At 44.0% G+C, this 72089-nt stretch overlaps 1 protein-coding gene across 3 annotated transcripts; it reads left to right on the forward strand.

Moving 5' to 3' along the window:
• Positions 1-26417: 26417 nt before the first annotated feature.
• Positions 26418-59108, forward strand: pik3r1 (phosphoinositide-3-kinase, regulatory subunit 1 (alpha)). 3 transcript variants are annotated; one of them, XM_066711572.1, is made up of 16 exons: positions 26418-26595; positions 28830-29521; positions 46339-46434; positions 46677-46751; positions 47686-47817; positions 48971-49172; positions 49314-49396; positions 54216-54318; positions 54982-55080; positions 55182-55362; positions 55470-55595; positions 55755-55837; positions 56121-56297; positions 56411-56485; positions 56623-56793; positions 57384-59108. In XM_066711572.1, the coding sequence occupies exons 2-16, from the start codon at positions 29191-29193 to the stop codon at positions 57571-57573; spliced, it is 2124 nt and encodes a 707-aa protein (XP_066567669.1). In that variant the 5' UTR covers positions 26418-26595; positions 28830-29190; the 3' UTR covers positions 57574-59108. The 3 variants fall into 3 exon arrangements, with proteins under 3 accessions (XP_066567669.1, XP_066567668.1, XP_066567671.1); XM_066711571.1 differs by having other exon boundaries at positions 26419-26595; positions 55755-55897; XM_066711574.1 differs by lacking the exons at positions 26418-26595; positions 28830-29521 and adding an exon at positions 42531-42735 and having other exon boundaries at positions 55755-55897.
• Positions 59109-72089: the final 12981 nt, after the last annotated feature.

A 72089-nucleotide genomic window follows, 5' to 3' on the forward strand; every position in this document is an offset into this window, starting at 1 on the left:
CAGTCTTCAACTGTCCAATTTTGGTGAGCCTGTGCAAATTGTAGCCTCTTTTTCCTATTTGTAGTGGAGATGAGTGGTACCCGGTGGGCTCTTCTGCTGTTGTAGCCCATCCGCCTCAAGGTTGTACGTGTTGTGGCTTCACAAATGCTTTGCTGCATACCTCGGTTGTAACGAGTGGTTATTTCAGTCAAAGTTGCTCTTCTATCAGCTTGAATCAGTCGACCCATTCTCCTCTGACCTCTAGCATCAACAAGGCATTTTCGCCCACAGGACTGCCGCATACTGGATGTTTTTCCCTTTTCACACCACTCTTTGTAAACCCTAGAAATGGTTGTGCGTGAAAATCCCAGTAACTGAGCAGATTGTGAAATACTCCGACCGGCCCGTCTGGCACCAACAACCATGCCACGCTCAAAATTGCTTAAATCACCTTTCTTTCCCAATCAGACATTCAGTTTGGAGTTCAGGAGATTGTCTTGACCAGGACCACACCCCTAAATGCATTGAAGCAACTGCCATGTGATTGGTTGGTTAGATAATTGCATTAATGAGAAATTGAACAGGTGTTCCTAATAATCCTTTGGGTGAGTGTACACAACCATAACAGTTGAAATGCATGCATATAAAGTGCATAAGACATCGTTTAAAGTGCCATTCTCGTATATCTCTGCTATATAAGTGATTTTCCGCCAAGAAGTCTTATGATTTCATCTCACTCGGCTCCTGACTAATTACACAGCCTCACCGCACAATGGGCCCGCTTTACACTCGGCTTGTTGAGAGACAGCCTAACTGCCACAGACTGACAGCAGCCTCGTTTACAATGCTCTGGATTGTATGGTAACAATGGGGGGAAATATTTCAATAATTTGTACGGCTTGTTCATGCATCCGCGTCCAGCACTGTGCAGCTGGAGCTGGGTCTTATTCAAGCGTGTGACTGTGCTGCTCACTGGATGCAGTCAGTGATGCTCTTTTCCCGTTTTTGTGTGTAATGATCACAAATATACAGTAAGAGATGCCTAACATTTCACACCATAGCCCAGCCCTGTGTGCACATATCGCATTTAACCCACCCCCTTGCGCTATTAAATGAACAACACGCCACATGGAGCATAAATTAATTAAAGCACGGAGCCAGTCCAATTAAACTCCTCCCAGGTGAGAGGAATCTCAGCCACGAAAGTGCTGCTGTCAGCAATTTAAAAATGCATAAACGCAGGAGGGACGGTTACCGGACACACCTACTTGACTTTTCATCGATTTTACAAACAGTTTTACGAGAAAACTTGAAGAATATACCTTACAGTCTGTACATATGTATCAGATTCATCCAGAACTAAACTACGGTGAAACAGCTGATATAATATCGATCGTCTTTCAGAGAAAGGCAGCCTTACGACTTTTTCTCTTTCTCTGTCTGTCTGTTATATTTACTTCAATTCAAGTTACCCAAGTACTACCAGATACAAGTTATATAAAGGGATAAATCAATGAATGTGCAGTTTGGTAGTTTACAGGCCGCAGGAAGCGATTTGATCTCTTGACGGGTGAGTGCAGTTCTTTTTCAGGCCGCCAGTTTGGCCCAACGCTTTCCCGGCAAGCGCCTTGGCAATTCATTAGTGTAATCCATAAATCATGACCAGGGTCTTTGTTCATGTGAGCCGTAAATCTGGGGCAGAAGTTCAAAGACTCTTCTAGAAAGGATCACATCTGGTACAGTGAAACCGCAAGTGCACCCTCCCCCCCCCTTATAAAGTTCTTTTCATCATTTGCTTTTAATAAAACAGATTTTTTTCTTCTTCTTCTTCTTCTTCTTCTTCTTCCAGAATTTCGCATTTTCTTTCTTTCTTCTTCTGCTTTTACTTTTATAGTGTGGCACTTTGAGAAATAGGGCACGGCCTTCATTCGAGACATCTGGCCTTCACATCAATATCATTCTACATCTGCAAACAAAGGCCTGTGTCCTACAATATTGACTGTAGATGCACATAGCATGTTTATATTACCATGCCATGAATACAGATGCCAAGATCGCCTACTTCCTTCTCTCAGATTGGCAGGCTTTCTCAAGCAAGTGAGCTTCTTAGTGCCGGCTGAACACACGATAGCTCAGACCTCTTACGGCCCTCGCTTTCAGACCGGAGAGCTGTTCAGGCTGATATTTGTATTTTGTTATTAAACAGAATAAAAAACAAAAAGTCTAGACTCTGAAGACAAAGTCAAGGGCACAAAAAGAATGGCCTCAACCCCATAAAAATGAGAAAATCAAACTTGCTTCCTTCCACCGTATTCAGGCACAAACCATAGGATACCGAGAGCTTTCTGGCTTTACTTAGAAAGGTTCAGATCTATTTACCAAGACACTCAGAAGATAGGCACAACAATTGTAGTAATAACTCCCCTCTTTCAATTGCCTTTCATGCATTGCGTGCTGTACAGCTCAGAAAGCACATTCGGCAAAGGCTAAGTTATGTAAGTTGTTCCAATTTTAGGTTCAGGTTTCAAAAACACAAATGTCTCAATTAAAACTGCCACGCACACACAAAAAAGTGGAAGTGGAAGAGCTGAAGCAACACAGTGCAAAAAAGACCCCCCGGGTTAATTTGCATATCCCTTCACGTCCCCATTCAAGCTGTGATTTCCTCTTCAGAACAGACATTCATTTTCAGCGACCGTAAATATGCACTGATAAAACAAATGAAATAATACGAAAATACAAAATTCTCGTCGCTGTGTAAAAGCATTCACCCTCATTCGGTTTACTGATCTCCAACAGAGAATGTAATATGTGATTAAAGTGGTTTGGAGGCCATTTCTAATTATGAATAAACAGTAATTGCAGCATGCTTCTTCAAGCTTGAGCAACATGTGAACATTTCAGCCTTTGTGTACATCTTCCCCTTGTACACTTGTGCAGTTATACATTTCAGTTGAAGCCCAGATGAACTGACGTTAACCACAGTAGCTGACGAGGATTAAAAAAAAAGTCTGCTCACAGATGAAAACAGGAACCACATCTTTCTACAGAACATGACATCTGCGCGGTTAAAGAAGAACAGATTTTTACTCTCCGCTGTAACGCACACAGCGCAGAGATCGCCTTATACATTTATTTAACTGCCTCTGGGTCCATAATAAACGATGTGCCATTTTCACTTCAGGGACCTGAGAGTGAGAGAGCGCAGGGCTGCCCCCGTCCTGAGGAGATCTGATTGGATGAGAGGCTTAATCCGTCAGTGAACGGCATGGCCAGCTGCGCAGAGCAGAGGGCTATTGTTTAGGCCGAAGTATTCAGAATGGATGTCTTTCAAAGTCGATGTGTGCCGTCACTTCCACGTGTGAAATGGCCCGGACTGTGGCCACAGAAAAGAGTGAAAGCTGTGAAATCTTTATTGAGAGCTCACAGGACGCTCAGGGGACACTTTCCCCACCAGAGCAAAGGTGAGTGGAGAGAAGACTGATGTGGCGCCAAATGCAAAACAACACACTCATCCACGCATCTTTTTTCACCAATTTAACTTCAATCTTGTTTTTTATCCAGATTGAAATTAAATAGTTAATAATAACCCAGTTTTAAGATTCAACGTTTATATTTAGATTCAACATTTACATTCAGATTCAACATTTACATTTAGCATTTAGATTTACACGACAAACATTTATTTTGTGAGTCAGGGGTTTAAGACTCCATATTTAGTTTGAAAAACCTAGATTAAGGATTTAGTCAAGCACGTAGGCTTGTCAAACAGCAAATATCAGTTTTTCGGAAATTTTGCATTTATTTAAAAAATCTAAATATTTACCAATGTTGGGAAAAAATACTTAAATAAATTAAAGTGAAATCTGTGAAGAAAAGACAAGAAAAGTGTGTGGTTTTACATCTGGTGCCCAATAGATCCTGTTTAGAATGACATATTTCTGCCATGGAAAGACAGTTGAAATCAATAAATAATAATATATAAAACACCCATGGGTTAGTAGCATTGACTAAGATGATACGGCAATAGTGTTCACTCTTGTTTTCTTTCTGTGGCAGCGACATTAAAACCAAACCTTGACCAAACTGCCCACCGGCCTTGGCTTTCTCTCTGACCCTCACTTCTACCTTAGCTCCTCACTTCTACATTAGTTACCCACTTATATCTCAGTTACCCAGCTCTCCCTGCCATCGCGTGGGCCGGTAAGCGCTGCTGTCGGGCGGTTGGCGATCCCACTGAGTCCAGAGTCTGGAGTCTCTCACAGCGCCGGACAAAGACGCTGGATAGTAACGACGCTGTGGAAGTCAGAGGGCTGGGTTATGTCAACTGTATTGAACTCACTTTAAGTTTAATTTATTCCTCTTTCTATATCCTGTTGTTTATGTGAATGTGATGTTTAGTAGCTGGATTTGTTTCTGACTGGGCTGGCCAACTTTCCCTGCAGGGAATTCTGGGTGAAGATATGACAGCACAATAAAAACCCATCCAGAAAACCAACCCTTCATTTCTTTAATTCGTCCTTCATAAGAACTTATTTTTTTGGTTATGGAATAATGAATTAATGTAGATCCACATACAAAGAGGGAAAACTAAAAAGTCCATTGTTTAACGCACTATATAGTAACAAAATAACGTATATATTGATATATAACGACCGGAAAAAGGCAAAACAGAGACACGATTTATTGAATCCCATCATGTAAAAACAAATGATTTCTTAGAGCAAAACAACAAAAAAAGCGTTGACACTGTTGATTTGGGAAAGATAAATGTAAAATAAATATGTCAACTAGGCCTAATGGTGTTTTGTGTACTTAAATGGTCAAACTGCTCGCTCTATTTATAGAACCTGTTTGCTTTAAGTGTCGTTTAGTGACGTATCTGGCGTCTGGAAAGAAATAATTAATTTGTTCGAAAGGATATACATAAAAAAAGTGATGACCATGAATCATGCCTTTCTGGACGAGGATGTGGGACAGATGAAGTTTGTACATCGGCGTGTTTACGTTTCTTATTAATATTATTATTCTGTCTTTCCCTCGGGGACTGGAAGTCTGCATTGCCACGTATTTGGAAGCGAGGATCTCATCTGGGCCCCAGTTAACAAATTGTTTGTCAGATTGTGACGGGATATTTTTCTCCAAAAACCCTCCACAAAACATGCACTTAATTATTTGGAGAAAGCGACAGCAGATTGCCAGTTTTGCAAGCCAGTGTTGCATGCATAACGTGACTGGATTAGTGCGTCTGTGTGTTTAAAACCCTTTCCCCCGACTATCGTCAGTCCACCGGTGGATTAATTCATTAAGGGATTACTCGGTCTTCTCAAATAAAAGATACAGCCGAGTTTTGATGTAGTGCTTTAGCAATCCTTCCCTTTCTTTGTCGCTCTCTCGCGTTTTCTGCTTTCATATCTCCGGCCTCTGCTAACCGGTGGTGACAGACTCGGAGGTCCCCACGTGGCCCGGCTCTGTCCTCAGGCTCCTCCGTCGGTCCTGTTCCAGTGCCCGTCCACCTGTCCATCCCTCCACCCCTCCACCCCCCACCAGGACTGGCGCTGACGGCCCGATTTCTACACACCGAGTTTCGGATCTGGTTTTAAACTTCCCAAAAGGCTCCGTCTGCTTCCTCCTCCCTCCTCAGCAGATGGCGTCACCTGGCAGGTTATCGGCTGAAGTAGCTGGACCCCGGAAATCCTCAAAGCTGTGTCACAGCGCTATGACTGTATTAAAAATGGAGCTTCATTACCGAGTGCTTGAGGGAGGCAGACACTGATTCATGGACAACTATCTCAGGCCATAAAATGATTGGTTTATATTCTCATGTGTTACTGGTAGTGAATAAGTCAAGTATCCATGATTTTTGGTTTGGCATTCTATCATTTTAGTACTTTTAAAACTTAAAATCCCGTGATCTTGTAGTTGTAGTCTTTTCTGCTATCGGTAAGTGTTGAAACGTCACATCCTGAGACACAGAGGCTCTCTCTTGTATTTACAGCAGCTGTGATGAACGTGAAACTTTTAAGTTCTAAAAGTTACTAAAATTATCAAATGGAACAGACAAATTAGATACTTTACTTATATGCTAATGCCAACCCATGAGTACGATCAATTGAACATGTGTCCAATCGAGAGGAGCCCATTCGCCCCATCGTGTTCGTTTGGTGTCCATTAATAACTAAGTGATCAAGGATCCTATCCAGTCTGTTTTTGAATGTTCCCAAATTGTCTCTTCAGCCACATCGCTGGGGAGTTTGTTCAGATTGTGACGCCTCTCTGTGTGAAGAAGTGTCTCCTGTTTTCTGTCTTGAATGCCTTGAAGCCCAGTTTCCATTTGTGTCCCCGGGTGCGTGTGTCCCTGCTGATCTGGAAAAGCTCCTCTGGTTTGAAGTCCCTTAACCAATCAGTTTAAGGACTGAAGTAGTTCCCCAAGTAAATCCACAATCAGGATGTGTTTCTCATTTAAATTTTAGTTAATTTTTTTCAGTTTGAATCAAACATTTGTCAATCAAATAAAAAAGCATTCTACTGAGAGATTGGATTTGATTAAAACAACAACGCAGTGTGCCGATATTGTTCTTCAAACGTCTTTATTTTAAGTTCATTTTCAGTTTGTGTCGTGCAATGTCAGCCTTATTCCAGCTGCATGGCAGAAGGTGGAGTATTTATAAACAGGGGAATCTTGTGAACTCGGGAAGCCGGTCCCAGTCCTGGCGAGTCTAATTCACGCGGGCTGCTGAGCCGAAAGGAACAGAGCTGGGATTAAGGGGTCGTCACCTGGACTCCACACTCCCGGAGAGGAGTGATTGTGTTGGCAAGCGTAGATGCTTCGGGTGATTCGGCCGCGCAGAGCAAAAGAAAGGACGAAATGAAGAATAAAGGCCCTTTCAATGATCACTGAAAGCATGGTGGGAAGCTGAAAATCCTCACCTGTATCACGTCGGACACGGTTAATACGTTCACATTTGACGCTTAACATTTACCCTGTCAAAGCTTTAGAAAAATATCACTAAATTCCCTTGCCTGGTGTCCTTCCACAGCACTGGACGTTATTATTTTAATATTTCATTAGGAGCAAGGTGTTCATTAGGAGGAGAAGAGATCACTGCATCCTTTACACCAAACCACTCGTGTTGGTCTTTGTTGGCGGACTCGGACGCAGGGATATCTCCTCGTCCTATGATATCACACACAAGCACACCCTCAATTAAGGCACATCTGAGTCATCTCTCATACTCTTCAGATGCAGCCATGGGATGATTCAATTGTATTGACTGGGTGTAATACACTGCCTGAACAAGAGAGCTTCATTAATAAAAACCTTAAGGGATGGATACAGTTACAAGGCTAGAAATACAGCCTGCTCACTGCCTTTGTTTGCTCTGATGCACAGTTCTATATTTACATTTAAGGAAGGACACATCTTTTGAAGCACCTTGAGACGTAACAAAGACACAAACCCAAATCGTGGTTTCTGAAATACTGACTCCTTTGCAAACCTCTTGACTGCACCTCTCTGAACAAAAGCATCAGAGCAGGTTGCTTAAAAACAAAAAATATGAACATTTAACTGTTTTAAGCAGGGTTTTCCTTGTATTTGCTTCATATTTATATCACTTCACATTAGTATCTTCCCAACAGAAAAGCCACTGGGGGTCGGCTCTGTTGTCCAGGGCAGAATAATGACTAATTTAATGTAATCTGACCTGGCGATCAGGATGCACACAGACATCTTCTCTTACACGTCGTCGTTTTCCTCAACAATGGCCTCATTGTTGCACTGGCTTCTGCCATTATTGCAAATTATTTTTTCATTATCTAGGTAAAGACAGGCAGCTCAGCACCAGAGACACGCTGTAAAGGACATAGGAGGCTCTCCCTGGTCCTCCCAGATGTTACTGTAAATCTGCAAGAAGAAAGGGAAGGCACTGCATGTTTTTGTATTTACAATGACCGTTCATGCGTGCAGCATTTTATTCCCCTACAGTTTTGCTCTGATGCCTAATCATCTCCTGTTCACCCCCGAACTGTAGAGGGTGATATTCATGTTTAAATTGTCTGAGAATTGCGTCAGATGTGCATCCAAAACAAACACATTATCGGGGCTTCTAAGGGCCATATTGAATTGCGTCTGCATACCCTGTAGCTCTTTGAGAGAGTCTCCACAACATCAGAGGCCCGCTGAAAGGATGCAAAACGATCAACCCAGTTCAATTTGATAAACATACACTGAAGCTTTTTTTGTATATATATATATATATATATATATATATATATATATATATATATATATATATATAACCTGGATGACATAAACTGGCTTTTCTTCCGATGGTCTGGCAGTCAAACATGTAAACTGACGGCCTCTTTCCAGCAGTTGGAAGTGGTGAGGGGCCTGGCTTCCACATCACCACCTGTTCACCAAACCCTAGAGGGCTTTTTGTCCAATTCTAGAGGAGACAACATTTTTATCCTGCCTTATCATCATACGGGGCAAATTTCCTAAAGGCCGTCCAGATCAATTAAACTGCTAAGGCGCTGTATATATGATGCTGCATTTTCATCAACAAGCATATCCTTAAACTAATAAAAAAAAAAAGAATTAGTTAATTAGTTAACTAGTTAATTAGAAGTCTTTATCGGTGCAGCAGAATCTCTTCCCGACTGTATTTCCTTCCACATGACATCATGCACACAGTTGACAAAACACCACAAGCCTTTATTGAGTGCAGAACAGCGTTACTCAGTTATGTTAATCAATAAAGAGAAACCAATCCCCTCGTTCTGAGTCAGAAATCTCAATCAGGCCCAGCAGCCAGGATGAAATAAATCACAGCCGGCCAGCGCAGCTCCAGCCAGTCTGTCTCCAGACGGCGACTCTTTGCAAGTGAGGAGTGAAGCTCAATTTATGGGCAAGAGCTGCATTGTGTGTCTCTTTACAGCCGCGAGGAACTCTATACTTTCCTTTGGACACCATTAATAAGACTCTCCCTATAGCATATATTAATCCCCCCTGTGGTGGTCCCGGCATCGGACACGCAAGAACAGGGGCGGCAAGTCTCTAAAACAAGGACCTTTATTGTCTTTTGTACAAAGTATACAGGAACAAAACAAGTGTAGTAACTGCCAACACTCAGGATAAATGATTACTAACCTAACCAATAGAAAATACAAGCATCCTCAACCCAGGACCACCAATATGCAGGTGTTAACCTCCACCCAGCTCTCCCTTCCTCAACCCCTTGTCCAGCTTTTGTACTTTGGGCAGCTTAGCCCCGCCCCCTAGATCTAACCATTTGAAAAATAGGGGTGATACAAAAATACCTAACATATAACCCCCAAACATACACTACAAAAATAGGTTTCAAATGAAAATAACATACTTGTAATAAAAGGTAATATACAATTATAACCTAAATCTAAACTATAAACAAAGGAAATAACATGCCAAACAATATTAACCCCCTCCCCATGTCAACAGTAAGGCGACTCAGGTTTATAAAAGCCCCTGTCAAGATGGCTTCTGTAACCCCCCCCCACTTTCCTAAGATGGCTGCTCCACAACCCCACGCAAGCCTTTGTTTGTTGAAAAAGGTTTTTCAACCATCTTAACAAAGGCATGGGCCTTGCTCATTCACACCTCCTTTGTGACTGCCAGCCACAAAGATGAGCGATGAACATCTCGCAAAGAAAATTAAAAACTCTGGAAAGATGTGTGTGACTTAAAGTATTTGAGGATTGTTGAACATTGTATTATTTATTTCTTAGCAGATGCCCTTAACCTGGGGGTCTTACAGTTGTCACAAAATATACAATTTTCATTTTTTAGGCAGACGGGTATGAGAGTAGATGCATAGATGCTATAGATTTAATGTCCACATCTTTGATAATACTGTAAAATAATACTGAAGCCAAATTTGCTCTTTACTCTTTCATTTGTGCCATTTTTATAAATAGGAAAGTGTTTTTTTCAACTAATGCACAGAATAAGTGTTACCCGCCCAGGCAAGCCACAGATTATGAATTAGGCCTAATTAGAGTAATTATCATAGCTGCTAGATGGGATCTATTGTCCTGCTTTTCCAAAATTATGAAACCATAGACTATAAACAGCGCTTCAAGGTTTTGTGTTAGTCGTTAGTGCTGCGTTCTCATTCTGTACAGTAATAACAGCTTTTCATTTGCAAGTATGTGTTGTTTGGTGTTCGGTTCTGCTGGTTTGTTGGGAATGCTTTGTTCCAATAATGTAACTGTCAGCAAGAGACCAATGGATGCATTCCCTGCGGATAATGTTTATTATGATGGGCAGGAAATGCTAAACATGAGCCATAAACATGTAAATATTGACAATCAAAGAATTATCTATTTGAGTGTAGCATAAATAAGATCTATTAGTGCATGTGGTGGGGAGGTGGGGGCGAGGTGCACACACTGTTAGTCTCAGAGTGTTACTCAGCTTTTGTCAGATCAAAACTTTCAACAGCAAAGATTTGCATACTCTGACATTTTCCACATGGCCAATTGCGTTAACAGGCTAAATGCTTAGACCTGCATACAGTTACACAAGACCAAAGGCATAAGCACAGGGCAATTCATTAGACTAAGGCAGGGAGTCCCAATCCAGTCCGGCCCCTGCTGATTTTTGTTCCAACCGAGCTCTTAATTACATAATTGAGCTTTCTATTGCATTTAAGGATTCAATGAAGCAATTAAGAACCTAGATGGAACCAGCAGGACAGAGGTTCACCAGGACCGGTTTGGGATCCCCTGCTCTAAGGGGAACAGAAAGTGCCGCAAAGTGCTGCTAGTACGCTCAGTCCAAACGACTGCCCTGTAAGACACGCCTGGTCTTTAGCTACTCAAGACCCACAGCATCGTGCAGAGACTGTGATTTGTGGGATTCCTATTCAATGTATCACTGTGTTTAGGTACACGGAGGCGGTCACCATATAGATATTTTATATAACGCTGTCCACATTCTATATTTCTATGGACCAGTATGGAAATCATGCTTCTTACTAATCTTAATGCCTAGCCAAAGCTGAGTGGAAAATTTCCCCCTTTGTATTGACAATAAACAAAACCCAAGAGTGTCTCAGACTGGAATACCTTCATTAGTGCTTTCCAGGCTGAACCGAGAGCACAGGGAAGAGCGCAGCAAACAGCAACAAGCAAAAACACGAACGAGTGAAAGAATAAGGGCCGTCACATGATTATACACAGTTATACACCTCGGAAGCATGGGAATGCCACACACAAGGGGGCCGGACCAATTACGATCTGACCTGAGGGGGGACGACTGCTGTGGGTTTTGGAGAATCCTTGATAAACATTTTTGTGTGGGCTGTGCTCTGATTTACATCTTGTTTTATCAAGCTGAATGTTTTGAGGAAGTTGTGCAGTCAACTAAAACAAAACCCTAGAAACGCTAAAAAAAGCCCCCGAATCGGCTGCCTCTCAAAATATTTCGCTTTGGAGAGGAAAGGGAATCTGAGTTTAGAGTCTCTTCAATCGTCTCACAGCTAGACTCACTGTGCCAACAAATTCTGCAAATTGCATGTTCGGGGGAAAAGGGGATATTTCAAATGCAAAGCACCCTTAGCTGATCAGGTGAGAGACACACACGTGATCCCCAGATGCACAGCTTTCCCAGTGAAAGGAGGCCAGGGTGGACTGTCTTTACATGTCTGAGACAAACCAGTCAGCCATGTCTGTAGTATGTTTGCAAAGCAGAGCCCATTCTCCACGGGGGAAAAGGTGGCTGTTCATTGTCCAGGGAGCAGACAGGAGAAGCAGCGACAGTGCCTTGGCCCAGTCCATCTTTATCATGATTATGTTCTCTCTAAAGTTTGTCCGGTATTATAGCTCTTACAGCTGAGGTGAAAACATCAGTCAGTGAGTAACACACTGTGCTGTGCATTGCTGCTCGGCATCCTGTTCGAACTTGCAAGTGGAGGCAAATGGAGCTCAGCTGTGAAGATTGTATCAGAAAGATTGTGCATTTCTCAGCTACAGCAGCACAACATGAGTGCTATCTCTGCAGCATATGCGCTCTGTGTCCAGAAAGTAATAAGAGAGACCTATTTGTCTTGTGGGGTTTGCAGCTCAAAGTATTGTTGAAATGAAGCTCAAGCAAATACTACTAATCCATGTCTACTGCAAGAACAAACCATCTGGAAGAGATGAAAGATGCAAGGGGCGGGAGAGTATTTCGGGGCCGTTCTGTAACTTTTCAGCCTCGGCCGATACAATCCACCATGAATTCGGACGCAGTGTGTCATGGTTCGTCAGGAAATCTGGGAAGTTAAGGCACTATAGCCTCATTTTAGCTCAATCTTAATGTTAAGAAAAGAGGATAGGTGAGGTATTTCGTAAGCTCATGCACGGTGTAAACTGTGTTCACAGTCTGCGTTTCTGATACAGCTCTGTCGTCATCCTTGAGCGATAAACCTGCAGCCACTGCCTGCTGAGGAGAAACAGACTTACGTGTTTCTGTCTGTCGTCAGCAGCTCAGACCCGCACGCAGTCTAGTTTCCTTTCTTCATACTAGTCTAATTCACCCGTGTCTTTCCCTGGGGCTGATTACTGGAAGTCAGACCCGTGTGTAAGATGAGGCCGAAGCAGGACCTGACACCGATACCAAACACCTTCACCACTACGGGGCTTTGACTCGTCTCAGGTGCGCTGTGTACTGTTGGCCTGCCTCAGTGTGTTATCCACACTGCCTACAAGTTGACACGGTCCAGAACAACACCTACATTGTGTTCCCACTGGGAACAATCCAGTTCTGTGGTACAGTAACTCACATTCCTGTTCCCAATGTGTTACATTTAGAGACTTTCAATTTAACTTGACCTGTATCCATCAACTCATTCACAGGTCTTGTGTAGATCTTCATGCATTTTCATTGCATCTTATAAACCTGTGTCATGTTTGTAGGTCAGAGAGGGAGAGGTTTTTGCTTGTGTCAACAATACCATAAAACACAAACACATACTACAGACGGGTGACAAATTAAAGGAAAATCCAACATAAAGTGTCTCAGTGAGGTGTTGGGCACCACGAGCCCCATAACAGCTCCAATGCTCTTGGCACAGATTCTCCGAGTCTCTGGACTCTACTGGAGGGATGGACACCATTCTTCCAAAAGATATTCCCTCATTTGGGGTTTTGATGATGGTGGTGGAGAGCGCTGTCTAACACGTATAGGTGTTCAATTGGGTTGAGATCTGGTGACTGTGAAGGCCATGGGATAAGAGCGTCTGCTAAATGACAATAATAATAATAATAATAATAATAATAATAATAATAATAATAATAATAATAATAATATTATTATTATTATTATTAATGATTCACATCATGTTCATGCTCATCAGACCATTCAGTGACCCTCATGCCCTGTGGATGGGGGCATTGTCATCCTAGAAGAGACCACTCCCATCAGGAGAGAAATGTGTCACCACAGAATAAAGGTGATCACGCAGAATAACTGTGTAATGATTTGCAGTGACCCTTCCCTCTAAGGGGAGAAGTAGACACAAACCATGCCAGGAAAATGCCCCCCACAGCATAACAGAGCCTCCGGACCCCCTCACTGTAGGGGTCCAGCAGTCAGGCCTGTACCGTCGTCTTGGTGTCCCACACATACAGTGAGGGAAAAAAGTATTTGATCCCCTGCTGATTTTGTACGTTTGCCCACTGACAAAGAAATGATCAGTCTATAATTTTAATGGTAGGTGTATTTTAACAGTGAGAGACAGAATAACAACAAAAAAATCCAGAAAAACGCATTTCAAAAAAGTTATAAATTGATTTGCATGTTAATGAGGGAAATAAGTATTTGACCCCTTCGACTTAGTACTTGGTGGCAAAACCCTTGTTGGCGATCACAGAGGTCAGACGTTTCTTGTAGTTGGCCACCAGGTTTGCACACATCTCAGGAGGGATTTTGTCCCACTCCTCTTTGCAGATCCTCTCCAAGTCATTAAGGTTTCGAGGCTGACGTTTGGCAACTCAAACCTTCAGCTCCCTCCACAGATTTTCTATGGGATTAAGGTCTGGAGGCTGGCTAGGCCACTCCAGGACCTTAATGTGCTTCTTCTTGAGCCACTCCTTTGTTGCCTTGGCTGTGTGTTTTGGGTCATTGTCATGCTGGAATACCCATCCACGACCCATTTTCAACGCCCTGGCTGAGGGAAGGAGGTTCTCACCCAAGATTTGACGGTACATGGCCCCGTCCATCGTCCCTTTGATGCGGTGCAGTTGTCCTGTCCCCTTAGCAGAAAAACACCCCCAAAGCATAATGTTTCCACCTCCATGTTTGATGGTGGGGATGGTGTTCTTGGGGTCATTCCTCCGTCTCCAAACACAGCGAGTTGAGTTGATGCCAAAGAGCTCGATTTTGGTCTCATCTGAACACAACACTTTCTCCTCTGAATCATTCAGATGTTCATTGGCAAACTTCAGACGGGCCTGTACATGTGCTTTCTTGAGCAGGGGGACCTTGCGGGCGCTGCAGGATTTCAGTCCTTCACGGCGTACTGTTACCAATTGTTTTCTTGGTGACTATGGTCCCAGCTGCCTTGAGATCATTAACAAGATCCTCCCGTGTAGTTCTGGGCTGATTCCTCACCGTTCTCATGATCATTGAAACTCCACGAGGTGAGATCTTGCATGGAGCCCCAGACCGAGGGAGACTGACAGTTATTTTGTGTTTCTTCCATTTGAGAATAATCGCACCAACTGTTGTCACCTTCTCACCAAGCTGCTTGGCGATGGTCTTGTAGCCCATTCCAGCCTTGTGTAGGTCTACAATCTTGTCCCTGACATCCTTGGACAGCTCTTTGGTCTTGGCCATGGTGGAGAGTTTGGAATCTGATTGATTGATTGCTTCTGTGGACAGGTGTCTTTTATACAGGTAACGAACTGAGATTAGGAGAGTCCCTTTAAGAGAGTGCTCCTAATCTCAGCTCGTTACCTGTATAAAAGACACCTGGGAGCCAGAAATCTTGCTGATTGATAGGGGATCAAATACTCTCACTGTTAAAATACACCTACCATTAAAATTATAGGCTGATAATTTCTTAGTCAGCGGGCAAACGTACAAAATCAGCAGGGGATCAAATACTTTTTTCCCTCACTGTACACTCACCCACTTGTCCAGAACACGAGCCAGTTGAGCGTCTGTGTGACTGAAGCTCCTGCCATTGGTGCCCCAATAATGATCCCTCTTTCACAGTCACTTAGATCCTTTCCTCTTGCCATCTTGATCCAAAATCGAGGTCAGCTGGGCTGCTCAGCAGTTGTATACATGCACAAAGCATGAGAGGATGTTAATTTCTTAATTGTATCATGCAGTGCACCTGTTTGGAGGCATCTGCATTCGTTATGTTCCTCCACTCAGTTACTCAGGTTTTTCCTATAATTTGTCACGTCTGTATATATGGTATTTTCTAATATGGGGGGTGCTGTGTATCTTAGATTCTGTTGCATTCGGAAATGGTGGAGGTTTGTAGTCTCATATGATTAAATCTACCCTGTCGATGAAAAACATTTTGCCTGAACTTCAGTACTGTATTATGAAGCTACTATATAAAAACCAAAAGTATCAATCTTTGCCGAGGGAGGTTTAATAGCTGAAAACTGGTGAAGATTGTTTTCTATTTCTCTTCTGTTTGGATTAAGCATTAATATTGAGGGCGATGCATTTCACAGGCCTCTCTCATGCTGCTGGGCATTATGAGATAGATAGTGTGAGAATTCTCAGCTTGTTCCCAAAAGTACAAGGATGAATGGGCTAACAAGGAAAGCCAAAAGCTGAATGTCGCACTAAGAATGGTCATAATGAAGACTCTGAAAACATTAATCAGATTAATGGTTTAGGGGGCCCAAATCAGGACAAAAAGACTGCTGAAAAGGTAGATTAAACATTTACTGTGCATGAAAGAAGGGGCCCTCTGTCGCACAACTGAAAACCCTGATCTGTCGTGCGGGTGTGGAAGAATGCACAGAATGTACAGTAATTATTTTACGGAGAGAAGTTGGAGACTATGATAGCCCTGAATTTGGTTATTCATCAGATTAAATACTCAGGACAACAGGGCTGGGCTGAACTACAATCATTCACACACACAACTCATTTCAGGATTTGTAATTAAGCCAGGAATGGAATCGTTTCCTTTAATCAGTTTTCATTACACATCCATGTGCATGCACTGTAAGTCTGTGGTGCTTTGTGCTTTAGTCTGTGAATGGTTTGTGTTTCTGTGAGAGCAGTATGTGTCTGCAATGTGGAGAAGGCTTTCCCTGTCAGAAAATATACATCAGCCTTGAGGTTCAGCGTCACACAAGCATGGCTATGTGGCAGTTATAAATACTGCATGGCTCTTCATTGTTTTTGTAAAGACACACCAGGGTTAATATAGTTCTGCAGCCATAACTGCACTGAATGCAAGTGTATATGACAATCCAGTATTTCAAAACTGCCTTTGCCTTCAACTGTATCTTTTAATAACCGCAAACTTCTAATATCTAGGATGGTGCACATATCTGAAATTACCGCTGTGTGGTCAAACCTTTTTCACCATCCCATTGGTTTCCACTCCCACAAAGGCAAGAAGCACATTTGGTTTAAACACTAAAGATACCAATGGCTGTTTTCTCTACTGCTTGTGTTCTGTATCTGTCTCTGTTGCTCCTTTGATGGCACACATTTTCTCTCCACAAATGTATGAATGCACAAATAATGTTTTGTACCAAGTTTCACACCCTTGCTATACACCCTCAAGGTTGGTGCGAACGACAACAGCAAGATACATCCGACACATTTCCAGAACGAAGTTACGTTGACCTGTTTTCACTGTGGCTTAGCATTTAAAACACCTCAATAATACCAGAATTGACAGGGTATGATATGCGTACTCAGCAGTACTTTGCAATGTAATTACCCCACTGAATAAAAAAAGACGACACAGCATAGACGTGGCATTCAGACGAGCAAACACTAAATACCACGGAAGGGGAAAACTCAGTGTAATCTTAACCATCATGAGTCACGTGTCAAAGTCCACTTTAAAGACACAATGTTCGCTTTGTCTCTGCGATTTAATACGTCAATACCTGCTAATCTATAATATTATCAATATCATCTGTGCTATGAGCATTGCTTCCTTGGAAAAAACTGAAGGGATGAGAGTAGCAGTTAAAGACACACATTACCTTCACTTTCAACTTCAGAGAATTAGCTCAAGGCCATTTTTTAGGAAAATTAACCCAGATTAACTGACTTCACTTATCACCCGTGCCTGTTGAACTAGTAGTGTTAAAATCTGCTCTCTGTGTGCCTTGTTGACAACGTGTGATTGTTTTTGACAAGTAATTAAAATTGTATTCTAAAACAGTTTGAGATGATCGCACCTCGAGCAACACACAATTACAGTCACACTTGAATCACACTAGAAAATAATTCGCTTTTTGTTTTTCTTAAAGAAAATTAAAATGTTCAATTAAGTATTTATCTTCGAGGTCTCTCTTGAGCCCTTCTTAAGCTGGTTTTGGTGACTGCTAAACTAAGCAACAGTTAACTTATCTGCAGAAAAGCATCTAACAGCAAGTGAGATGCTTGTCTAGACAAAAACAAAATCAAGGAAATGAGGAGGAGGCCCATGTCGTTAAATCTTAAAATAGAAGGATTAAAAAAAGGGTAATCTACTTTTAAAGTCTGTGGTTACAACTCAAAGCCTAAGTACTGTACTACTACGAGTGCAGACAAGTTTACTTTCAGAAATACATTTTTAGAAGGAAAATAATGAAAGGTTGTGCTTTCATTTGAACGTTGAAATGCTGCAGCTTCTCAGATGTAGTACTGATGGTTACAGTGTCCATACTGGCACACATTTCATAATCAAGGGGAAAATGTAGGCTATGTTACAAATTCCAAGCGTTCGGCACTGGACTGCAGATTTGGTCAAGCTTCCTGGTGCCGACCAGCTTCACAGGCAGTCATCTCACTGCAAAACCAGCCTTTCACTTCACCCATTTTTTACGTCTTTAATTCAATCATCCGCATTACTTAGCTAATGAAGAATGTATGCCCTGCGGTTATGTGAGCTGATTGGTTTAATTGCAGGAAGTGATGCACGTGGCCAGGGAGGTGAGAGTTCACGGGCTCTGTGAGCAGGGTGGGGGGGCGAGGGGTTAAGGTTAACTCTTCACGGTCACTTTTCACCTTCCTAAGGGGATCAGGGCTGGGTGGGGGATCTTCACGTCTACAGCTAACTCCACCGAGCAGGTGCTCCCCGAGACTCGGTAGCTCAGAAAAATCCACTGACTAGACTCCTCAGCTGGAAAGAGGATTGGCTGGGCGGAATGGAGCGGGAATGTGATTTTTATCTCCTCGGCCGTCGCCGGTGCCACGTGAGAGCCGCCGAGGTGGGGGGCAGGGTTTGAGAAAGCATCAGGTGACAGGAATGGTTTGGTCGCGCTCTCCGTGTCTTAGAGAGACGAGGGAGGAGGAACGCGCTGGCCTCTGTGATCCCGGTGACCCTGCGAGCGTCTCTGATCCGGTGCAGATCAGCAAGGTGTGAAAACAGGTAACGCTCCTTCCGGCCACAACACGGAAACAGCCCAGGAATGCTTGAGTGTGGAGGCAGAGGCAGGATGAACTGAGTACAGACTGGAGCAAAATGGATTGAAGGGGTGGGACAGTTTCCATCATTAGATAAGAAGAGGTGGAAGGTCAAACTACAAAGGCAACAGAGAAAGATGTCCGAAAGGGAGGGGCTGGACAGCTTTAGATCGTTGTCCTCCCCTCTGGTCCCCTGTATCCTCTATTTCTGTCCACTGATCACTCAGGCTCTTTGTGTCAAATACTTTCTCCATCATATTTAAACAGATTGAATATCTTAATAAGATAATTTGGCCACAGAAATTGAAATCAACTCCGTATCAAGCGCTGGGTTTCAGATCTCCTCTTTCTTAGATGGTCCATCGACAATCTCCCTGAGAGAAAGCCATCACGATTGGTATTATTTCTGACTGAAACAATCTATGTTACGTAATAAAAAAAAAAAAAGGCAAAAGAGACAATTCCCAGACACTCCTGCTTCACTCCCTAGTCTGCCGTTTCCAGACAGACTCCACTGCTTCGCACGGCACAGTCTGTCCCCGACACACGTCTGTCTGTCCGTGTGTCTGCCAGTGATCTCTCTGGGCCGCCCCTTATGTAACAACCTGCTCTTCTAAGCGTCCCTGAGGGCAAACCTTGGAAATAAGCCAACGGCAGACTAATAACAACGTTGAGTGGCAGGAGCAACCACAATGTTGTTGTTTCTCATTAATCCAACCATTTTAGAGGCTCAGAGAGACACACAGAGCAGTTGCCGGTTGAAGGACAGGAGCGTTCTCAGTTCAGGAGTTGGGAAGCAGTTGTGTATTTGTGTTGCTGCTGTACACCACAAGAAACCCCTCCTTTAAGAGTGTATTGGCTGTACTGGGGGTGCCATTAGCAGAAACACATTGAAGACATTATGTGAAATGCGTTTCTATATATAGATTGTATTCAAACATTCGGTTTCTTGAGGTAAGATTCTTCATTTCCTCTTTTCTTGCGATCTCTCTTCTTTCTCCACCACAAACACAGTGATTTTCTCTCAAATGGGGGGGTAGCTCCATGCACACAACAGTGAATATTACATTTAATTTCCCTCAAGTCAAGCCCGGGCACTTTTCGATCCGTACTGCAGTTTAGTGTCGTGAGCGAGTTTGATTTATAGCAGGCATGGTTTCAATAACCACGATTTTATAGCTTTTTATTGGCCACCATTTTGAAACCACAATTTTCATTACATATAATTAGGAGCTCTGGTGATACATTAAGGCCATTCGGATTTCTTAATAATTACAGCTATGAGTCAGATTAATTGTGTAAATGTGATTAATGCCCATTTTTTAATTATTCCTGATGAAATATGTATTTCTTGCCTACAAAGAACTGATGCATCCCATTCACACATGATATCATAAAATGTGACTAAACTATATTTAATTTGTTTTAATCTAAAGTCATTGCAGTAGCTGCTGGTGGCAGAGGGCATTTGGTTTTAGTTTCTGTTCCTGGAGGAACATAGAGAAAAGACAACGACCTCTGCTTGTCTCCTCTGTGACATGTTATCTCAGACATGTCTGTCAGCTTGTGTGTCCTATAACAATAATACATGCCTCCTTGACATGACTTCATTGTGTGTTGTACAGACCTGTTTACAATTAGATTTGTACAGAATCCCAGTTTACACTCAATACAGAGACGAGACTTTTTCTGGTCATTGTGATGTGATCAGTTTTTTCTCTCTCTCTCAGTTCAATATTACATTTGTTTTTCCTCCCACTGAAATTCAGTGATTAGATTATATTATTCCTTTATTACTATCTGTTGAGTCATCAGAGAGTGCAGGGTGATATCTGTTATGTTTGTTTCCATAGTTTTTCTATCTCTATAGAAAAATAAACAAATATATATGCAACATTTTAGCAGGGTTGCTTTGTCGCGGCAGCAAAGGTTTTGAGGATCTTCACCTTATTTATTAAAGGCTCCGGGAAGTGGGAATCACATGATTAAGCTAGAGATGATAAACTCAGCTGACACAGGCTCAGTGACAGTAAGGATTTGAAACTGTTCATGTCAGATACACTCATGATTGACCTTGTATGCTTAAGAATATAAGAACATAAGACAGTGTCCAATCGAGAGGAGCCCATTTGCCCCATCGTGCTCGTTTGGTGTCCATTAATAACTAAGTGATCAAGGATCCTATCCAGTCTGTTTTTGAATGTTCCCAAATTGTCTCTTCAGCCACATCGCTGGGGAGTTTGTTCAGATTGTGACGCCTCTCTGTGTGAAGAAGTGTCTCCTGTTTTCTGTCTTGAATGCCTTGAAACCCAATTTCCATTTTCCTCCATCCTGTCGCCCTGGCTCTAGTCCAGGTGGCTCACAGGGACTCCCAGCCACAGCTGGAGCGTTCTTCAACATTATAACATACAAAGGCATCAGGACAGGTCTGCAACACAACGGGATTCCTGTCTAGACTGGATGTCACAAATCAAAGCCCCCAACGTGGCTCCCTATCATGAAAACGGCTGAATTCCCTGCAGTACTTATTAAATAATATTGTGCAGCCTTCATTTGCAAACGCAACGAACACCACTTTAAAGTCCATTTCCATTTCTCTGTGAAGTCTGCACAAGCTGCTGACGACGATCAATTATTCAAACCTTGTTCAGAAATATTAGAAGTAGAAAGCACCAAACTGTAGGATTTTTTATTTTCAGCGTGAATCTCACAGAATATATATCCCTGATTCATTAGCTTTCCATAATAAATAAGTCAAAGTTTTGTACTTTGTGTCAAAGATGCATTGTTATCAGAGAATAAAAGAGTCCGTGCCCGGCCTCCTCCACATGAACGTGACTCACGTGCGTGTGTGTGTGTGTGCGTCTCTGTGCGTTTGTCCTTTATTTAACATGGAACAAACTCAGAGTCTGTGCAACTGTTTTGTGTTCACTCTGATGTTTTGGTACTTCCTGTCCTGCTTGCATCTCATTGTTACTGGTCACCTGCTGCAAAATGTTGAATTTCTTCCCGTTCTACAAACATTGCGGTTGTGAAAATACCTGATTGTTTAGTAAATAAATCAGGTATGGCCCTTCCCACAGTCTGGTTATGCCTTTTTGTTTCTAATTGAAAAGGCTGAATCCACATGTTCGTATGGCCTTTGGAATACATGATGCTGGGCTGCTTGAACCTCACAGATAATTGGTATAAAGCAAATCTGCGCGTTGACTAAAAATATCCCTCCTCCGCATCCTGGGCTTTACGTACGCCAGCAGAATGGTTGGAGCCTGTGGCGTGTGCCATTAGCCTTTGGAATTTTTAAATTCACTCTTATAGCATCAAATATTTAAATCTTTGCCGGGCTCACACAGATTGTGCAAGATCAAATCATCAGAATTTATCCCCGACTCTGTGCAAAGCAAATAATGGTATCAGCACCAGATCATAAATACATGTCAAGATCTCTGTTTACACTGGAATCACGTGGAGGATATTTCTCTTTCGGGAACAATGGCACTTTTGATCACATCAGATTACCAGCTTTCTATATAACACTGTTTGTGTGTAGCTACTACTGCACGCATCTATAGAGTAACCCTTGCTTAATATAATAGGAATACTGAAGAACATACAACAAAGAACGATCGACAAGATAAAAACTTCTCCAGGAACCCGACACTGGTTTCTGATCACCCTTTTGTCAAAATGTTCAAAAGGCCAACGAAATTAAGATAATAAGATCAAATGCCTCAGATATGAGGAAAGATACATTCATAATTATGGAATATGGTGTATTATAAAGAACTATATGGCATTTTAACAATGCACGATCAATACAATCATATGCATATCTATTTTTAATTCATGCCTGAACTCACATTGACAAAGATCAAGGGATAAGAAGCAAAGCTAGACAAATCAGTTTTACTTTGCTCCTCGTTTTCCCCGGACAAATATTTGTAATCTCTCACAACTAGTTATTTGAGGACTCTAAAGCTATGCAGTGAAAAGAGGATTTGCACACAGATGAAGGCCTAGGCTGCTTTATACTGCATGTCTCCCAGATTATCGCCAGTCTTGAACTGACAGAAACAATCCGATAAACACAGAGCAGTTTTTACACGGACACTTTTAAATACAGTCTAGCCAATTTGTCGCCCTTCTGTTAAGACAAAAAAAAAAAAAAAAACGACAAATTGTCTAACAAGAAGCTTCTTTAAGGAACCCCCTTCGTATTATTTCCCCAAATCTAGCAGATGGGTTTCAGCAATAGCTCCTTCATTTAATGAGGGTCTGATTGTAGAGATTAAATGTCTAATGTCTAAATGTCTAATGTTTCAGACACTATTTCTCCTCACTGTGATACAGGTCCAAACCCTGGCTCCATAGTCCCGTTCACATTTCAAACACAGTTATGATTTGTTCTGCGCTGTTTTGTTTTGGTTTTGTTTCAATTTCCTGACCCCTAACATTTGCACAAGAGCCTTGATAAAGGATGGTAAATAGCAGCTGGAAAGAAAGGAGGAGAACAGATAAAGGCCTACATCCAATTACAGATCAAATAAACTTATATTATCATCTTTAATTTTATGGTAGAAAGTGGTCTCTGATAATAAGGTTAACCATGTCTGAGTACAAGTGTGCCACTTGCAATTTGTGTGTAGGTCAATGTTTTTATTTGGTCTAGGCCATATAAAATAAATAATATTGACAAAATGTGGCTTTCAATTGATTAGGCCCAATAACTAACTGAATGAAATAGGAGGAAACACAAGGCTTGCTCCATATCAAGGCACAGGTTTGGACTTTGCTATTGACGGGCAGCATGGGAGAAGCTTTCATTTCATTAGAGCCATTTGCAAGAAATTGAACAGAATTGCTTCAATGTTTTTAGTGCGAACATCCTGGAAACCTTTGCTTCGGACTTCTTTTCAAGGTTCACTCAGGAACAGAGATATTGTTGCACGAGATGTGAAGACAAAGCAAGAGTGGAGCAATCAAAGGCGCTTTTATCGAGTTGCAAATCTAATTTAGGAGAGGCAAGCCAAAGCAGGTACTCTGTCAACATTCGACCTGGACACGCAGCACAGTCAAAATAATGCCAACATTGATATTTATTACAATAGGCTATTCGTATTTTTCCAAATATAACTCAATCCAGTTCAAACCTGCCCACTAGAACCCAACACACCCAAACAGACAGAACACAATGAATGTAAAAGAACAAAACAGCTTACTGTGGCAAGCAAGACCTCTTAATTTCCAAATCTCAGTTTCCAGTTGTCAATTCCGGTGTTAATGAAGTTACATGTTGCCCACGTTATAAATATTCAAAGTGATTACATGTCTTTTTTTGTCTCCACAATAAATGATATAATACAGAGTGGGTTTGTTTCTAAACATAGCTGGATTCTGCAGTGATGTGCAATGAATGAAATCTGCCATCTGATCAAATTTGAATCCTTTATTTCTGTATCTTATGAGGGGTGAGGCAGAAAATATGAGATACCTTATGGAGAATGAACTGAATATGAAATCAATCAATATAAATACTAATTCGTCATCTTCTTCTGGGGAAATCCTTTCGAAATATTCATTTTCTATGCAAAACACAGATCATTTAATTTGCTAACAGAGCAGTTGAAGCTACCAGAGAAACACTGAGAGCACGATGTTATGTTCAGAACGCACTTGGAATGGTAATAGTGTAGTAATGTCATTTAGTAAGTAATTTAGTCATCTTCAGGGTATCGTTTTGTTATTTCTCCCTTTTTGTAGCAGTGCCTAAAAACAAAACGGTGCCACAACACACAGCAGGCACTGAGACAAATCCATTCAAAAGTATCTTAAAGTATCACAGGCTTTATTTGTGCTGAATTAAACTCTTTGTGTTTCCCCCGAATCCCTGTAATTTCTCAGTTCCATTTCGATGTTGTAATAATGCTGGAGGCTATCCAGATAAATTGTTGAATTATTTAAAACACCCTATTGAAGCAATTTGTTAATTACTATATTATTTGCTTTATTACTTACTCACATTGTGTCCCAAATTGACAACCTGAGTTAGTTGTCCAATTTGCATTTGGAGTTGCAATGGTGCACTAGAACTTTTTCAACAAGGCAATTGACTTTGTCCTGCGTCTGTTTAACTCTTTTATCACAATGTGCTTCATAACAAGACATCAATATATTTGATGAATGGTTACAGACGTTCAATTGCATGAGGGAGTCTCTCTGCTGTTTTGTGATAGGAAATATGTCTGGGATGTCAGCCGTGAAAAATATAAACACTGCAATTAAAAAAGATAATCATAAACAGCTGGGTTGCCATTCCCCTTAGGAGACAACTTCCTAATTAATTGATGTGGTAAACTTTTTAAAAGAGGCTAATTACCCTTCTGTGCGACGTTCTGAGAGGAAACTCACCTTCTGCAGCTGGACATTCGTCACCCACACAGAAAATTGGTAGCTATGCAAACAAAAATTACTCAAGACATTCAGACCAGGTTTCTCCAATCTCAGGAAAACAAAGGAGTGGACAAATAAAATCACCAGTATCATCATACGTCATGTCTGCCACTGAAAGTGGTTATATTTTTACACACATTAATGTATCAAATTGCAAATGCACTTGCACATGCGCACACATGTGAATCTCTAAAATATGTCAAAAACCATCCTGCCTGCTGGGATAAGAAATGTAATTGCAGCATTTATGTGATTTCCCCCAGTTAAACTTCTTAGCGCAGAGCTCGAAAGCAGATTAATGTCCCTGGCAGTGCGGCTGCATTAGGACAGCAGGGCTTTCAGAGGAGTTGTGTAATTGTGCGGCTGCAGGACTGAGTTGACGTACGTGCCACACGCGGCGTGCGGGACACGTTAGGGCATCAGTGCGTCATCACGCTGCGTCACACCTGCCTTGAGCTGCGCACTGTGAGGCCAGGTCCTCAATATCCCCCCCAAACCGGTCCTAAAAATCCCCCAAATCACATATCCCCCCCCATTAAAACTATTGTTTGTCCTGAAACCTGGTTTGATATGGTTACTGTTTGTGTTCAGTGTGATCATTTTTATTATAATTAGTATTAGCACGAGGTATTATAGTCATCATTATAATCATAATAATGACTGCTATTATGGCCTGTTTATTATTTCAAATATTGTCAATAAAGCAAATACATGGGGGGTGCTAATTTGTTAAGGGGTAGTGAATTGCCTATAATCTCTATAACAGTGGTTTTCAAACCAGTCCTGGAATAGCCCCCGCCCTGCTGGTTTTTGTTCCAACTGGGGTCTTAATTGCTTAATTGAATCCTTAATTGACCTAACAAAGCAATATACCATTCAATTAAGTAATTAAGACGTCGGTTGGAACAAAAACCAGCAGAGCAGGGGGTCCTCCTCCGGTTTGAAAACTCTACCAGCTCTACAACAGGGGTTTTCAAACCAGTCCTGTAGGACCCCCTGCTCTGCTGGTTTTTGTTCCAACCTAGGTGACTTAATTGAAAGGTATATTGCTTTGTTAGGTCAATTAAGGGTTCAATTAATCAAGTAAACAAAAACCAGCAGGGCGGGGGGTCCTCCAGGACAGGTTTGAAAACTCTACAAGAACCTAATTACAGAGCATACAGAACCCCCATTTCAATCTCAATCCCCCCGGGTTAAAACAGCAAGCAAGCAAACACACAAAACGAAATCCCGCAATGCAAACGTTGCCCAGATTTGCCTGCCGTCCCGGTGCCAGAGGAGCGAGGCGGCGCCTGTGCGCCCGGAGTGGGCGGGGCGAGGCCGGTGACGCAGGCGGTGACGTGGCGGCGCCCGGGGCTCGCGCAGAGTGTGAGAGCGGCGCGCGCGGTCGGACCCTTCTTCTCTCGCTCTCGCGCTCCGGCTGCCCCTCCAGACCCCGGACCCGCGGCACGTCGGCGTCGTGCTCTTCCGGCTCGGACGGACCTGGTGTGCGCAGGCGGGCGCTCCTGCTCCGCGGACGGAAGGCGCTCTGCTCGCCCGTGAGTGTCGCCGCGGCGGAGTGCGTGTGGTGCGGCCGGCTCTGGGCGCCCGGGCCGGTGTGGAGCTGCTCCGCACGCCTCCCTTTGTTCTCGGTAGACGCCGCGCTTTGAAACACTTGCGGGAACCGGGACCCGTCCCTTCTGTGCCCGAGTGGGGCTCGGCTGGAGCGCGGCTGCCGGGGCGAGCTGTGCGCCGGGGGGGGAGGGAGGGAGGGAGTGAGGGTGCACTGTCCGTCCTGTCCGTCCTGTCTGTCCTGTCTGTACGGTCTGAGGGTCTGTGCCCGCCGCACGTGGTTTGCCTTATTTTCGGGTGATATCGTTGTAATTGCGTCAGATGTGCGTTTTGCGCCGTGCACTGCTCTCGTGTAGCTCAGACCCAGGAGCGCCGCACGCTTTTGTTTCACGGGCTGGTCCGCAATAAATGTGCTGCAGAGAAATTAGGCTGGTGCATGTTTGTAGTTCTTGGTTTATTTGTTGAAAGAGGTCTTACTATTTCTATCGATGCGTTTCATACCATCAGTTGAACTTAAAACAAGTTTAGTTTAGTGGTTGTACTGTTAAAGGTTTTGGATCTTGTGTTGGTTTCCATTAACTTGTTCTTGGTTTCACCTAAATATTAAAACGGAATAACATTTTACATCTCGCTGTAAACCAAAGGAAAATGGGGCACTTTTACACTAACCAATTGCTGCATTGGAAATGTGCTTTAACTGCATGCATGAATGACCGTTTACTCGATATGTGCTGCTACTGTTGCATGTTTTTGGGGTTTGCTTGAAATAATTAGGAAACACTTTGCTCAGTTTGCTCGGCACTATTCCAGTTGATGGGCCTAAACGGGCTAACGTCATGTATGCTTTATCTGGCCGCTTGTCCAGTGCAATTATTGAATTTTAAATGCCAGTGCACAATATAATGGGCTTTACTTACTAATGCTCTGACAATGCCTATAACTCGCTATACTCACTGTATTGGCAAGTGGGGAAAAACCAACTGCAGCTAGAGCAAACGCGTTTGAGGCTTGCAGGATAAATGGCAGTATTGTAAGTATAAAACGATCCACAGACATTTACATAGCTGGCATGCTCAGCCCATAGCGTCATTTACAGGTACTGGCTTTGATTATGTTTTAAAGGCCGGGAATGGTTTTTGGTGTGTCAGTATTTCTCATCATTGCTTGGGGCAGTTGCGTCTTGTATTGTGCAGGAGTTGGTTACAGATTCATAGGAAAAAATTAACTGATATTGAATAGTGTAACTTAATTTACTTGTTTTGCTGGTTTAAGAATAATGTGTAGACTTAAAAAACAGACGATGTTTTGTAATACTTCCTACACATACATGACCTTGTTTCAAATTTGAACACAATGGATTATAGGCAACCTTTCACTGGAGTCCAAATGTTTATGATCTTTAATGCTGACCCGTTTCTACTGCAGTGCAGGAGACTGCTTTAATTTCAGTGCGCTGATTGATTTTGTATGGGCAGAAAATATTAAAAGTGGATGGTGGGTTTCACACAATCATGCAGTGGGTAATTCCTGTTGAATTGCATTCATCTCATAATCCCAGCAGGAAGTACTGGTGCCCAGGCACACGGGCTGGAGGAGTCCGGTCTGCTCTGCTTGGTCACTACTCCGCCCACCCACTCAGATTATGATTTCTGCTCCCGTGGCCGTGATTCACAGGCGCCCATGTTCGAGTCCTATTCCTTAGGCTAGTGATGTGCTTAAAGTTCTGACTTTTACCCCTTAAAAACATTTTGGCAAAGTATTAAGTTGAGCAGTAGATATTGCACATTATGCACTTTAGTTTCATATTTCTTAGCAGACACCCTTATCCAGGGTTACTTTCAATTGTTACAATATCACATTCTTTTTACACACCCATTTATACAACTGGGTTTGTACTGGTGCATTCTGGGTACAGTGCCTTGCTCCCGGTATACAGCAGTGCCCCCCACCTGGGATTGAATCCATGAACTGGCAATACATTCACCACAGTTTTAGGAATAGTAGGAAGTCCCAATTGTGTGACCAAACACCCTGTACTCATTGCTTTAAATGTGACTTGGCACAGCGGCCAGAGACGAAGTGTGTGGTCTGTAGATGGTTCTAACTGAGAAACGCCTTTACAATGTTCTCAAGGCAGCTTTATATTTGAATAATTTGACCGCACTGAAGAACACGGGCTAATATGATGCATAGTTAAGACGTTTTTGTTTTTGTTTCCTAGGTCAGGGATGTGTTGGGCATGCAGCAGCAGAAGGATTTAGACAGATGGGCACATTGTACCTGAAGCACCATGAAGGTGCGACAGATTTCAGAACTTTAAAATAGTTTTGTCCCGACGCACCGTAGTGGACCGGAATGAGGAACAGGCATCCGGAACCTGCAATGAGAGTGGATTGAGAGACTCTCGAAGCATCTGGTGACATCGACAGACTTTTGGCTGTATGATAAACACATGAACCATATGCGTGTACTGCTTTTTTTTCTGTCATTTTTAAAATATATTTTAAAGGGGAATTTGCTCAACAAAGCCACATTTCCTTTCAAAAGCTGGAGTAATCGCCCCATAACGATTAGTCTCCAAAATGAGTGCCGAGGGATTTCAGTACCGTGCGCTGTACGACTACAAGAAGGAGCGGGAGGAAGACATTGACCTGCGCGTTGGGGACATACTGCTCGTCAACAAGGCCGTCCTGTTGGCCCAGGGATACGGGGATGGGTACGAGGAGAGGCCCGACGAGATCGGCTGGCTCCAGGGCCTGAACGAAACCACGCAGGAGAAGGGCGACTTCCCTGGGACCTACGTCGAGTTTATCGGGAAGAAGAGGATCTCACCCCCCACCCCTAAGCCCCGGCCCCCCAGACCGCTGCCTGTGGCACCGGGGACGTCCAGAGGGGACTCTGACTCTGAACAGGGTAAGACCTTTCGCCCTGGCTCTTGTCTTGCCACTAAATGTTTATGTAAAATTAAAAAAAGCGATACAAACTAATGGAAGCTATGTGGTGTTTTGTTGGCTGTACATTTGCCAGAACGTGTCTCTTCCCAGATGTCTCCCTCTGGATTGGGGCAGGAGTGTTACAAACTTGTCACCGACTGTCCCTTTGAAATCACTTTGTCTTGTGGGAGCCAGCAGCCTTTGTGTTTAATTGTTTATGTGGACGCAGGCTGCTAATTGGACCACCGTTATTTGGTTAGGATAGACCCCTGAAGTGTGTAATAGTTGAGCCCCCTGTTGCTCATTTACAGGACTGTATGTGGCATCTTTCAGGCGCTTATTTCATCAAGTGGTTTTCACCTGTGGCGCACTTCTCTAAAAACCCGTCTCGTGTCTCTCCGCTCCTTGGATCATTGGTGCCTGTAGCAGATCTGCATGTGGTTTCCAGCAACCCCCTGCTGGTGTGTATTTCTAGTCCAAAATAGATTGGTATATTAACCCAATTTCCTTCCTTTCGCACAGTGGGAGCGTGTTTGTGATTTATGATAATCCACGGAGCCGCAGGCTTCCTCCGCTCAGTGCTCGCTCCTCGTAGGAGCCTCTGTGTGTGACATGGAGGCAGTGACTCTGAGCATTATGTGAGGATGTTGACTTGTTCATCTCTGTTCAGGCAGCGTTTTTGTGAGGTTATGAGCCTTGGATCGGCCTGTGGTGTATTGTCCCCTGTGTGTTCGCCAACACCGTAAAGTCTGATTTTAGGTCCAGTTTTGTTTTAAGTACTGGAAGATATGAATTGGTGATCATGTGCCTTTTTAGCGGAGTAAAAAAAACAAACTTCCTCTCCCTTTGGGTCATGCGTAGAGTGATGCACATTGAACATATTCAATAGTTTTTTCCTGAATGTAGGCGGTAAGCAGCCTGTTAACGTCCCGCCCCCTCGCCCGTGCCAAAGGAAGAGTCCGTTCCAGTTTCCGTGCCTTGACCTGTCTTATCGATGACGCTGTGTCTCTGCCCATGGGATTGGCTGTCTCAACTGGCAGTGATTGCCTTCTTTCTCATGGGTCTATTATTACCCTGCTGTTATCTTGGGCTGGACTTGCAGGGAACTAGCAACAGTGTAATGTTTGCATTTATCCTGATTTGTCAAAAGAGACGAGAATGTCTCATAGAGCAGTACTGTTTGAGAGAGAAGAGAGGTAGGGGGTTGTGTGTGTGGATAGGATGTCTTTTGGGGCCCCTGGTACAACGCTTCTCCCAGGCAAATTTCACCCCTGAGTACGAAGACCCTGCTGCTTGCAGATCCATAGATGGCTCAAACGGCCGAGTAATGAAATGTGCGTTATGAAGAGTCCCTCGGGGGTGGTCTCTGTAAGGGCCACATGTGACCTCAATCTCAGTGATGAGATCTTTTAACAAGCAGATCCCCTCCCTGGAGTAGCACAATATCCACTGACTGTACACCTAGCTGGCGTAGTCGGGGTCTGTGTACCTTTGTGTACCAGTTTTCAAGGAGTGTTGACTCGGCCTCGGCAACCAGTCGTGTTCAGAGCTATTCTTATTTAAAAGGAAGACTGTTTTGGAGCCAGAATAATTTAAAAGATGCTGTGGTCTCCTACCAGTAACCACAGGTCTTTATTTTTAACCAGTGGGAGTAAATCTATCACAGGCTGTAAGAGGGCTAGCAGTTTTTAATCTCGCTTTACTTTCCCTAACGATGGAAGATCTTTTCCATTGATCTAATTTGCAATAATCTTGTATCTGCAGCCTTCATCGCTAATGTTTCGCACTCACCAGTCGTGTCGGCTCAGAGGTTTTAGTGCGTTCACATGGGTAAATCAGTAACTGTTTCCTCTTCTGAAGCATGGGTGGATATGTTCCTGTCAATGATTATCCCTAGCGATCACCTATTTGAGATCTTCTACACGTCTTGTGGTTTTCAGTTGATTTTCACACTCTGGTTTTTGGATGATTTACAAATAAGCAAATGTTTGTGTCCACCTCTAGTTCTGGCGATTCAGTGCTTTGGATCCTCACTGTCTGGGTGTTTGATCACAGAGGGACAATCATCCAAGATGTGTGGCGATTCAGGTTAAAGATTGTTAGTCTGTGTCTTTTTAAAACAAAACTGAATAACAAAAATCTTAACAAATAAGAGTAGTTTTGTAAAAGCATGTACTTTTATTTACCTAAATGTTTTGGTTTTAGTAATGGTTATACTGCATCATGTGCCTGTGAAAACTGTCGCCAATACCTTCCCATCAAACTGGCAGTGTGTTAAATGTGCACTGAATAAGTGTGGGCTGCAGCAAATGATAAGCGAGGAAAATTTATTAAAATGCTTATAACTTGCCAGTCATCTTTTACAGAGCTATTCACTTGTCCATCAGAGTCTGGAAGCGTCTGCCTTGACAGGGACGGAAATCCTGTTTTTTTAAAATCAACACGACGGTCTTGTGGGGATAAAACCTCTTCTGAGCCGAGCTGACGGCTAATGGCTCCTTTCTCAGGATTTTCTGCCTTTTGTGCCTTTTTCCTTCTCTTGTGCTCCTTAAGGGAGCTGAGGACCGTTTTCCTGAAGTTCTCCTCAATAAACCCACAGCCCCAGTACTCTTAACACAGTGCTGCTCATTAAGAGGTCTCGAGAAGGCACCTATCCCTGGAAGTAATTGTCTGGCTGTTCAAAAGGCTTCTCTGCGACGGGGAGCTCGTGCTAATTCACGCGTGAACAAGTGTTGTGAGCTGCAGCTCTCCTAGGATTGGTAATTATTTTACTGTTGTCGAACCTCATTTTTTTTTCTTTAGTTGGATTTAGTCCAAAGAACACCTCTAGGCTGGTGGAACAAAATGCTGACAAAGACTAAAGTGTGAATTGTGCTTCCCTCCCACATTTCAAATGGAACAACATTATAGAAATGCAGTATGATTTGAATACTGATCACAGGTTCTTAGTAGGTGAACATTAACCTTTTGGCGCAAGCTTTACTGTAAATGGGGAAGCAAAAAAACATACAAAAGCCGTTTCATAAACAAATTTGGGACGGTAAATGATTAACGTTATCTTCCGGACCAAACTGTGTAATCTCCCTGGCTCAATTAGTAAATTGTGTAATCCTGAGGAAATGCCTCATGTCTGTGCCATAGCTTATTTGACTGTACATGCTCTATTGAATTATTTCCTTGGGGGCCATTCGGTCCACCTTCTACACAAAGACCACAACTCCAGTGGTTTAATGTATGAGTCTCTGAACTTCGAGCTGAATTGTTCCTTTATGTTGCTGTGGGCGGTTTGGTTTATTTTCCAGGCATTTGAAACGCTCTGAGAACCAGACCGTTAACAAATTGGTGTAAGGAATTCGCATGTCTTGGCTGGGGTTGGGTGGAAGGGATTTTATTTTATTCAGTAAATTGAAACCCTGGTAATTTACCAAAGTGAAAAATAAATTGTATTTCACAGTCGGATTACGCTGGCGTTTTTTTTTTTTTTTTTTTTTTTTTTAAGTCCCTGTCTCCAATGAGTTTGTAAGAGATTGCAATGCACTAGACACTTATTTGAAATGGCCACAGCTTGATCGTTGGGTGATAATGCCTCTGATGCAAGTGAGTGATCCCACACTGCTGATGCCCTCTGGTCGCATTCACACCTCCCTTTCACTGGCGTTTTGAAAGGAAACGCATGTTTAGCTGTGCAACTGGCCAGCGAGGCTCTCAAATGCATGTAGCTGGCTGCAACTCAAATGACAACCGTGACATCGGCCTGCAGGTATGGGCTGGGTGGGTTACAGTGTAATACCCGGGGCGTGGGCTGCGGCGGAGCGCTGACGCAAGTACAAAATCTGTTACACAATCTTGGCACAAGTTTTTTTTCCTCCCCCTTTTACCTAGTGAATTGCACTGACGAAATTGAAATCATTCGATTGCTGATGCCTGCGTTGCTGGACAGTTTACGTGTTTTATAATTATAGATGTGCATGTCCCCTATTCTAAAACCGCTTGTTTAAGAATGTATTTACAGCTTATGGGAAACGATAGCTTATTAAAGCAGAGAATGGGAAGGATTCCTCATTTTGGTTTCATTTCTGTTTTTGTAGTAGTGTTTAAGGAACAAAATGTACACAGTTTAGTTGGCATCCATTTCTCTTACAACCTAAAATAATACATTTTAAAGTTGGTAATTAAAAGGAAAAACTCATGGAATTACAATTATGTACTTCTAACCACTGGCCCGTAATGCACATACTGATTAGACTAATGTGTCCCTGACTTGTTCGGTCTTGGTTGAATCCTCTATTGTGGCCGTTAAAATGCTTACGGTTCCCAGAAGACCGAGTTGGCCTGGCTCCAACTGCCACGCATTGTGCGGTGTTTCCCCCCCAGTCCCAGCAAGCCCTGCTGTCCTCTCGTGTGTGGTTTTGTTCCTCTTTGTTGCAATGGCATACAAAAAGAGATGTAAAAAAACCTCCACTCCTTTGCTAAAAAGTTTGCCTCGTGATATTTTATGCCTGATCTACATGTGATGCAAATGTCTGAAATCTAAAAAGCCCATTTGATTCGGCTTAACTGATTCATAGGGTGGTTAGACAGGAAGCTGTTTTAAAAAAAAATAAAAAATAAAAAAATCCCAGAAACTACTTCTGTCTCTGTCGTGGGATTTAACTTCGATTTAAGATGGTTGGGAGTACAGTACATGTCATTGAAAACCGTTTCTCTAGGCCCATTCTGTTCATTTGATCGTTATTAATAGTGTGATGAGGTTAACGAGACCTGGCTGTGCTCAGTGCGTGTCATGTGAGAGGACAGTAAGTGTCTTGTCGGTGCACTTTTGAGTCATAGTTTCAAAAACGCAGGATTCGAGTTCGCAGGATTAGTGGAGACTTTGAGGGAGTCATCTGAGTACTAAAAAGTCTGTACAGAAAGGTATTGATTCAGAATTTTTCTACATTTATCTGCCAGTTAATCTCGTTAGTGCACCTGTAGAAATACATTTCTCGTTGGTTTTGTTGAGCATTAAACCCACGTTTGTGTTGGTCTTCTACCTTTACAGCCGTTGAATCCTTTTTACAAGGTTGATGGTTGAACCGTGTTGGCTTAACCATTCTGTACAGGACAAGATTAGCGAGAGAGACTGCGAATATGGTGTCAGTTATTCTTTGCCAAATCCCATTTCCACCTAAATTCACATGGAGCCAGTTCTGTATCTGATATCTCAATTCCTGAGTTGTTGGATTTCTCCCCATCTGTCTGTTGTCGTTGGCCAAGACGTGCTCTCATTGTGTCAGTGTTTTTCTTTCCATCTGTTTTTTATTTTCTCCTGTGTGGATGTGTGCCCTGTATGCAGTCAATATGAATACAAAGGTAAAGGCTATTGCGTATTTGCTAAGCTTGGTTTGCTGCAACCCATATTTCCTGTATAGTATATCTGCACTCCGATTTTAGCTTTTTGTTTTCCTGTGTAGTTGTGCCACACTTTCCTTGGTGGCCGTGCGCGTATAACACTCCGCTGCTCTTCAGTAAATGTTTGTCTACACCTCCGCAATAATTAAAATTAGATTTCTTCTCCAAAGAGCTTTCAGGAGAGAATTAGTTGGGCGCTGCAAACAAAAGTATTTACGCACGATGGAGAGATCAAGAACAGAGAAAAACAGTCGGAAAAAAGCTCTCCGTCTCTGTGTGGCAGCTCTGGTTTATTCATTTCAGAATTATTTCCTTGTTGTCACCATCGCACATTTTTTGTCTAAGAGGTTAGATCCGAGGAGGGGCCTGGGGTGGGGGTTCAATAAAGACTTTCAGTGTTTCACAAATGGTGAATGGCAGAGCCGGGCTTGGAGCTAGTGTAAATGTAGCATCGGGAGAAGAAAGGGGCCTCTGTTCGCTCACTCGGGGGCTGGGGCTGGGGGGCAGGGTATTGAATTCTTTTCACCTCGGAGTATCTGTGATTTATTGCTCGTCACTGAAGGATCTGGCAGATCCCTCTCTCCCTTCCTCCCACCGTTCCTAGTGTTTTCACAATGTTCCTGAGGTTTCGTCTGCTTTTGCATAATTTTGGATGTTTAAAAATAAATGCAAATCAACCTTTTGCTTGCTTTGCCTCTAGTCTGCTTTTGACCAGCCCTCGCTCCTGTTGATGCCCAGCCAGGGGACACGGTTTCCTCTGTGTTGTTATCCTATGAGATCTGAGCTTTAATTAATCCCTCATTTCAATTTAATTAAATTCAGATTGAAAATAGGAGCCGGTTATTTGTTCTGAGTGTCTGTATCGAACTGCCCAGGCGTGCAGCTGTTTGGTAGGCACTCCAGTTCAAGAAACAACGGCCAAGATGTCATCCTTAGATCTTTAAGTATAAACCCTTTGTCCACCAAAAGGGCATTGTGGGTCAGTAGATGTTAATGTTCTTGGAAGGAGGATTTCCCCCCCCCCCTTTTTAATTCAGCTGTACTAAGTTCATAATTGTGACAATGATGAATTGACTTCCAATATATGGTACATAGGAGCTAATATGCAATTTATCTTGTCAGTGGGGTGTCATGCAAGGTACAGTTGGCACAAAAACATGGAATTGAGTAAATGTAACTGTCACTGTGCCATTTGAAGACGCTTCAGGACAGGCGAGGCGGAAAAGTTATGCCAACAGTGATTGGCCATTAATGATTATCCAGAGTCTGGTCGAGGTTCTCTCAGATGTCGATTTACTGGGTCTAGTGGGTCGTTAATCCCCCAGCGCCCAGCCGTGTGGCTCTTTGTGGAGGCTGATTGCATTGTTCTCTGCTGCTGAATGTAAACGCAGTGTGTGAGCCATTAGCTTTTACAGGTTCACAGTGTGTGCATGTTCTTACTGCAGTGCACTTGTAGCTCACTTGTCTTCGTGCACGTTCACACGCACAAGCCTCGCTGGACGTCCTGAGGATTAAAAACGGTCGACTCGAGGATCGGCTGCACACGAGTTTCGTCTGTAGTGCGTTTAGTGTAGCGCAAGTATTATGACATCCATTGCAGAGTTGTGGTTCTGGTCACAATGCACAAATTACCACCTTCGGTTTTTGTTGTGGTTTGTTTTTTGACCGAGAAAGCAACCCCCCCCCACCCCACAGACATTAAAAACCAAACAAAAACATTACGTTTTATTTATGCAGGATTTAGGCATGTTTAAGCAGAATAAGTTGTATTAGGCTTGTAGATTTGTTTTTAAATTGATATACTTTATATATTCATATTTATACCCCCACCCCCTGCCTCTCATGATTTTATGGAAAGAATAATTTACAAGCAAGTACAAGCTGAATTCCTGTGTCCTCTCTCGTGCGCTCCACTGTGACTGTGGGTATTTTATACTCTCTCCGCATGCTCCGACTTGTCTCAAAGTCTTTCAGTGCTGTGTGGCTCGGCACTCCTCCACCTGCACAGTCTAATGAATTCCTCTCCGGCTCCACCGGGCTGGTGGCTCATTATTTGATGAGTGGAGGCTTTCATATAATGGCAATGCTTTGCAGATGAAAAGACACTCTTCCTCTTTCACAAAGGATTGTCTTGCTGTGCAGTCATGTGGAGAGGGACATTGCATCACTTTATTTTTTTAAACAAAAGGTTCCTCATTAAGTGCACATCTGAGGTGTCTTACTTTTGTGTTTGTGTACTTGATGAGAACAAGTGTCATTAAACCTACAGTGTAATGTGCTTAAACTTCTCAAATTCTTGATCATGTTGTGCATTTGTATTTCATTTGAAGAGATGTGCAAGAATCCCACAGTTGTGCCGGGTGAGATCAGAGTTTCTTCTGCGGCTGCTTCTTAAAGCCGTCTTCAGAAGATGTACATCTTCCCTCTCGGCACAGTGTTCTTGGCTTTGCTTGGTTCAGTGTGACTATTGTATGGTGGGGGCCCCTGTGAGGAGGTCGGCGCCTCCCCAGCGCTCCAGTGTGCGTCGCATAACTGGGCTTTGAGATAATATCCCGCGCTCCTCTCCCTGGGCCCCCGGCGCACCCAGGCTCACATCTGCTGGGCAGCACAGTCTTCGCAAGCCTTGCCTCGCCCCGGCCGCGGGAAGAAAGGCCGTCTGTGCTGAAGTGGAAACTAAAGCACACCGGGCAGCTGCTGCGAATGTCGGACAGTGTTGTCATTGAAAAACGCTGGATCGTTGGCTTGGCTATTGGGTTTGTTTACTTTCAAGTGTACAAGATGTACAATGTCCCCCTGCTGGGTCAGTTATGACTGCTCAGTCCCAGGGTGGTGCACGTTGAGGCCAGTTTTGGACCAGGACTGGGATGCGAGGTTATTCCCTTTCATTATTGATGACAAACTGTTTTGTGCGGTTTATGCTGGTTTAGATTCGTCCCTGCATTGTGTAGAATCCGAGTGGGTGTTGTACGCATTGCTGATCTCCGGCAGATTAGCACACAATGAATTCACACAATCAATCGCCTTTCTAGCAGGTTGAACAGCCGGGCCATCGGTGGTCGTCCTTCCTGTCGCGCCCTGACTGGTGTGTTTTTTTTTTTTTTTTTTTTTTTTTTTTAAGAGTTTATAGGGGTTTTTGGAATTGGGGGTAATGTAACTTTGTATATAATAATGTATGTTTGAAATGTACATAATATTAGTAGCCAAGAATAATTGTGGTTTAGTCGACCCTTGAGTAGGTTAATTGTGCGCGTGTGTGTATATATAGGAGCTCGGGCAGTGACATAACTAATGGTTGACATTTCAGAGTGTGTTGCTGTTAACTGTGGTGTTAAATTACTTTCACCTCCGCAACTTCCTAATTTCCCACACTTCCCACCAGCTAATAGGTAGCATTCAGCTTCTGCACCCTGGAGGTTAAACAGTGCGTATTCGTACGATTTGGGCTCATCCTCCATCCTAGTTTGTTGGCAGTTTATTGAATTAAGCTGAAATGTAAGTAGACGGTAAAATTAAGCTAAAATAATGATATAAAATGGCTCAATTTGCTGAAGTGCGTCTTGGTCCGTCTTCTGGCTCAGCTGATGCTCTGATCAGTGTCTGTGCTGTAAACCGAACGCTGCACTACTGTACAATTAATTCCTTTGCTCGTTTTGTGATGTGTTCATTTGGAAGTGTCTAGGTGGGGGGGCGGAGTTTCAAGTGCTGTGCGTATTCCTTCAGTCTTTTCGGCACAGATGCTATCTAGGCAGTTACTTGCATAACAGGTCCACGTGCTGACAGCAGTTGGTGGCATTTTTCGCGGCCAGGGCTCGTCTTGTTTTGAATTTGAGCTTGCGTTCGTTCTTTTCCACCTGCAGAGTTCAGAGCTTCTCAACATTTGTTCCTGAGTGGACCCTGACTGGCCACAGGAGGCACCACTGAGCACAGACTGGGTTCCCTCCACCTCTTTCTCAAGCATGCATTTTTATTGGAGCGCTGTGTTGTAAGATGACTACCTGCCTGGAAAAAACCTAGAAAAGTGTTACCCTGTGCATTTAGGTTAAGCTGCAAAAAGCACAGAGCAACTTGCATCCTCTGGCTGTGTGCCCCGTTTATGAATGCCAGTTGCATGCTGGGAACTTCCCCATGCCTGTGGTTTTAGCAATAAGTGTTTAATGGAAGACCCCTTCAGTCAATCAGTTCAACACCTAAGGGATTATTAGCCTTTCTAGTATCAACGCATTCCCAGAAACCGTCTTTAGCGCAGCTCTGTGAAGCCGGAAAGCTGCTGCCGTCATCCTGTTAACCGGTAAGAGCAATTACTCTAGTTTTACACCCATTGCGCCACATGCCATTTCTTTCCTGTGTAACGGCCAGCTTTCACTGCCGATCTGTCACTGAAATAATGTCACTTACAGTAGATTTGGGAAGTGCCAGGTTCCTCGTTCACTAAATCAGTCGCATTTTGTTAGGTATCGCCTGTTTCAACAGAAGGATCAGATTTTCAGATGCTAGATGTGCCTCCGTCAGAGCTTATGTGTAACTCCCTTCATTAAAGTTTTTCCTTTTACCCCTCAAAGGTTGCAGTTCACGTGTTTAAGTGCTACCCAGATTTCATTCTTGCTGTGACGTATTAATATCCCCGGGGTCACCTCTTCTCAGAACCTCCTGTCTGGAGTCGTGGTGCACTAAAGTGTGCGGTAAAGGAGTGGAGCCAACCGCCTCGTGATCTCAAGAGAAACAGACGTCTCTTCGTGGAGGAGGGGGATGAGAACAGAAAATCCAAAATGTAGCCAGAAGAAAATTAAAAAAAAAAAAAAAAAAAAAAAAGCGAGAGAGAGAAATGTTGGCAGTGCTGGTCTTTCCTGGAATCTGCTGTTTTATGGGGCTGGGTGTGCGTGAGAGCTGCACATGTGTTTCATTACTTGAGCCCCTCCAGAGACTGCAGCCCAAATCTTCCTATTCGAGGCTAAGCATGTCTGCTGACTGGATTGGGAGCGCGTTCGAGGAAAGCGGTCCCAGTGCGTCGGGACGAAAAATCCCTGCGACTCATGCACTTTCAAATAAGTGGTTTTAATTTTCTGATTCGCTTGAGATTCATGGTCTGATGTGACTTCACACGTGTGTATATGAGCAGATTCAATTCCTCTTTCAGTTTTTGGCTTTGATCCGAGGCTTTCATAACCTTTTCTGTGCTCGATGGTTGTATTCAGATGCTGTAATTCTGCCACCCGTAATGGTTCCCACTTCTCTGCTTTGGTCTTTGTCTCCCAGGGACAGGAGAGGAGGCGGTACATCTTGGTTAGTTCACTGTCCTGCAAAAGGAGTCCGAACTCGGAGCCTTAATACAGTACCTTGTCTTAAATGAGCGCAAATTAAGTGTTGATTATGTTGAGAACCTGTAAAACCCGTCCTCCAGTCGAGTAACTTTCCGGCTTTATTTTACTCCTGAATTTCTGAACCTCGCGATTATACCAACCAAGGAATAGATTTAATTTCTGGAGCACCTGCCGTGGGCTTTTCCTTGGGATCTGCTGATGTCGGCAATGGCGCCGGATAGAGCCGGAATACGGGCTTTGCCATAATCGCTCCGGAGTTTGTTTTAGAAAGATTTTAACGAGTTGGTTAAGCTGCGCTAGATTATCATTCTTTTGTTCGAGGCTTTCTCAGAATATCTTTAAGAACAGTCCCTTTCATTCCGCGGTGTGACTCGATCATGTGGTCAGCTGGCTTAATTTCCAAAGGCTTAGCTATAATCTTTAATTGTATAGCGTGCCGTGCTTTCCTGCACTCGGAGCTCTTGTGTACAGTATTGCTTACGCTATGTGCGCCGCTTCATCGAAACACGGGCTTTCACCGTCCGCTCAAAGCCAGTGTTGTTTGCGTGCTTCGTTTCTGAGTTACCCGAATTAGTGAAATGAGTCGATCTTGACCTGGCCTGGAGTCTTGCATCTTTTCCTTCAGTGCTGGTTGTGGAAGTAATTTGGCCAGTATTACGCGTTTATATACTGGAAATTGGAAGCCTCGGTCCGAAATGAATCTTCACAACTTTAAACTGGGGATCCCGGCCTTAAACAGGATGAAAAACTAAACAGTGTGATCCTTTTGTTTTAGGTCCGTTTCTTCTTGCAAGTTACTGTGCCAGTAATTTATTCTGCCTTGCTTATCTGTACGTATGACTAATTTTACACCGAACACTTGCAAGATAAAAATAGAAGTGGTTGGTTTAGGGGAAAAATAACTGTCCTTGTTTGGACAGTTTAGTTCTCTGTTGCAGCTGCGACAGCCTTTCCTTACTGTAAAACAGTCCATCGCTGACGTGTAGCACTATTTGACATTAAACATGTTTTTGTTGTATTGATTCTGAACAAAATTCTATTTGTTTAGATGTTTTTTACCTCAATGCTTTTCATTGTGTGAAGTTACAGAAATAAAATTCCTGCCTCTCTCCTCTCTGGGGTCTTGGGGGCTATTGACTAATTGTTGCTGCAGTGCATCATTGCTCCTGTAGAGGGAGGCATTGTTTTATTGGCCTGAAAAGGATTTCCCCACCCACTTTCTGCTCTTAGTTTTGCTGTTGCAAAGATGTCCAAAGCAGTAGATGACAAACGCTTGTGCAGGTATGCACCAGCTTGTTGTTAATGGTAGGATAAACGGGCCATTATTTGCAACGACACATTCTCTGCCTCTGCACAGTTTCACCCTGGATTGTTTAATTCATCCCCCCTTTTTATTTTAATTGACTTATTGCAGGTCAGAGGTTCCAAGCAGTGCAGATGGCTTTCTCTGCAGCATTTTCTCACTGAATGCATTGGTAAGAAGTGATGCATAACAACTTGCAAAAGGGTTTTTAGTTTTGCTTATTACAGCCAACAGGAATTTGCAGTCGTGCTGAAAATTATATATTTATTTCCCAGACTGTGGTTCAATCTTCTGGAACACATTCTGAATTCATTACAATGCATTGACCCTTTAAAAAACACATTCTGCCTGAAGGCATTTTGATAGGTTGGATAAGTCTCAAAAGTTTTAAGCATTTCGCAATGTACAGGGTTTTTTTGGTTTGTTTTGTTTTTTTTGTAGGCCAGTTTGTACATTTCCTATTGTGAGATGTCAGTTATATAGCACCCTTGCAAAGTTGTTCACTTTTTCTGAAATGGGCATTGATTCTGCAGTGGTACGGGGGGGATTTTCAACTTTGTCCTCAGCCCAGCAGGAGAGTATGTGTGTGTGTATATATGCGTGTGTGTGAGCAGCTGGACACTCAAATGTACCGTCTGTACTTCAGACTTTTCCACGGCAGCTGTCTCCCATCCTCACCTTGCCACTTGTTGCTATATTGGCCTGGTGTGCAGAAAGCTGGCGAATGTGGAGGTGCATGCCTTCTCTCTCTCGCCTCCGTTGCCCAATTCCTCTGAGTTGCCAAGGAAACTGAGCCCAGCGATTGGCAGGCAGGTCGGGGGTGGAGCGCTTCGATTGGGCGATACTGCTGCTTTGGTAAAAATAGACCCACGGGAGAGCCGTCTAAATTTGTAATGTGAACTCAAAAGCTCAGGCTTGAACTGAGCCCTAGATACGCGAGCCTATGCGTGACACGTATAATCTTTAATTGAAGGATTCGTGATGAATGCCGATGCCTGTGTGGTCTCCTAGTTTAAGAAAAGGAGCAAGACGGTTCCACAGAGATGCTGTCCATCGAAGGCCACTCTGAGGTTTTCACAGACCGTTTCTACAGGCGTTATCCCACCGGCGAGGAAGCTTTTGAAACTCAGAATTTGTATTCAGCGTTTCGTCAATCTGCAGAAAAGACCTCTTTAAAACAAGGTAATGTTGATTTAGAAAGCTTCAATCTTTTGTCAAGTTTTTTTTTTAGTGTTGCAGTTGTTCAGGTACGGCAGATGCAGCTTTTTTTGTCAGTACAACACGCGTCTCGGAGACATTTGCTATAAAACCATCTGTGTGTTTAGCTGAGAAGATGTGGTTCTGTTCAGGTCTAAAGCAGTCCTATCTAGTGGCTTTATCCTGCGTAGTCATTGTGTGTAATATTGACAAATCGGCATATTGATGAGGTAGTTTGTTGATGGTACTCACCATGAGTTGTGTGTTTTCAGATGCAAGATGCGTAATGTCTAGTCATTTATACTAAACAAAGATTGAAACAGATTAAAAAGTTATACAGTGGTGTTCACTAAAGTATGTTCTATATAGCATCTCAATTTATCCTGATGCACAATGAGAGCTTAAGGCACGTGGTTACTGACCAAACCTACATTATAAACGGTTATTTATGTTTCACTAATTTCAATGATCTCGTAAATGGTTCAGTTTCAGAGTTTCTTTGAATCCAGAGTTCACCAAAGTGTGTTTCAGGAAAATGTCACTGAATATTGTACTGTATTACAACATGCCCTTCAGTCCTGCAGACAGTGTGGGGAGTTTGTCGTTGCAGTTGCAGACGCAGCACATTCATCAGCACGGCGCACAATCTGACGGGACGTTCCCAAACACACAGGCTGGGTCAGAGGGGTGATGCGTGTATTTGAGTTTGACTTTCTAATGAAAAGATCTGTAATGTCTCTCGTATTGCTCAGGCTAAGCTCCTGTGTGCCTGCTGTGTCATGTCTGGAGTGAGACACGTCTAGCAACACCTGCACTCCCCTGAGCACCGTTTGGAGTCCCGATCTTTGCTATTAAGGATTAATAGTTGCCCGCCGTTCCTAAGGTAGGGCCCAAGTGAGACCACTGATACGCTTTGTGTATCTGATCTGCTGTGGGGTACACTGGATTTCGTAGAAATAGTTACCGGATAGCCCTGAACATTACTGTCATTTGCGGCGCGTCACCTAATCTACCCGGTGCTGCTGCCAGACGGATCGAGTGGCCTTACCGTACCAAGAAGCAACCCAATCTCGCAGTGCCTCTTGTCACCCGTGTGGAAAGAAATGATTTGCGGTTGTGATGTGAAACCCCACCCCCCCGATCCTCCCTGCCCAAGGTCCTTCTATATTTGACGTGTCGCAGGAAAATGGGACGAATGTGAGCTGTGATTTTGTAGATCACCTTTTCCTCCTGATGGATTTCCCCCGAGAGTTGTGCCTGTCGCCTCCACGGATGCTTGCAGATGTACCATAGCGGTGGAGGCCATTGGTGTGCAGGGGCTGCCTGGGAACTTTGAGCCAAAGCTTTTGCTCTTTCATCAGTCAGTCCATCAATAGATGTAGGTGTTCAAGGCTAGGTAGCTTACAAGGGAATAAGCTGATTGATTCTCTGTCTGTAGGATTTCACTCCCACCCCCTCATGCTACAGTACCAGTTTAATAAGTAAATTACCGGCACTCACCGGCTAATACTTAACACCTGACTTATCTAAATGCGACTGTAAAATGTTTCCATCGACACCATTATGAAAATATTTGCTTTACGGAAGGTATGTAAAGAGCAGGTAGTGACTTACACGAGTTATGCAAAACTGGCTTGTGTAGAGATCTGTGGAGCAAACCTTTCCGTTCGCCAGTGGATGAAAAACATTTTTCTGCAGCAGAACTAAGTGTTTGGGAAGCGTATCCTCGTCACAACCTGTAAAGGAGTCGGCTGTGTCAAAAATGAGCACCAACTGTACAGTTGTGCAGTGTGTCTGGCCCCTGGTATCAATATGCATGGGGTTGATTTTGTACCAGATTGTGCTTTGGGTTTTAACAGTCCAGTTATGTGTCGAGGCTGTTGATTGTAGTATCGCAGGTTATATAATGTATACACAACTTCAACTAAACATTTTTATTCGCATAGTGTGAAGAACAAGTAACTGAGGGCCTAAAATTGTGAGCAGTCCTAGCTGTTTGAGTTGATTTAATATAAAGAACTCGTATGCCAGTTAGGTGTAACCAGATAGAGGCTTTCTCCCGTGTGTTTGCACAGATGTGATCCAAAATCAGAAGTCCCTCCAGCTGTTACAGCTCCGTGTCAGTTGTTTAATAGTCTGACGCTTTATGAATAAGCCATCTCATTCTCGTGTCGGGTATTTATTTTAAATTTAAGGTTTTTTTTTTTTTTTTTTTTTTTTGACCCATAAAAGTAAAATGGCAGGAAATTGAGATTTTGGAGAGCCTTCCAAGTTCTGAGTTCTGGTTCTCAGAAGTCATCCGTGTCCTGGCAGAGTGACAGCAGTGTAGGATTTCTCCTGCTGTGTGAAAGCCTAAACCTCCAGCACAATTTGCGAACCTGCCCGCTACTCTTTATTGCGCCACTGCTCCGTGCATTCGCATTTCAGGATAGATTTTAAAGTGATTATTTTACTTTTGTTACTTTTTGTTTGTTTACAATAGCATTTCAGATCATTCCAGACAATCTGAAGTATCTTGAATTTTTTATTAAAGCATCGGAGATGCAGTGCTTATAACGGCTGCCAGAGGGCGCAATGGTCTACTTTGTAGCGTTCTTGATTCTTGTACTTTTTTATTTCTTCCAAAAAATGGCTGCAGCTCAGTCCATGTGCACGGCTGTTTGGATGGGATATCGTGAAAGTTTACTAAAGCAACGTACATTTTAAAAACGTGTGTGAACTCTGGGAGAATAAGGATGGGGACAGACAACAAAATGGGCCCATTTAGGACCTGTTGGACTAACGTTTTTGAACAGGAAGTGAAATTAATGTTGCTGTCCACACACACACACTCTGAAAATAAACCTGTTTTAAAGTAATACCAAGAAGGGAAGCTGTCAATGTAGCTTTTCTTTCCAAGCTCGTCTGAATACAGCCCGAGGACCAGAGCGCTTGCTGCTCCCAAACAGGGAGGCCATTCATAGCATCGACACTTCAAGCACTGTTTCTCCTTTGAGGCAGGTTCCAGCTAAATTCCTGTCCCTAATCAAAACAGAGCCCGGGCCAGGCCTGAATCTGCGGTGAGCGCACCTGCGCCGGCTCTCGGATCTGGGGGCTGGCAGCCGCCATGTCTTTGGCTGTTTTCACACATCAAGAATCAATTTTTTATTTTATTTTATTAAACGGATGCCCGGTTTCTATCAATAAAGCCCAAGGAAAAGAAAAACATTCTCCTCCTCACAGTGCACAGAGTAAGCATGCAAAATCGATTCGAGCCATCTAAAGAAGGAACGCGTGAGTTTTATTCCCTGCGTGTGACTGCTTCGGGTTTAAGATTAAAGAGGCTTCCGCCGCCCGTTCTGAAACGTATGCATGTTACATTTTACTTCATTTGTAGTCCGTAACACCCGGAACGAGCTCCTGGCTCTAGTGGCCTAATCCTTGAAGCACTGGCTCGACAGCTCTCTGGCTCCTCCTGACCCTGAGGCTAGCAGCTGCTGTCGAGACAAGTTTGCTTTTCGTATTCAATATTAATTGATCGCGTTGTTCCGTGAGCCTGGCTCCTTCAAGGCTCATCTGTAACGCGCATGTTCTCTCCTCTCTTTGTAGGAGGTTCATCCTTGCTGGACTTGACAGAACAGTTCTTTGCATCAGAGACCGCCCCCCCCATCCTGGTGAAACTGGTGGAGGCCATTGAAAGAAAAGGTAAGAAGCATGGGCCTGCGGGAAAGATAGCCCGGGGACAGGGAAGTTTAGGAGTTTTTCCTTGATGGGTCTTTCTCGGCATATTAAGCACTTTAAGTGTGCACATGTGTGTATATGATATACTATTTTACGACTGGACGTAGTAGGCCGAACCTCAATAGTATTATCCTAAATGGTTGTGTGACCCTGTATTTTGTGATACTGGAATAATGTTGCCTTTTCTCAAACGTTTCATTATACAGGTCTGGACTGTCCCACCCTGTACAGAAGTTTTGCATCGACTAGTGGACACGACATCCGGCAGTATTTAGAAAGTGGTAAGTGTCCCCCCCAGCGTCTCATTCTTTATGCTTGTCTTTTATCTTGCATTTTCCTCGCTCACTTGCTGTGCTGCTTTGAGGGCCTTGTCTTTCTGCATAGTTCCTTGATTCAATAATGAAGTGGCAACTTGAGCTCTAGTCCTTAAAAGAAAAAGGCAGTTATTCCCACTAGATGGCGCCATGTTGTACTGCTAGTCCTTTGTCTTTGGGACCCATTTTATAACAGGCCTTTTATAGCTTAATTGGCGAAAGTTTACTTGTTAACTTCACACAATTTTTCACCTCTGCTACTTTGAGCTTTATGAAAAGCGCAACGCTGTGTACTTGAACTGCTAATGTCTCAAGCACTTTGTCACTATTTAAAAGAGCCCTTTGGTTTCCTTCCATAACTCTTTTCCAGTGAAGGTGAACCAGAGCATGGGTCATGTGCCGGGGTGTGATTAGTAACAATCGTGCTACTCCTTGTTTACATGACACCATATGACACGCGTGTTATTTTCATGTCAATATTTGTCTCTTGCTGTGCCATTGTCTGGGGTCGTGTCTCGGCTGACTGCTGTCTGTAGTGTGTTGCCCAAAACAGAAGTGGCTACAAGTGTTTTGCTTTCTCACTAATACGTGCAGATTGCAGACCTCTTCTGGGGGTTTCTGTCAATGTAGTGCCTTTCCGCCTCATAGTGCCCTGGCGGTTCAATTCCCACTGAAATGTGAAATATATTTGAGTGTTTTTAATGAAGGGTAATGGTAGTAATAATAGTAACTTATATTGGCTGTGACCAGGGGTTCAGCCCAAGTGCAGCAGTATTTCCAAACCCTCATTAATCATTTTAGGAGCATTTGGGAGTAACTTGCTTAAAAACGGCTCTGCGGCTGTCGCATCAATACAGGGGTTTATTTAATCATTGCATCTGTTTATGTCCCCTTCTCTTAGATACTACTTCACAGGACTTGGACCAGTTTGACCTCCAGACCCTGTCCGAGGCCTTGAAAAAGTACCTGCAGGACCTCCCCCACCCTGTCATCCCCTCTGGGGTTTATGGGGAGCTGGTTCATGTAGCTCAAGGTGAGAATGCATGTGGTATGAATACCGCGTTTGGAGAAAGAGAGCGCTCGTATAAACATGCCTGGCTTGGAGGGGCGTGCAGTCCCGTCTGTTCCTTCTCGGGCGGAGAGAGCAGCGGTGTTGACACAGCCAGGGCGGTGTTGTTATAAGGGGGCTGGCTTCTCTCACGCTCAGAGGTGCCGGACTCCTTATTGCGGAAGTTTTGTTGCCTACCGGCGAGAAGCACAAGGCTGTATTGTGAGCACGGCCAAGGCAGTGTGAACTTACAGCACCGAGAATTGCCAGTACAGGCCCTTTGAAGTACTTTTTATTATTACATAGCACTGAATTAAATCATTCAATTCCGTAATTAAAGGGCAGGAAGTCTTGCATTCCAGATGTCATTAGGTTTTAACAACCTTCACTGTGTAGAATGTTTATCTGGATGACCTCACAATTTTTATTTTTCTCTATAAATGTGCCCGTAACGCATTATCTGTACACAATTTCGCATTGAAACGGGTCAGGTTCCGCTTCTCAAAAGCGCAGTGCTAGTGAATCCTCACTATTGATAAGCTCTCTGCGTGCCCACTGAGCTACTGGTTAGATCATTTCCTCCTTAGGCCATTGTGCAGATTTCACTTTTGTGAGCGATAGAGCAATATCTCTGATGGTACCTGAAGTTAAACCTTATCTGCATTATGAAAATGTACTTGACGTCCTGAAGAAACTGCACCCCAACGCAGTCGTGGTTTATAGTTCGGTGCACGTTATGAACAGACAGTTCATGCAAAGGCACAGACTCGTCAGTCGGTCACATGGACCTGAAACCGGAAACTGTGGTCGATTTTGCAAAAAAAAAAAAAAAAAAAAAAAGAGAAAGCTGTGGGGCTGCTGGAGACCTCGCCACCAGCGCAGCTTCTCCAATCATCTGCAGAGCTCAGACCTCGACAGCCACCTCGTGCACATCCTGTGGTTTCACCCATTTTCCATCTGCTGCTTGCAGGCAGTTCTCTAGCACCGGGGACTCTGCAGGCCATTCGAGCTTGTCTGACCGTCTGCAGGCCGAAGCGCCTCACTGTTTTGCTTGTGCACATTTTATTGGTACTTAGTGCGACCAGAGACCCGAGGTGGCATTGGCAAGTGACCGTTGTGTGTCTGTGTGTGTGTGCAGAGGTGCCGAACCCGGATGAGTGTGGGCAGCTGCTGAGGAGGATCGTCCGCTCACCCAACGTCCCTCACCAGTACTGGCTCACGCTCCACTACCTGATCAAGCATTTCTGCAGAGTCTCTCAAAACACAGGCAAAAACCTGCTGAGTGCCCGGGCCCTGGGCGAGATCTTCAGCCCTCTGCTCTTCAGACACCAGGCGGCCAGGTACGTCCACACACCAGTGACCCCCTGCACTTTTATCATTGCAGCTAACCAATTCTTTATCTGCGAGCTAAACTTCCTTTATTCTAATTTATTTAACCCCTCCATGACTTATTTTAAATGCTGTTGAATGTTGCTTCACAGCTGCGATTCGAACCCAGAATACCACATCCGGATCATTGAGGTCTTCGTCATCAGCGAATGGAATGACAGCCAGGCTGCCCCAGGTAGGTTCACGCTATCGGGGATTGTAATTCACATGGGGGGGGGGGGGTTGGGAGCGAGTTTGTCATTTGCCTTTTATTTGTGGTTGGTTTGTTTAGTGGTTCTTGGATAGCTGTTGTCTGAGGTGTAATAAGAGTCTGGAGAGCTGGGGTAGGGGGCGGTGTGTTGCCTGTAATGCCCAAAACGTCCCAATGCACAAATCGGAGTTTGGAGAGGCGGACTGATGCCGTGAAAATGCATGCAGTTGTGGCTGCAATCGACTATAAACACTGAAGGGCATGTGTTGTGTACAGGTTGTGTTTTAAGGCTGGTTTTGATCAGAGTTTCTCGCACTGAAGTTGTCCACTTTTGGCCTAGTTGTTCTTTTATTTCAATTCTATTAGAAATACCTTTGCAAGATTCAGGGACCAACTTCTAATGTTTTGATTTGACTGCTGGTTTATTCAGAAGCGGGGGCGTTGGGGGGGGGGTGGGGGGTTATATCTCACAGCTTTGTTGCCAGGAAACCGAGCTCCTGTTCAGTTGCATAGGAAGCCTGAAAAGTGTGGTTTGAGTTTCCTGCAGAAGATTAAACTGAAACGGCCCGTTTACTAATTTAGATGTTTTTTGTTCCTATTAATCTCAATCTAGTTCCTTTTAGACCCTTGTGTCTGTCGAGTTCTCATGCAGAGAGGGATGGATGGTAAATGTATTGGATACCAACTTTATTTCTTTAGAAACTGAATATTAAAGTTTATCATGGGGAAGATTGGTTTAGGAAACTAGCAAAGCATTTCTTATTCATGAATGCCACTCTGCCTACAGTGCATTTAATTATCGCCTTTACAACCAAAGACTTAAAGTAAAACAAAAGCGGTCTTAAAGCAGAGCTAATTCTGTGTGTGTGTGTGGTGATCACCGTGCTGTGCGGGTACTTCCCGTGACACAAAGCAAAACTGCGTTAATGAAACTGAGCTGTAGAGTCTTTCTCCGTTGCAGCCACAATGCTAAATTCGATCGACTGGGGCTTGGGGGCCCCCTGTCTGTGGGGTTTCAACGTTTTATTACCCGTTAGGACTATGTATAGCACTTCTGGCAGTAACTACACTCAGCTGTCGGTGATTCGCACCTGTACTGTGATCTGGGGGGCTGCGGGGAATAGAGTTGCTCATTAGGGGGTTTGGCCCCTTGGAGAGGCAAAGCCATTGACAAGCCATGCTTTGATTCAGTTTTCAGCTGAACTGGCCATGCGCTTTCCTGTGCGCCGGCTGGATCCATTGAACTTTGAGACCGCCCACATTTTCATATTTATAGTGCGTCTCTGTCTGCGTCTGTCTGTGTCTGATACACGTGTACACACCGGACTCCTGCCACAGGAGCTATTTTAAGGCCCCTACAATGGCCCCCTCTCACGTTGCAGTGCTGGGGATCCGAGCGCCGGCTCCGGTGCACACTTGTTAGCCGATGACAGCTTTCACTTTAACAGACTTTGACTCCCTCCCCCTTTTGCCACCGCCCACCTCCTCCCCCCCCACCACCTAAAAAAAAAAAAAAAATCCCCGGCTCAGCAAATATTTGAACCTGTGCGAGTTAATCATAAGACAGAGATCTCTATCAACAGTCGAGACGTGCAAGCTTTTCTGTGCGCACCCGGGGCTGACACCAGGTTCACACCAGTAATCATTAACTCGCAGAGCAGCCTCTGGAAACGTCCAGACCTCGGGGTTTATAGCGTCGACCCGAGAGGCCGAACCGCAGTCTTCTGCACGTAGCACCTGCCATCCTTGCTGGATTACGCCGTTTTAATTAGAAGCACTTTGGTTACCTTTTAAGAAGTGCAGAACCTGCTCACCTCCTGCCACGTCTCTCCAGAACCCCCGGGCAGGCGAATGGATTTACCACACGGCTAATTTTGTGGAATATTGTGGCTTTTTTTTTTTTTTTTTTTTTTTTTTTTTTAAATAAGGGGGGAAAAGAAAACTGTTCAGGGGTTGTTGGGGGGGGAAAAAAGTTTTGAAACTTCTAAAGGCATCTTGGAAGATGCATAACTTGCAGTGTAAGTATACAAGTCTGTTTATGGGGATCATTTTTATACTAAAACTTTTGTGCGTTTTACCTTCATTGGTTGTGCAGAAAAGAGGCACAGTTTCTGGACCGTTGTCGTGTTTGCCGTGGCAGGCGGCCCCGGCAGGGAGCGTGTTCGACTGGTTTCTGTCAGGGATCCTACCAGCAGAGCCGTCTGGGAATCGGCTTTTACAAAAACCCCTCAAGGGATTTAAATTCTTGACCTACCTTGTTATGTCGGGGTGGATTTGCTGAGTGTGGCCATTTATTCTGAATACCTTACAGTCTGTAATTGTGAGCATGTCTACACGGTACATGCGTGTTCTCAGAGCTGGATTTATGACTTGTAAGAAAGTTGAAATGACAGCAGTGTTGGGGTTTTGTGCAGCCAGTTCTTTGCCATGAAGGTTCCTGTTGGTGAAATGGATTGGATCCAGAAGAGCTAGTTTATCTCAGTAGATTTTATAGTGTGGGTTGTTTGCTTTTTCAAATGAAAACCACTTTCTCAGTCTTGCTGTTGGTTTTTGGTGCATTTTGATCCAGAACTAATTATTCTGGGATTCAGGGTATACAGCATCTGATTTTTAAAGTGTGTAATTGTGTGGATTATGAAATGCACACAATAGGTCTCTTCTATTGAACACATTTTATTCAGCATGTTATTGAAGCAGAGTTTATCATCCAGCTAGTTTTAAAGCTTACTGTGTTTCGCAGATATATCCTCATGGCATTTAGAAATGATCATGCTCTAGAAAGTAATCCACAGTTTTGTACCTGGTGATGCCATTTCAGTAAAAGGAGCAAAAGCAGTCCCACATACACACACTATAATAGTTTTTAAATCCCATAGGAGCTGTTCCTGTACTTTACTTTTGGCTCTGCTGCCTGGATAGCCATCTCGCACACGAATGACAGTCTGGTCAGGCCCGGCACTGACCCGGCTCTGCATTAAGCGTAGAGCTACGTGCTGCAGCAGACCGGCTTTTGTCCGAATGCCAGCAGTGGGACGGACGAAACCAGCATGCAGTCACAGGCACAGAGAGGGAGGGAGGGAGGGAGGGAGGGAGAGAGGGAAAACCAAGCCAGAGCGAGTGTGCAGAGAGAGGGGGAGGGAGAGAGAGAAAGAGAGGTTGCCTGGCTGCAATTATTTTTGCATCGAGGCAGGTTCTCGTGCTCGGATACTGGAGAGTCATTGTGATATATATATTTTTAATTGTAGTCTTGCTGGCGGTGCTCTGCTTTGCATGCGGTTTTACATAAGGCACTTAGAGGAGGAGGAGGAGAGAGAGAAGCCGTGTGCTTTTGAAATGACATCATTGTTCGGGGGAGATGAAAGATGCAGCAGGCAGTGAAGCGGGAGGGGTCTGGTGACAATCCTCCGGTGCCATTGGCTGAGGTACGTGATGCAATAGATTACAGCGCAGTCCTCGGTAGCTTTTAAAATGAATTCCAAGACACCATTACAAAGAAACCACGGTCCTTTTCTCCTTATTGTACCTGACCGGTGAGAAGCCCTCGCTCCGATGTACAACACAGTGTGGAATATGGAAGATTTGGAAATCGAATTTCCCAGATCCGAACTGAGCTTTGGGACCGAGCTTTTGTTTTACATAGAGATGGATCCCCCAGGTAACACTGCAGTCGCTCTTCTCAGGAAGGCTTTTATTGTCGAGTCTTTTGTTCCTCCTGCAATCCCAGGCAGTGTCTAAAATTATTAGCTGTGCACGTCTGTGTGTGAACTTTATTGCTCTGGTTATGCATTAATGCTCTGCTGGTTATATGCCATTGCTTTGAGTAGAAGTCTTGTGTTTTTGTGTTTAGGTGTGTAAGGTGCAGCCCATGAATGATTGCATGTGTTTATAAATGCTTCTGATTTGACCAGAGTTGTCTATTTAAGCCTGGTTGTGGTGTTTCTTGTCCCTGCCGGCTACACTGCACCACTGTCTCTTTGTAATGATGTAGAACGAGCCTAGGGGAGAAAGGAGGGCAGATCACAGGTTTAAAAATAGCTGTGCGTGTTTGTAGGGGCTGCATGCCTGTAGGTAAATGTCATGTATGAAAAGATGCATGAATGAATTTTGAGTAGGTATGCTGCTGAAAGGAATTAAAATCGCTTGTTCTAATGAAATATTATATACTTCTGTAGCTTACACTGAGTTTTTCACTAATTTCCTGGCAAGCACTGTAGTTTCAGAAACAGTGCCGTGTCTGTTTTGGCACCGAAGGATTGTCAGGTTGTGGTTCAGACCGGCCTCCTTGAGCCTTTGGGTTTCATCTGGAACGACGTGGCGAGATAAAGCACTTGGTCTTAATTGGGCGGTAGATGTCTTCCTCGGAGGAATGATTTGTGTCCCCATCGCGCCCGGGATGCGGGAGCCTGCAGACCCCCTTCTCAATGAAACGCTGCGTCTCGGACTTATTTTACAGCCGTCTCCCTGTTGGGGAGCAGTGACATTCTTTCAACCTGATTTAATCAAGTGGAAACGAGTTGGGGGGGGGGTGGCGGGGGGGTCTCTTTGCAACTGCTGCAGAGGTTCGCTTCTGTGCGAAGGCTGAAAGATGGCTTTCTTTATATGGTAATGAGAAAAGTAGGGTTACTTTGCAAGGCTGCCAGAACAGAAGGTTCTAGAACAGCCAGTTTTAAATGCATCCCCTCGAAGATGAACCTTAAAATGTGGCAGCCTGTTCTTTCATCTTCAGGGCTTGAAATACATTATAGATGGTATATTGTGTGTGTCACCTAAAGGGTAACCGAATTCTCTCCTTTTGTCTCAACAGCACTGCCTCCAAAACCACCGAAGCCTGCTCCAATCGCAAATAACGGCATGAATAACAATATGTCTCTGCAAGACGCCGAGTGGTACTGGGGAGATATCTCGAGGTAAGCCGAGCTGCGTCTTTCTGCCCCAACCGCCTCCTTCCCCTAGGTCCCTCTGCCCGGCCGGAGCTCCAGACCCCAGCTGCTCTCGGGTTTGCTCTGGCAGGCGGCCCACACATTAGGAAAGGCTTCAAGGACAGGAAAGGTAGCGGAGAGAGAGTGCGAGGGGGAGAGTAATGCGAATTGGCAGGACCATGAAAGTGAATCGGTTTCCACAAAAAAAAGCAAAGGTCCCTGCCAGGGCCGTGTCAGCCTGTTTGCCGGGGCCCGAACGAGGCGTGGGGGGATTGTTCGGAGCTGTTACTTACCTCCGCAGAATAATCTTATCACGCCTGTTAATGAGCCAGGCGGGCGCTATAAACAAAATCGGGTAGGGGATTTGTGTGGGCTTAAAAATAAACTAAAATGCCAACCCAGTGCTCAAGTTCCCCTCCTTCCTTTCTTGGCCTTCACTTCCCTTTATATCGAAATACATGTCAGTACTTCAGGGCAGGGGGCTGATGTCTCGTGTCTCCCTTATTTCTAGCTCAGCCCCCTTGTGTGTGTTGCTACAGTGGCTTTAGTTTAACAGCTTCCTATTCAGATTGTTACTTATTGAGAGGAGAGTGAAGAAAACCCTGATCTGATCTTGCTGAGGAAGTAGACCGACGCATTTCTGTATTACAGGGAGGAAGTGAATGAGAAGCTGAGAGACACGCCAGATGGTACGTTCCTGGTCCGCGATGCCTCCACGAAAATGCACGGCGACTACACCCTCACGCTGAGGTACTTCACGATCCTCGTGCCCGGGAATGCAAAGGACTTTGTGTTCAAGTACCCTTGTGGGGGAGAGGCAATCACACGGTGGTTTTGCTCTTTGTTTACAGGAAAGGCGGCAACAACAAGCTCATCAAGATCTTCCACCGAGACGGGAAGTACGGTTTCTCGGACCCACTGACTTTCATCTCCGTGGTCGAGCTCATAAACCACTACCGCCACGAGTCGCTGGCCCAGTACAATCCCAAACTCGATGTGAAGCTGCTGTACCCCGTGTCCAAACACCAGCAGGTAAGGAGCGCAAACTCTTCTGTCCAGTCTGTGCCGTCCCCTGAGAGCAGATCCAGCCGTGGGGCTATGGGGCAACCAGTAAATCCTTTTTCTCTGCCTTTCTCCAGGACCAGGTGGTGAAAGAGGACAACATCGAGGCCGTGGGGAAGAAACTCCATGAGTATCACCTGCAGTACCAGGAGAAAAACAAGGAATACGACCGGCTCTATGAGGAATACACGAGGACCTCGCAAGTAAGTCACGGGAATCGACGCCCCGGTCTCGGAGAAGCCTGCGTGCGGGGGCAGCTGAGACCGTGTGGCCGGAGCACAGTGTGTCCGCCTGTGTGATGATTCTTGTTGTGCTATGCCTTGTGGGACATCTCTGACCGCTTGACCGTGTTCCTTCCATAGGAGATCCAGATGAAAAGGACCGCCATCGAAGCTTTCAACGAAACCATCAAGATTTTCGAAGAGCAGTGCCAAACGCAGGAGAGGTACAGCAAAGAGTACATTGAGAAGTTCAGAAGGGAGGGGAATGAGAAGGAAATTCAGAGGTACTTAAAATCAAAAAACATCTGATTTTTGATCTCTTGAGAAATGTCTGTTTAGGAGATGATTCGTTCTTGGGCACCTACTGCCCCTTTTTGTCACGGTGTTTTCAGTTTTGTTTGGAACCACGTGTCTGAATGTTAGAGGATTGTAGGACAAAATGTTAACCCAAAAATCAGCACCGCTCGAGTCCCGCTCTAATGCCGCGCCCGCCCCTCTGCCCCGCAGGATCATGGTGAACTACGAGAAGCTGAAGTCGCGCATCAGCGAGATTGTGGACAGCAAGCGCCGCCTGGAGGAGGACCTGAAGAAGCAGGCGGCCGACTACAGGGAGATCGACAAGAGGATGAACAGCATCAAGCCTGACCTAATCCAGCTCAGAAAGACCCGAGACCAATACCTGATGTACGTACTCCAGCGCTCACACTGTCTCTTTCTTACCGAACGTGGCCTGTCGGCTGTGAGCCTGAGCCTCGACCCAAGTGGCTAACTGTCCCTCTCCTCCCCGTGTCCTGCAGGTGGCTGACTCAGAAGGGTGTGCGGCAGAAGAAGCTGAACGAGTGGCTGGGAATCAAGAACGAAAACACAGAAGAGTAAGTGTTCGTTAACTAATTAACCAAGAACCCCTTTTGGCTTAATACTATTGCGTGTTAAACGGGGAGACTCGTTTGGTTTTCAGTTGGGGTTTAGTCTGTCCTTCCCTCTGACCTCTTTGCTCTCCTCCCTGCAGCCAATACTCTATGGTGGAGGATGACGAGGACCTGCCCCACCATGACGAGCGCTCCTGGAAGCTGGGCAACATCAACCGGCCTCAGGCGGAAGGGTTGCTGCGGGGGAAACGGGACGGCACATTCCTGGTCCGGGACAGCAGCAAGCAAGGGTGCTATGCCTGTAGTGTTGTGTACGTATCGGCCCTGCGCCTGTGTGTGCGTTTGTGTGCTTCCCTTCGTTAGAGGAGAGTGAGGAAGCCAGGAGGAGCCCGTGTCTCCTGCTCTTTAGTCCAGCGGTTCCCAGCCCTGGTCCTGGAGCTGCCCCTACTCTGCTGGTTTTTGTTCCAACCAAGCTCTTAATTACTTAATTGAACCCTTAATTGAAGTGTTGATTACATTTGAATCTTTAAATTATGTAACTGATAAAATGTTGGTTCCTTAAGATATGTTTATACAATTTTATACTTAAATCCCCTCCTGTTAAAAATTATTAAAAGGCTCTGATTTAGGAAATTAGTTCAATTTAGAATTCAATTAAGTGAATGAGAGCTTGTTTGGGAGAAAAACGGGCAGATTAGGGACTCCTCCCAGACCAGGGTTGAGGACCACTGCTTTAGTCCATGACTTCCAGGCTCTGATATCAGAATTTAGCAGATGTACCAGAAAGGTTGCAAGTGTACCTCTGTAGTCTCAGTTTTGCGCCAGTGTGTCAGGAGGAATGTGGGTGATGGGAGGCAGTCAGAAATGCCAATACTAACCTGCTGACCCTGCTCTCTTGCAGTGTCGAGGGCGAGGTGAAACACTGCGTCATCAACAAGACGCCCACGGGCTTTGGTTTTGCGGAGCCCTACAACCTGTATGCCTCACTGAAGGAGCTGGTCCTGCACTACCAGCACACGTCGCTCGTGCAGCACAACGACTCCCTGAACGTCACGCTGGCGTACCCAGTGTACGCGCACCAGCGGCGTTGAGCCCGCAGCCCGCCGGTACCTGTGGCTGGAGACGGAGGGGAGGGCCTCGCTGTAAACTGACTGCAGGGTTGGGCCCCAGGGAGCGGAACGCCGGCCCTGGCTCCCGCTGGGACTTGCCGGGGCGTTTGTTCACCCTCCGGCGGCGGAGAGACCGTGGGAGGCGCCGGGCTGTGAATGTAGTTTTCTTTGCCGTGCTTTTCCGCGGAGACAGGGTCAGCCAGGAGAGACTGCTGCACTGACTCCGGACCGGAGGACACGGAGGCCTTTTCTTAACGGTGCTTGTTTACATTCGTTTCAAAGCTTTACCAGCTGGAATGTCGAACGCTGAGACCCTGGGGTGCATCCTTTTTGTACAGTTCTCTTCTGTTGCATTATTTTTTCTGTCGGTGCGTGTTCGTGTGAGCGGAGCGAATGAGGGCGTGTGTGACAAGTACGTGTGTGTGCGACCTAAACCCCTGAAACCTGTTCCGTTTGGGGTGTTGTGGTGGTATTCTTGTGGTCCATACACTTCTTTATTTTGTTGTTGTTGTTAAGTGTTCATTTATCAAACCATGGATCAGCTGATGTAGCAAGACGGCACTTTTTCCCTGATGAAGAGTCTCTCGGAAGGACTTTCCTACAAAGGTGTTGCGGCAGAGAAGACTCACCTCGAGAACCTGGATTTTGTCCTCAGAGGGCTGCGGTGGGGGGGACGCGAGTCTGCCGTCAGACCCCTGGACTACAGAGAGCAATGGGGGCGGCAGGACTTACTGAAACCGACTCGGTACTCTATGCTACATCGTAGACCCCTAACGGGCTGGCATCTGGAGGAGGCGATGCAAACTACAATACCGAACTCAGTGCAGTTCCTCTTCGGTTTTAATGCTAATTTCTGCTATGCAATGCAATTACTGTTCGTTTTTTCTTAAAGCAGTGTTTTATTTGACATGTACCAATAACATAAGCTTGTTTTTATGGCATTTTTTTTTTCTCATGTTGTAAGTGTCCAGGACGATATTTAAAGTGTCAAATGTCAATGTTGGCTTCAGATTTAAATAAGGAAAATTATACTTTTAATACAAATCATTACAACTTGATCTGTAATCCACAATTTTTATTTTGTTTTTGTTTTTTTGTTTTTATTTCAATCTCTTGTTCTTTTAGGCGGAGCTTAAAGAGCATTTGAAAGCTGCTTCAGTCAATAAAATATAAATGGTTTTATTTGAAAGAGCTGATCGTTGATTGATTTCTGGTCTCGGGTTCCATGTCGCAATGCGAGACACTGCCCGCGGTCCGGACGACCTCTGAACCAGATCTAGATGTTGCGTTGTGGGTTGTGTGGGAACGTGGCCGCTGTACAGGACTGGCGGGGGGGATTGAAAATGTTGCTCCTCATCCCTAGTTCTCGTGCAATTTTTTCTGTATCAGAAAAGCCCTTATTGAGTGTTTACATGGATGGAATGATTCATGTTAGTCCTGAACCCTGTTGCTCAGTTCATGCTATGCCAATATTAGTACTGTTATGTGGAGAAAATAAAGTACCAACATTCACTGTAGCACCAACGGAATATTTGTTTTGATCTTTGCATCTATTTCAGAAATGCTGCTTTTGTCATTCACTTGCCATTTCATTCGACACATGGTTTATATTTTTGACCAAACTACTATATCATGCAGTAGCTTTAGTTTCTAGTCCAGCTAGACCTTGTCCAAGGCCTTGTGTGTCACAATGTATGTGCAGGGATGTGCAACCCCTTCACGGTGTTTTAGAGCAGGAAGAGATGCAAACTGACTGAAGTGTTCTTGCATCCCCAACTTTCAGCCGTCCCAGGGCGTCGAGATGCCACAATAAAGATGTTTTCGCACTTGCAGGAGATGGTCTTGACACAAAGGTCAGAAGTTTATATTTAGTTTGCATTTAATTAGGCTACTTTGCTCGGTCGGTCTCAAGGATGCGCTCTTGCATTCTGTTACGGTCGCACCTCACAGGCCGAGCAATGCTGCAAGAGGTTAGTGACGTCATGGTTTTTGTCTGTGGCTTGACACAGAGCTGCGTCCGCTGGCTTTCCCTTCTCGTATACAACTGCATTGCGGCCCAAAGCCACGGTTAAAAACAGAATTCAATGAACTCCGGCTGTGAGATGGGCCGTGTGGCCGGAAGATGGCTGCTTCACGGCACTGTGAAACGCATCCAACAGGTGCACCTCTAATTCTGCTGATGCTCTGGATTCATCTTGGATCTGTTGTGAATGAGAAAAATGGTTGGATAGATTTCATTAATTCAAAACCTAAACATTATCAGACAGATTTAGACTAGTAGGTGAAAGGTGTGTTCTGTGGTTTCTGGAAAGTGGGGTAATGCAAGTTTCATTGCTCAGTACTGAGCGAGTTTTGAAGAACCCATAAACGTGTGGCCGGTCAGTCGCTCAACTTGGTTGAGATGAACGTGGAGTATCTTTGTGCTCTCTGTTCTTTTAATAAATGTGCTTTTGAGGTTATGCAAATCCAGTGGTATTACATGTTGGTACAGCGCTGATGTCACTAGTCTGACAGGAACGCTTCAGTTCAGAGGATGTTCTGTTCCACTTCTGCAGTATTTATCTGCCGGTCTTTGCATGTGTGGGGATATATGCCTGCAGGCTGCACTATATAGGTTTGTGTGTGGGTGAGCAGCCTTTTTAACCTTCCTTATTAAAACCTAGCTGTAATGTTGGGGTCCTGTTGATCTGACCCTTTTCATTTTAATGAGTTTGTGGCGATCACTACAGCAGCCTCCTCGCATCAACAGGACATCGGATCACAACACTGATGCTGTTTGTTATTGAAACCAATCAAAAAGTGATAGGCATTGGGTCCATCAGATTAAATGCACCAGTCTCTCAGTTCCCACAGCTGTATAGTGCATTCAAAGTAATGATACTCCTCTTCAAAACAACCCTGGGATAAAGTTGCGGGAAGATCAGGGGTGGGTATTAAAAGATTTCAAGGCAATGCATATCCCTTGCAATTTGATCATTACGAAGTGGTAGGTATACGACACCACCCAGAATCTGCCCATCCTCCCAAACTGAGCCACCACATCAGAAGGGCATTGAGCGTCGGAGCCACTGAGAGGCCAGTGACGCCCAGAGAGGATAAACTGTCCATGTGTCAACAGTAGCTCAGGTACCCCACAAATCAGGCCTGTATGGAATAGTGACAAGAAGGAAGCCATTTCTGGAAAAAGCCTGTGTCCAATCCTGCTTGGACTTTGCACAAAGGCATGTGGCAGACCGGGAGGAGCTGGCAAAAGATTCTGTGGTCCAATAAATCACAAAATGAAGTTTTTGCCCTTAATGCAAAGGGTTGTTTGGTGTAAACCCAACACACCCAGGTAACGCCATCCCTACTACGCAGCCCAGTGGTGGCACCATCATCTGGGGATGCCTTGGCAGAGACTGGGAAGCTTGTCAGGGTGGAAGGCAAAGTAGATGGAGCTAAATGTAGACAAATCCTCGAGGAATCCTGATTGTCTACAAAAGACCGAACACTGGGATGGAGATTCAAGAACAGCCAAAGCGAAACTAGAGCGGCTTAAAAACAAAGTGATTGTCCTGGAGTGGCCCAGTCAAAGCCTGGACCTGAATCCGATTGAGAATCTGTGGCAAGACTGGAAGATTGCTGTCCACTAACATTCCCCATCCAACTGGACAGAGCATGAACAATTGTGCCAAGAAGAACGGACGAATATTGCACAATCCAGATGTGCAAACCCAGCAGGGACCTCTCCCAAAAGAGACAGCTGTAATTGCTGCCAAAGGTGGTCCTACCAAGTACTGACTCGGGGAGTGAATTCTTTTCTACCCAAGATATTTCAGTCGTCGTTTCTATTCATTATCTTGTTTCACAATAAAAAAAAATCTTTCCTCTTCCAAGTGTGGTGTGAATCACAGGACAAAAACATCCAATTTAAATCTTATCAGATATAAACTGAATAATATGCACTGCTTTAAAATATGAGATGCGTTTAAAAATACATTTCATTCTGCAACCTTCATTTTTTAGTGCGTCCATCAGAACTACCTGTACCAGTTTGTCTGGTGTAGTAAAACTGCAACGCTGACGTGTAGAAATGAAAATGAACCCAGCGTGTGAGGAATGAGCCCCGGCACTGACTGGCACACTGTCTCCGCTCTTGGGCACAGAGGTTTATTTTAACATCGGGCAGAATGATTGATCAGCTGCAGACAGACTGATAAGTTGTGCAATGTTGCAGTGCTTAAATATAAACCACATTTCCATTGCTTTGCTCCCTAAAATAGCCACCCTCCATCTCAGCCTATATTCTGTATTGTCCCAAATCTGGAGTGGCTTTAGTGTTCGGTTTTCTGGGAAAAATAACAAAAATAGATGTAAACGAGTGTAGTTTTACAAGTATTTGTGTGACATTTTTGGGCCGACTCAGACCAAATGTGTTAACCAACCTCCTCTCCACCAGCACGCAGAACTGTATTTACCTTGAATTCAGCCGCTTTCGCACAGCTTCCTCTGCTGGTTTTGCACTGTGGTGTGAGTTTCTACAGGTTGTGCAGCCGAGAGGACGCTCTCCTAACAGTTTGCCGTACAAAACCGGCTCACTAAGGACCCCGTCTTTAGCGCAGACGTTTTGAATCAGTCTAATCTCTCCTTACTGAGGGTCATCTTAAAACCACTTGAAAAAAAGTGTGTGTTGTTGCTACTTGGCACAATAAAAATGTGTGAAAGAAGCATGAGCTCATTGCAACAGCAAATACAGGCTGTCGTCCCCCCTTTTTATTCTATTGCTTTATTATTTAATTCCTTGTAATATTTACTTTGCCAATTATAACCTTATCACACGAAAGGCAGAACAATAAAACGACACTTTAAAGCACATTTATTACAGCATGGCAGCAACCTCCTACAGCAAACACAGTGGAAAGGTGTTGAGTTACTTTAATACAACAGTATTTCATAAGAACATTACAGACACCTGTGATAAAAGATTTAACTGCCATGCCTTTAAATATTTACAATACTGATGGTAAATATTGAATTATTAAGTTTTCACTTAGTCTTTTCTCAAACCATGTAATTAGCCAATGTCACTCATGATCTGTATAAATATTTGTGTGTTTTGCTCTAATAATTATATAAATGATGATGATGATGAACAGTTTTGAAAACCTGCCTCTGAATTTCAACATGTATAGACATGATATAGTTCTGCTATCAGGCAGTGCTAATTCAGGGTGGTTGGAGGGACTGTGGGGACATGGCTCAGCCCACATCTGGAGCCGTCCCTTTAAAAAGCTTTGGACTCTGTGCCCGGCTGGCCACCCCAGAGACCTGCCTGGCGTCTTCAGGATGAAGCACGTGGGCCTGTCTGGTGTCCAGATTAAGAGTCATCTCCCCTGTCGAGTGCGTAACGGCCTGGTACATTCAGTCACGGCTGGCAGTGGCTGCGAGCGACGTGGGAATATTATATTTACACACACATCTCCATCTGCCGCGAACAAAAGCTTCCTCCAGCACGAGAACCTCTTCTCCTTCCTCACACTCTTATTGCATGCACTTTGACACCAAAGCTGCAGCGTAAAGAAGGAGATCGTGAGAGCAGGTCGCCACCTCTGCTTCCCACCCAAAATAAAATGCGGCTCCCTGTTTTTACAACACCACAGAGAGGATTAATTCTGCGTTTCCACTTAAACACACATTCCCTCTTACGTAACTAATACTGCGAGTGATTAGTGTCGCTTGCCAGCATTAATTTGTTCTGCTACAAAAAGCAACATACAGGCATTATACAGTGAGGGAAAAAAGTATTTGATGTCCTGCTGATTTTGTACGTTTTCCCACTGACAAAGAAATGATCAGTCTATAATTTTAATGGTAGGTGTATTTTAACAGTGAGAGACAGAATAACAACAAAATAATTTGACCCCTTCGACTTAGTACTTGGTGGCAAAACCCTTGTTGGCAATCACAGAGGTCAGACGTTTCTTGTAGTTGGCCACCAGGTTTGCACACATCTCAGGAGGGATTTTGTCCCACTCCTCTTTGCAGATCCTCTCCAAGTCATTAAGGTTTCGAGGCTGACGTTTGGCAACTCGAACCTTCAGCTCCCTCCACAGATTGTCTATGGGATTAAGGTCTGGAGACTGGCTAGGCCACTCCAGGACCTTAATGTGCTTCTTCTTGAGCCACTCCTTTGTTGCCTTGGCTGTGTGTTTTGGGTCATTGTCATGCTGGAATACCCATCCACGACCCATTTTCAATGCCCTGGCTGAGGGAAGGAGGTTCTCACCCAAGATTTCCACGAGGTGAGATCTTGCATGGAGCCCCAGACCGAGGGAGACTGACAGTTATTTTGTGTTTCTTCCATTTGCGAATAATCGCACCAACTGTTGTCACCTTCTCACCAAGCTGCTTGGCGATGGTCTTGTAGCCCATTCCAGCCTTGTGTAGGTCTACAATCTTGTCCCTGACATCCTTGGACAGCTCTTTGGTCTTGGCCATGGTGGAGAGTTTGGAATCTGATTGATTGATTGCTTCTGTGGACAGGTGTCTTTTATACAGGTAACGAGCTGAGATTAGGAGAGTCCCTTTAAGAGAGTCTCAGCTCGTTACCTGTATAAAAGACACCTTGGAGCCAGAAATCTTGCTGATTGATAGGGGATCAAATACTTATTTCCCTCATTAACATGCAAATCAATTTATAACTTTTTTGAAATGCGTTTTTCTGGATTTTTTTGTTGTTATTCTGTCTCTCACTGTTAAAATACACCTACCATTAAAATTATAGACTGATCATTTCTTTGTCAGTGGGCAAACATACAAAATCAGCAGGGGATCAAATACTTTTTTCCCTCACTGTATTAAACCATTAATCTGACCCACTGCTTGAAAGATTTATTTGATGTATTTTGTGTCTATGTATTTATTGGAAATACGCTATTTAAAAATATAAAAACAGATTAAGACCTTAGAATGATGTTCTGTTTAGTCAGAAGTGGGTGTTTTTCTTCCTTCAGTTCGAATGGAATTACCCTTCAACCGTCATAATGATATGCAGGTGGAGGAAGGTTATTTACAGTGAAAAAGTTTCAAAATCATAATAACACTGCTGGACTGCTGCAGACACACTCTTTATCCGCCTGTGATACCATTTAAGCAATTTAATTTAAGGGCAGTCTTTCCAATCCTGATAGCAGTAAAACACTCGCACACACGTGTTTAAGACAATTCACACTCACGGAAGCTATAAACACTCATTTACAGACTCACAGGGAAGACACGGATTGCAAAAACACAACATGAAGTCATGGGTACGATTTATTTATTGAATGGCCATAATTTATGTCCTACAAATGCCCACAAATAAAGGAACCCTGTGCATTAATTAGAACCCATCAGCATTCATCATTCATGCGCCGTTATTTAAAAATACGACAGAGTAATTCCGATAAATGGTGCGAACTTTCACGGCCGATCTGAATTTGTGGAATTTGCATCTACTGTGTGGCCCTGTAATTAGGTGTATACACCATAAACAGGTCAAACCTTTATTTCTAGTCCTGTTTGTGCCCCCCACCCCTGTGTCACAGGACAGAATCGGGGCCAGTGACTGGACGGTCCAGCCGCTCAGTCCTTCAGGTGCTTTGGTGTGACTGAATACTGTATCTACAAGGATGACACGGGGACGAATTACAAACAACATGCACAGAGAATAGTGTCTTTCAAGATGCAGGAAGACAAAGGCCTTTTCCCCAAGAAAACTTGTTTAGGGAAACGAAAATATATGTCACTGGCCACCTTTTTCACCTGTGGACGGACATCATTTATAGTGTCGCGACTCGTATGTTCCCCCACCAGTCGAAGAGCCACAGCCATTTGGTTTGGCCCTTTTCTTTTGTTCTTACTTAATGACCCTGTTGAAGAGAGGCTCAACTGAAACCTGCCATATCTCTTCTTTAAGGACCACGTCGTGACACAGTGGGGGGATAAGAAATGACAAACGGCGGCATCACATCTCCATCCCTGCTGCTGGAACGGGCTTTCGGTAGCACCGTTCACATTGCACTCCAATCAGATCAGCGGCCGGCCTGCACCCCTATTCATTCTCAGCTTTGGAGATTGTATTTTCTACCTAAGGACACCATGAGCAACTTGTAATTTAGGAAATTAATACAGATATCAAATCCAGATGTGGGGATAATGCTACATTATGGTCGTTGAATTCAGCGCAGTGAAAAAGCACTCCACCAGCAACCTGGAGAAGCAAGGTCAAATAAGTGGCTTACGATGTCAATTCCTCTTCATTATTTCACGATCATTTCAGGCGGGAAAACAGTTCTGGGGGCCCCACGTCGTGATAACCAGATACGAAAGCTGCACTAAAACCGTCACTAAGTGCCTGACAAAGGTAGTGGAGCAATTTGCCCTGGAAGACACCGGCTCTGTCTCGCGGCTTCTTCGGCAATAATGGCTGATTCAGACGGATTCCCGCCGTGTTAGATCACCGCTGATGGCATTAATGGTTTTAAGGCTTCCGCGATTTTGATTGATTGCTATAGTCTGCAGGAACTATTTCAGGACAGAGATTTATTATTGTTAAGCTTATAAATGGTGCCAGGGGTCAGAGCCGGGGGATGATTTGTGTTCTGATGCAGCCAATGCAGGAGAGGAGATGGGCCGAGATTAAATCTTTTAATAAACTTAACCTGCACGAGTGACTAGTGAAGCTCGTCTTGCCTGGAATAGACTCGCTCGAGGGCTGAGGATTTCTTTGGGCGCCAGGAGGAACAGTCTCCCCTTCTGTTACACAGGTCGTGTACGGAGTCTCGGGATCCTCGCTCACAGAACATGTTTATTACATTTGCTAAACAGTGGAGACGGTCGACCGCTGGAGTAGGGTGGCGATCCGAACCCGACAGAGATCGTCTCCTCGCTGCTTGGAAAGCTCGCGTCCTTGCACGTCTGTCTGAGCTGCGATGAAGCACCTTCAACACATGTGTGTGTTTTTTCGATATTCGTTCTGAGCAGCAGGACTGACAATTTGTTCAGCCGAATTAGATTGAACGGACGCTTGATTGTCTTGGGACAGGGGTTTTCAAACCAGTCCTGGAGTACCCCCTGCCCTGCTGGTTTTTGTTCCAACCAAGGTCTTAATTACTTAATTGAATGGTATATTGCTTTGTTAGGTCAATTAAGGATTCAATTAAGCAAATTAAGACCTCAGTTGGAACAAAAACCAGCAGGGTAGGGGGTACTCCAGGACCGGTTTGAAAACCACTGTCTTGGGAGATCACGCAGCGTAACAGAGAGATGAGAGAGAAAGCCATACGAAGTGCCTGAGCAGACAGTGCAAGTTCAACACATGCATGGCCCTCAGCCTACTCCAGGGTGTGTGTGTTTATTGTTTTTAAGTATCGTGGGATCTGTTGGGATTTAACTACATTCACAAAGCAGTCAATGAAGTTCTGAACACCTGTAGCACATATAGTGGACATCAGCATGGAGAGATTTGTATTTGTTGAAACTGTGCCTCTATTAGCTGTGATTGAAAAGAACAATTAGGCCTGACTAGCTCTTGCCAGGCCAATCCATAACTCAGATCCCTGTTGTTGGGATTCCTGTATGACAAAGTAGTTTAGCTGATGAACCACACAAGGTGTCGGTTGCTTGAAAGAAAAGCAACAGGTAGCAGACTTAACCTGCGATCTTCGAGAGAACTCTGGGTGGTGATCTGTGGTCTGTCAGCTGATTTCATTTCAAGTCCACGAATGGCGTGGAAAGTCGCCCGTTCAGTGGAACAGATGCCGCAGCCGACTTGTCCTACTTTGCATTTCTCCTCCCGCTCCCCAGTTTCTCAGGAAAGCCCTTGTTTTAGAGTCGCCCACTCGTGCAGCCCACACGTGCACCAGACACACCACAGCCCTGCGTCTGTCTCCGTCTTTACCAGAGCACCCGTTTCCTCTTCTCACACCAGAAACTATATCCAGCTAGCGGTGTTAGAGTCGTGCGGCCGGGTCTCAGCTTCTCATCGCAGCCAATGAATTGCTCGAGCAGAAACACCTTCTTGTGCAGGTCTTGTTTCTGGTTTGATCACCCTGTTGCAGGAAGCGTGTTGAGCTCAGGAGACGTGCTGTTCATGGTGTGATCTCTGTTTGCTGAGCTCCTAGTATTGACAGCACTGTAGGCAATTCATATTTTAATTATTCCGGTGATGAAAGCATTTTTTTAAATATAAATAATTATCTTTCTGCTTTTTCTGTGATAAGGAATCTGAGAACTTGTTTTTGTCCTGTTCAAGGCTTTGATAACCTTGTAGAACAATGTCCCTCACACCTCTTTTTAAATTATTTTGAAGAACTGAAGGTATGAATATATTCACATATAAGTATTTCTATTTAAAGTAATCAATATCATCCTTTCAGCTCCTCACACATCTTGCCGGTTCTGTCATTCAAGCAATGCAGCAACAGATTGGAAAGTATCCAGAGCATAAACCGGGAAAACAACAACAATACAAATATCTGCGTCCCCCCTGCTCTCTTATGCAAATGTGAATATTTGTTTTTTTCTGTTTCTTTTCCTGTTGTTGTCGACCTCAAGGTGAACTTCCCTCAACCACCTTCACTAAGAAACGCAGCTTTTCCATTCTGCCCTCATCACCCTTTCTTTAAAAACTTTTCTGTGGCATTGTTTTTATTACCAGGTTGCCAGAACTGAATGCCATTTTGGAGAGTTGAGCTGTGGACATCTTACAAGCGTGCTTCTCTCTCTGACCTCTGTGAACCTGCCTGAACTTGGATGCTGGTGCTTTCTGTTATATGCAGAAGCTTCTGGTTCGTCAGATTATATAACCAAGACGTACTAAGAACTGCTTCTCCTGCATGTCGAGGTGTGGAAAATAATAAATCCATCACAGATCCTTTGTTTCCACCAAAGAGGTGAGACGTAGTTTTGGGTTAGGTATTTCAGAACCCGTCCGTAGGCTGGGATGTGCATTCCTCGCTCGAAACATCGATCAATTTAGCGTTTAATTTGTGCCATTTCTGCCTGCCTGTTGCCATGTAAACTGTTCACTGTTCATGAGATTTTAAAAGACCAAGAGGTCAAAAACTGGGTTTGATCCACAAGAGAGATATGTCTTGTCAGAACAAGGCGGTGCGATTCCTCCTCAATTAATACATGAATACCACAGGATTAGCACATGAATGTGTCGTACACTTCATCTGAGTTCTGACGTTAATCGTGTGTAACAGGGTTCTGGTTACATAAGAGCTCAGATGATGTGTCTGAGGTGTTGATGTTTTAATCCGGTGGTATTGAAATATCAATTCATGAGGAATCACACCTACCTCACCATTCTGCGCTGTACATCAAATTCTAATGATCTGCATTGAAACACAGAGCAGAAACGTTTGCACAGGATGCCTCGTGGTTTCACAGCAGACTGCGAACAAGTTTTCTTGGAAACTACCCAAGAGTACAGGACTGTTGTGTGTGACACATTTGTAATAGTTTGGTCTTACCCTCATCTTGGCTAATTATTGTCTAATTGGCAAAAAGTTGTGTCTTCTAATTGTCTTTCTGTTTATCTTTTACACGAATGTCTGAGGGTGACATCACCTTATAGCAATTGTTTCACAGCATGATGTGTTTTCAGCACATTCATTAATGAGGTGTATTTGGTACAGAGTGATTTCATTGTGTGCCTCTGGTTATCACAGTCTTTGTTCTGTTTTATTTGGGCATTCAAATAGATCTCTGTATTTTGCCAACCCTTTATTTTTCATCTGTGTAGTTAACTTGTTGGAAGCAGTACAATATCAACTGCTTAATATGTAGATGCACTTTCTGCCTTGAAACAGATGTATCTCTCCTATTCTTTCAATTCTAGGGTGTCAGTGATTTACTTGCACTTATGTCACAGTAAAACAAAGGTCTGTGAGCAAATCAACCACTTCCACAGAAACAGAACAATTGATCAACCTTTCCTGAGTAATACAGCATGCTCCTTGCACACGGAAAGTAGCTTAAATATTGTAAATCACTTTTGTAGACCATTTTGAGCACAATTCATCAAGCTTCATGTTCTCTGGCATGGATGTTTTATTTAAATGTAAATATTTAAGAAGAGCTCAGGGTTTTATTTATTTATGAACCAAAATGAGAATCCTTCTCCCCAGGAATTATAATTCCTCTTGGTTCCAGTGCTTGGCCACGCTGCCCTTTATTAAATGATATAAATTGAATGATGCATGGCTTTGTCACAACATGATCCTCGACACAGAAAGGAAGATTCATACAGTGCATTTCCAAGCCTAAGAAACTCGATTACTCTCGGGTTGTGATAACTTTTCCATTTCAACTCCTCCCTCCCCTTCCATTGTTATTTCAGGTTAAGTTCCAGGTTATTTATCTGTCTGTACATTAAATATTTATTCTGCATCAGAAAATCACTCTTTACTTTCTCCAAACCTGCACATGCTGGAGGTCCCAGTCTGACTGATATATAAGAGGAGCTGTGTGTGTGTGTGTGTGTGTGTGTGTGTGTGTGTCTGAATGAAAACCGTTGTTTTCTCTCTCTATTTTCTTCTCTCTATCTTTGTTAATGGGATCCTGTGCCCTAGATTTTCAAACAAGAGCAAATTGACTCAAAATAAACGTAATCTCTTAAACTAGTCAAAGGATAATTTATTTAGAAATAAATTGTTAAATGTACACCAGATCATAGCTTATTATACTAAATGTGGATGAGGTTGATGTTGTTTTAAAAAGAACCTGGAATGGGCGAGATAAATGACATTCGTGCAATAAGAGACAGGGCCGTGAAAGTGGCTTCACTGAAATGCAAAGGCGCTAATTTGTGTGAACGAGTTAATGAAGTATGCAATATTATGCAGTTACTTTCAGAAGAAACCAAGCAGCCAGAACAGTTATAAGGATTTACACCGTACTTCAGCTAACAATGCATTACGGTGCTGACACAATCCCTCACTAAGGCAAAATAGTATCAACCTGAGCAGGAGGAGCTGCAAAAAACAGACTGGGATGTGCAAAAGATGGGAAATGAAATACCAGGGAAAACGAATGTCCTGTGATGGCTCCATGTGTTTTTCATTCATCAACACAAATGACTGAGAATTCTGCAAATGAGATTCATGGATGGTGTGCAAAGACACATGGCTGATCCAATGACACAGATATCCTATTGAAATGTTGTAATACTTTTCCATAGTACTGAGTATTTATAATCCATGTAGTATCTGTTAATTTTATTGACTTCTCTGGCCCTCAGATACATCCACCCCTTCCACAGCAAGTGTGTACAACCAGTACTTACATGTGTCATTCAGTTAACACAATTAATCACACAATTTGCCAGCTTGTTGGGTCAGTATCCTGCAGTGGAGTGAATCTGAGGGGAATGGTACCCCAGACCCATTCTTCAAACTGAGATTATTGTGGTCAAATGCCTTCTTTTCTCATGTGCTAACTATTTGCATGTTCTTATGTTCCTATAATAGTTGCTTATGTAACATTCAGACCCGGGAATTGAACTGCCTGTCACAGACACACTTCCAAGCAACACAGACCCACAGTACCAGCCAGCAATGAGCCCCCGGGCCACAGCCTAGACCCGACATTACTGTGGACAGTTCTGGGCTCCACACTTCAAGAAAGATATCGCTGCTCTAGAGGCAGTTCAGAGGAGAGCAACCAGACTTATTCCAGGTCTGAAGGGAATGTCCTACTGAGAGACTGAGGACCTGAACCTTTTCACCCTGGAACAGAGGAGACTACGTGGGGACTTGATCCAAGTCTCCAAAATCATGAAAGGCATCGACCACATCAAACCAGAGGAGCTTTTCCAGATCAGCAGGGACACACGCACCCGGGGACACAAATGGAAATTGGGCTTCAAGGCATTCAAGACAGAATACAGGAGACACTTCTTCACACAGAGAGGCGTCACAATCTGAACAAACTCCCCAGCGATGTGGCTGAAGAGACAATTTGGGAACATTCAAAAACAGACTGGATAGGATCCTTGATCACTTAGTTATTAATGGACACCAAACGAGCACGATGGGGTGAATGGGCTCCTCGCGACTGGACACTTTCTTATGTTCTAATTTTCATAACTTGGAGTCCTGCCAGGGCAAGCAACACACTACTGAGGCATGCTGGGAGGTGACATCACTGCCACAGTTTCCTGTACATTAGGAGCACTTTACCTCTGTCCTTGCTTGTGAAAGGTGGCTTTCTCTCTATATTTATATATATTATTTAATTCATTTTGACCTTCCTGTTCAGTTCCAGACGAGCTGCAGGTGACCAATTATGCATCGAAGGAAATCAAAGAACAATTTAGGAAATGCAATTAAACAGTAACATTTAATTATGTCTGGCTTTGAACAACATATTCATGTGTGATTTTTGACAATTAGCAAATGGGTGTAAACATTTAGCCTCGTAAAAAAGGTTTAATGTGCCCTTGTTAATGTGCACAATTCTCACAGGCTCTT

Source organism: Amia ocellicauda, chromosome 8, assembly GCF_036373705.1.
Source record: "Amia ocellicauda isolate fAmiCal2 chromosome 8, fAmiCal2.hap1, whole genome shotgun sequence".
In the NCBI taxonomy this organism is placed as follows: Eukaryota; Metazoa; Chordata; class Actinopteri; order Amiiformes; family Amiidae; genus Amia; species Amia ocellicauda.

Coding starts and splice junctions, on each gene's coding strand:
- pik3r1 (XM_066711571.1), top strand. CDS start 29,191: ATGAGTGCCGAGGGATTTCAGTACCGTGCGCTGTACGACTACAAGAAG. Junction 29,522..46,338: donor GGACTCTGACTCTGAACAGG/GTAAGACCTTTC, acceptor CTCTCTTTGTAG/GAGGTTCATCCTTGCTGGAC. Junction 49,173..49,313: donor TTCAGACACCAGGCGGCCAG/GTACGTCCACAC, acceptor GTTGCTTCACAG/CTGCGATTCGAACCCAGAAT.